The following is a 72,089-nucleotide window of genomic DNA, read 5'->3' as shown; positions in this document are numbered from 1 at the left end:
GCACCTGAAAGTTGGTTTTCCCTATGCTCAGTACTAAACAAATAGCCAACATTTATTGAGTACTTACTATGTGCCAGGCATTGTTCTCGCGCTTTCCATGTATTAACTCATTTAATTTGATGAGGTAGGTGCTAGCCCTACTTTTCAGGGGAGAAAATGCGTACAGACAGAAAGGTTAAGTGATTTGCTCAAGGTGGGAGAGCTGGGAAAGGCAGGCCGTCTGGCTCCAGGTTCCTTCCTCACCTCCCTGGAGTCAATAGATTGGTGTGTATTTGACTCAAGGACTCTTCTTAGCCCTAGAAGGCACTCAGAATACAAATACTTGGAGAATTAATGAATACAAAACCAGTTCACTAACTGGAGGCCCAGCATTTGTTTAATACACCAGAAACATCTTTCAGATGGATCAGATTAATGTAAAAGGAAAGTCAGTGCATAAATGTTTTAAGAAGACCGACGGCTATTTCAGTGATTTAGTAGCTTACTTATCACATAGTTGGAGTGTTTTTTTTTTTTTTTTTTTTTTTTTTGCGGTACGCGGGCCTCTCACTGTTGTGGCCTCTCCCGCTGCGGAGCACAAGCTCCGGACACGCAGGCTCAGCGGCCATGGCTCACGGGCCCAGCTGCTCCGCGGCATGTGGGATCTTCCCGGACCGGGGCACGAACCAGCGTTCCCTGCATTGGCAGGCGGACTCTCAACCACTGTGCCACCAGGGAAGCCCTCAGTCTACTTTTTTTTGGCAAAGCAAGATAGCTTTAAGCCACAAATTGTGCCTCAAATTTCATTGTTTTCTGTAACATTTCAAATTGTGGCTTGAGTTTAGAGTCATAGCACCAGGGCATGGGAAGGCCTCCAGAGGTCCTCTGGTACAGCCTTCCCAGAACATAGAAATGTCTCCTCTGTGACCTTTCCTCTCTTTTCTAGGCTCACAGGCAAGCCCACGAAATGAGAGGTTTACAGGATGGATTTGAAAAGTCATTTCCTGTACATCTGTAATATTTGGTACCTGGGGTCTAGAACTCGTCCTGTTCCTTTCCCTATGTTTACCATTTTCTGAAAAAAGGAGAAGAAACAAAGGATTTGGAGCATATCATTGAAGTAAAAGTGCAGCTCTATTCCTGGCATAATTACCTGCCTCCATTTCTAAATGGGACCAAAATTCTAGCAAGCTTCCCCAGCTGACTGTGGAGTTTAAATTTGGAATTCCTGAGAAAAACTGCAATGAAATAACAAAACAGTCACTTCCAGCTAAGGAAGTGACTTGTCTGCCAGCAAAGCTATAAGCAAGCCAACTCAGAAATAACGCCCACACCAGGGGGATTTTTTAAGACCCTGGTGCTAGTTTTTGCTAGTTTTCAATCTGGAGACGCGCGCACACACACACACGCACACACACAGAGTCATTGGAACCTTCTCTTTTTTACCAAGTTCTGCCTTCAGGCCTTCCCCTCCAGTCCTCTCCTTAACTACAAAAAGTGGTCTAAAAGACTTAGCATAGCAGTAAAATTTCTTCCTTAACATCTGGAATCCATATGTCAAATCCATAAGGCATAAACTCTTCATTGTTTTTCTTTTAATTTAGGCTTAATTACTTGAGCTCCAAATGCCCCTGCCCCACCTCCCTCCATACCAAACTAATTAGAGCAATTATCTGAGCCATCCTGGGCTACAGATCTGTTAAAGCCTGTTACTGAGGTTAACAAATGAGAGGGTTAATTTCTCTAGACTGCTCCATAGTTGTCAAAGAAAGATAATAAGCCCTTACATTTGTAGGGTGCTTTTGTGTTTTCAAGGTCTTTTTTCTGTACACCAAGCTGCCACCCAAGAGAAGGGTTTACTTTGGGGGTTCCAGACTGTCCGGAACCCTTGAGTGACTTAATTAAGTGACAATTCTGAACTGAAGCACTTGGAATTCACTGCTACGACATGAAAGTGGCTCCCCCAGCCTTGCTGCTTCGACTGTAAAAAAAAAAAGATTTTGATGCTTTTTTAAAGAAATAGGATTGCCAAGTAGTACCTCTGGCGCCAACTTAGAGATGTTGACTTCAAACCTTAGACAGTGAGTGGCTTTTTTTTAGATAATTTGACCAGGGCTCTGAGTATTTTAAACTTATTTAGAAGTTGCTGAATTCATCTGGTTGCTTTGGCTAATTATGAGCTGCTTAGGTTTTTCTATTCTTTTTCCACTCTTGTTTCCACTGTAACAGTAGCAAGGCTATCCTATATCAGTCTTGCTAGGTAGCTAAACTAAAGTTCCTAATTTAATCTTTTGCCCTGAAGGTTTTTTTTTAGATCACCCAGCCTAGTATTAATTTTTTTCTTTTTTAAGCCCAGGAGAATTAGTTGAAGGAGGATTAGATTTTCTTAGCATTTACCATGTCAACTAATATTTCCAACAAGGATTTGTGAAAATGTGATAAACAATGATGGAGAACAGATTTTATTTTTAGTGTTCTAAGAGAAATTACAACTTTATTGCACTAAATTTTGAGAATGTGTTGTCTGTACAAGAGTTTAAATTGGAGAATAGATTTTCAGTTGCCTCACGTAAGTGCCAAAAGTAAGGGAAAAAAAGTCCATATGTTTCATAAGCACAGAAAACAAAAACTTTTAAGCTTTTTTTTACTACAAATATATTTAGTCTTTTCAAGGACAGGAACAATGTTTACACCAAAAATACAATAACAATTCATTATATTTATCACATTGTTTTAATTCATTCTCATAACATATTAATGTTAGACATAAATAATTCTATATAATAGTAATGTTCATTTAAATTTTTTCTGATTATGAAAATGATACATGCTCATTGTAGAAGTTCTGGAAAAAACAAAAATAAAAGAGAAATCATTTTAGTAGTGAAATCCACTGTTAACATTTTTATATACAGTATTTTCTTAGAGTTTTTTCCTATGCATATGTGTACATATTCTACAAAATATAGATATTTCATATTTTACTTAACATTAAGCATTATCAATTCCATTAAGAACTCCTGGGCTTCCCTGGTGGCGCAGTGGTTGAGAGTCCGCCTGCCAATGCGGAGGACGCAGGTTCGTGCCCCGGTCCGGGGAGATCCCACATGCTGAGGAGCGGCTGGGCCCGTGAGCCATGGTCGCTGGGCCTGCGCGTCCGGAGCCTGTGCTCCACAACGGGAGAGGGCACAACAGTGAGAGGCCCAAGAGTATTTACAAAGTTTTGTAATGAATTAACAACTCGTGCAAAATAGAAATAAACATTTAAAAAAAAAAAAAGAATTCCTCAAAAACCTAATTTTTATTTTATTTATCTTTTTTATTGTTATTATAACAATATCATGTCCATATTTTTCAGCACTATAAATAATGCTAAGATGAACATCTTTGTAATTAAGTATTTGGTTGTAGTATTTGACTGTAGAACTACTTTTGTGAGTAAGAACTCAAGATGGAGTCATATGTAAAGTTATCCAGTTTGCTTGACTTAATGTTCCTAACTTCTTTTTTTTTCTGTTATCATTATTGCTTTATTTTTTCATTGTTGTTTTTTTTAAAATTTATTTTACTGAGGTATAGTTGATTTACAATGTTGTGTTAATTTCTGCTGTATAGCAAAGTGATTCAGTTATACATATATATACATTCTTTTTCATATTCTTTTCCATTATGATTTATCACAGGGTATTGAATATAATTCCCTATGCTATACAGTAGGACCTTGTTGTTTATCCATTTTATATACAGTAATTTGCATCTGCTAATCCCAAACTCCCAATCTATCCCTCCCCCACTGTGCTCCTAAACTCTTGAGACCACATTTAAACAACTGTTTTCAAAATTTTGTACATCTCCTTGAAAGTCCTAAATGTTAAGTCCCTTGCCAGAAGCCAGCTTTTTATAATAGCAATTTGGCATTTCTAATGCATCCTCTTTTTAGGTGATCTGAAAAACCACGTTTCCTTTTAGAATGCTCAAAAAAACTGTTCAGATTTTAAAAAGCTACTTACCAGTGCTCAAACTGAGAACCTGGTTATTTTGCCTTCAGCAAAAGGAATCGGTGGCCACACGAATTAAAACAAATTTGGGGGACCTCCCTGGTGGCACAGTGGTTAAGAATCCACCTGCCAATGCAGGGGACAAGGGTTCGAGCCCTGGTCCGGGAAGATCCCACATGCCGCGGAACAACTAAGCCCGTGTGCCACAACTACTGAGCCTGCACTCTAGAACCCGTGAGCCACAACTACTGAAGCCCGTGCGCCTAGATCCCATGCTCTGCCACAAGAGAAGCCACCGCAATGAGAAGCCTGCGCACCGCAATGAAGAGCAGCCCCCGCTCGCCGCAACTAGAGAAAGCCAGTGCACAGCAACAAAGACCCAATGCAGCCAAAAGTAAATAAATAAATAAATAATAAATTTCAAAAAAAAATCATCACTAAAAAAACAAAAACAAATTTGGGCGTGAGAAGAGGACTGAGGGGAAAAAATAAAGCGGACTCAGCTTTTCTCCCCCACTTCTGCATTATTGACAATATTAATGCAATTAACAGAGAAAAACCTTGGGTGGAGCCAGAAGTTACTGAAGAAATACCCTCTGGTTTCAGGCCGGCCAGGCTTCTCGGATTCCCCACAGCAGCTGGCCTGCCCCACTGCAGGAGGCACCCGGAGCCAACCAACTAAGGGAGAGTGCCAGGGAGCATCTCCAAAAAAAAAAGGGCAGAAAGAAAATGCCTCCTTATCGTGACTTGTGGAATTGGGGAAATTCCACAATGGGAGCTCCCAGTAAAGCTTTACCAGAGGGTTAAACAGCAGACTCCCAAGAGAGGAGCTCCCTGGGAGAAGTAACCTTATCCTGCCTCTCATCTTGTCACTTAATCACACTTACATTGTTACCTCACTGCTGGCATATCTTATCTTCTTAACTGGATTAGGGGCTGCTGCAAAGCCAGCAGGGCCTTACATTTCTTGTGGGGCAAATTCAAAGGTCCGGCACAAAGCAATAAATTTAGAAATTGTTCAATGAGTAATTGAATAAAAAGGAAACTCTTAGCATCTCAGAGCAAATGAGTTTTCAGGGCTTTTCCTGTCAGCCTATTGTCGATGGGGGACTGAGCAAAGCAGCCAAGGGAAAAGAGGACTAGTACAGAGCAGTTTACCAAGGTCCTTATTTCCCTGGGCTGGCCCTGAGGGAAGCTCACCAAGTCCACATTCTGATTCCTGTATCTCAGTTAATCCAAGTATTAACAACCTTCAATTAACTGAGATCCTCACCCCCACTTCAATTTTTAGAAAAAAAAAATAGTAAGAAAACAATAGAAATTTTTTATTTTATAAAACAACTAAAACCACTTTTCAGAGTTGGCCATTGACTAGGTATAAATACAACCCAACCTCCTAAACAAGAAGTGTGTTCCAAGAAAACTACTTGCATGTGCTCTGAAAAAAAAAAAGAGCTCCATTGACAAAGTCTATCATTCTTCCCTCCCAGAGATTCACACTGAACCTGACAGTTACAAAGCCTCTGAGGGGCCATTCAATGAAGAAGCCTCTTCACCTTATTGGCCCAAGTGTCTCAAACTTATCTGAGTGCAGAACTCATTTGAGGACAGCTGGTAAATTTTGCGGAATAAGCTTGAAAACATGCTGCTCTCCACCATGTGGAATGACAATACTCATTTGGGTTTACCCTGGTGAGGAGGTCCAGCAGGGGCGGGGACGGAGGTTGATCATTGATTACTCAAGGGGTCAGTAGCTTCAGTAGAGTCTATTTCTAAATTAATTTTCAACACAGTGGTTGAATCAAAAAGATATTTTTAAGATAAATGCAAATTAATACTACTAGGAGATATTCTCACCAACTGGATTGGAAAAATTCCACTTGACAACACACTCTGTTAATAAGGCCACAGAGACACAGCATGCTCATACAACACAGGTAATAGGGTACAATGATCCAAACTCTATGGAGAGCAATTTTGCAAAATCTATAGAAATTACAAATACATTTACTGATTGACCTTGAAATCTCACTTCTGGAAATGATCCTGTAGATATGCCTACACATGTGCAATATGATATCTATCTATACATCTATCTATATATATATCTCATATATAATATGTACATGATATCCATGACTATTTATTGAAACATTGTTTATAATAGCAAAATACTGGAAGTAAATTAGTGTCATGGGGACTGGTTAAATACCTATGATTTTATCCACTCAGTGGAATAGTATGCAGTGGGAAAAAATAAGGATAGTAAAGAAGCTCTTTGTATAGATATGGAAAGATATCCAGGATACACTGTAAAATTTGAGAAAGGAAGTTGCAGAAGGTATATATACTATCCTACTTTTTACTTTCTGTGTAAGAAAGAGAAGGTTAAGAATATATATTCACCAAACAATGGAATATTATTCAGTGCTAAAAAGAAATGAGCCATGAAAAGACATGGAACAAACTTAAGTGCTTATTACTAAATGAAAGAAGCCAATCTGAAAATAACTGTATGATTCCAACTATATTACATTCTGGAAAAAGCAAAACTATGGGAACAATAAAAAGATCAATGATACCCAGGAGTTGGTGTGAATGGAAAGGATAAATAGAGAACAGAGGATTTTTAGGGCAGTGAAAATACTTTGTATGATACTGTAATGATGGATACACATCATTTTACATTTGTCCAAATTCAAGTACCAAATACAAATCCAAATACCAAATACAAATAGCAAGAGTGAACTGTAATGTGAACTGTGGATTCTGGGTGATTATGATGTGTCAGTGTAGGTTCATCAGTTGTTACAAATGCACCCCTCTGGTAGGGGATGTTGATAATGGGGGAGGCTCTGCATGTGGCGGGGCACGGGGTCCAAGAGAAATCTATGTACCTTTTTCTCAATTTTACTGTGAACCTAAAACTTCTGTTTAAAAAAAAGTCTTGAAAAAAAGACTTCATATTTGCCTGTGTTAGTATAAGGTAATACTAATACCAATCCTGTAAAGTAGTCACCTATAAGAGGGCGAGGAAAGTTTGGGGTAGACAGTGACAATGTTGAACTTTACCTGAGCCCTGTGTTCCAGGAACCAAGAAAGGACTGCCCTGCTGTCTGAAATAAGGCCCATCTTCATCCTTCCTTGGAACACCCATGAGATTCCTGTGGATGACTCCTTGTTTACCCGCCACCTTCCTTTTCTTTGAGACATTCCTCATTAATGAACATTCTCTCTATCATAATAGCCAGAATGAAGTCTTTAATTGTCCACTGCATTTTCACAATAGGCATGGAGATAGAGGTGGGAGAGTTCTCTGGGTAAATCTTTTTCTATCATTTAGATTTTCAAACAATGTGACTGCATCACCTGCTTTTTAACTTTTTAATTTAATTAAAAATACAAAACAAGCAAAAGATATTTCTGATTAACTAATGGCTAAATTGAAAGTTCCATTAACCAGCCTCTCTCAGTCTCAGCATCCCAGTTAGTAATTTCAGGATAGAAGCATGTCCCACTTTTCAGTCTTCTTTTCTACTGACTGATGAAGTGCTGGCTCTCTAACACTTTCCCAGCTTTCCTCCCTCATAAGTACACTCAGTAATGACAGCAGTGGAGAGAAAGGGAAAAGGCAGGGAGCAGTTTTGTCCTCTGATGTATACTTTTTTAACACCTGGCTGATGAAATTCCCTACTTGGAACCCACCATCTCTCCTCCTACTGCAAAAACAAAGGAATGTCATTTTCTCTTCTCATCCTCCACACGTCCCTGCCCTTTGGGTCTTCTTTATCTTCCCCTGTCAGTTGTCATTAACATTTTGGAGGCCTGAGCCTCCCTGTACCTCTTGCACGCTTACTCCCCTGTCCCTGCTGGCCGGAGTGGGATGTGGTGCCCGGCTTTGCTGACGAGCCCTGGGAGCAGGCACAGGAGCGGAAAGAACCTGGGTGCCTGAGTGACAGTGAGGAACAAAGCTGCCCTGAGGACCTGCACATTCACACTGAGACTGTTACACGAGAGAAAAAGAAACTTCTTTTCTAAGCCACTATGCGGCTTAACTTTATCCTAATGAACACAGTTTCTTTTCAAGAAAATCGAAAGGGTTGTCCTAGATAATCTCTAAGAAGCTCCCCAGTGCTCACTGATGTGAATCAAAGCCTGATTTTACTACTTTAAGTGTTATAGAGGCTTTGAAGCAAAGCTGCGTTTAGAGAGCAAACCACTGGGCACAGCCGTGGTACATGAGCTACTCTGTGACCTAATGGATAAGACCTGGACTTTGGGTTCGGCCCCCATAACTTCAGTTCCTGGCTCTGCCCCTCACCACCTGTGACCTTGGGTGAATTGCTTAAACTGTCTGAGCCTCACTTCCTTACCTATAAAATTCAGATAATACTAGGAAATCTTTAGCAAAGTGAGATAATCCAGGAGAAGTTCTTGACTGATAATAAATCCTCAATAAATGGTAGTTTTTATCATTGTGGTTGTTATTGTTATTATGACCTTTGTCAAGAATATAAATCCCAACTCTAATACTATTTGTATGAACAAGTTTTATCCACATTCTGATTATATGCTTTATATCATCAGTTTAAAGAATTAACAGATAAAAACATCACAAAAGATTGAAATCCCTGTGCAGGGTGAGGGACTGGATGTGGGAGAAACTTCTACTCTTTGCCCTGTGTAGTTCTCCTGTCTTTCCTGGGAACCCTGGAGGGCTATACTTCCCAGCCCTCTTGCAATTAGGGCCTCATGACTAGTTCTCATTAAGGGGCAGTGAGTCAAAGTAATGTATATGACATCTGGTGCAATGTATTTCAGAGTGAATGTGAACTCTCCCTGGTCTCTCTTCCCCTGAAATCCCTGGTTGAGCTGGCAGCATCAAACAATGATGAATCCCCCATTGACCTAGATCTTTGAGGGATTATGTAGAATAAGTCCACTTCCCATCCTTGACCTCCCACTACTCACACTGGACATATGGGATGAGAAATAAATCTTGTTGTATTGACACTGAATACACTATTACTTTACCTGTCCTTTTCTAACATAACAGGTAATGACCAAGTCACCATAATATCCAAAATACTTAAGCCTTTGAACTGAATTGAAATGTCAACGTGCCCACCATCTGTCTACTGCTATAGGCCCTTGCTTGAAACCTCCATGACTAAAATTCCTAAAGGTGACTTAAAACATAGAAATTTTAATTATTTCTTTAACAAACATACAGAAGTAAAAAAGTTCCAGGACTGATTAATATGGAGGTTCTATGATTAGAGCCACTGGTAGTGTAGGGAAAAGCCATTATAGTTTGTGACTGATTGTATTGAGATGATTTTTTATGCATTTTATTACATAGGAAGTCTGACTTGAAAGTCAGACTTTCTAAGTTTGAATTCCGACTTCATTTCTTATTTTGGGCAAGTTCCTTAACTTCTCTGGGCCTCAGTTTCTTCATTTATAAAATGGTTAATACACCTCACTTAAAAGGTTGTTATAGGAATTAAACAAGTTTATATATAGTTCTTCGATTACACATGACACATAGTCCTATATGTGTTAACTATTATTATTCTGATGATTATTTCTAATAATCTAATGATTTCTGAAATTAGAAATCATGCCATATGATCCTGGCATAGGAACAGACCAATGAGTCATTGAAACACAATAGAGAACCCAGAAATAGATGCAAGACAGGACTGCTATCCACTTGGCTTGAATGGTGTCCTTGTAGCAGTGATTTACAGACAGGACCTGTTCTGACTGGCTTGTGTTCATGCTGTTTTGATTGTTTTTTGTTTTGTTTTGTTTTGTTTTAAGATGTTGGGGGTAGGATTAATTTTATTTATTTTTGCTGTGTTGGGCCTTCGCCTCCATGCGAGGGCTTCCCCCAGTTGCGGCAAGTGGGGACCACTCTTCATCGCAGTGCGCGGGCCTCTCACCATCGCGGCCTCTCTTGCTGCGGAGCACAGGCTCCAGATGCGCAGGCTCAGTAGTTGTGGCTCACGGGCCCAGTTGCTCCGCGGCATGTGGGATCCTCCCAGACCAGGGCTCAAACCCGTGTCCCCTGCATTGGCAGGCAGACTCTCAACCACTGCGCCACCAGGGAAGCCCTGTTTTGATTGTTTATATTTTGAATACCCCCTTGGTCCCAGGGCGTATGGAAATTTAGTACACGCAAAATGTTGTACTTCAATTCAGTGATTAAGGATGATTTATTTCACATATATTGTTCGTTTTTTTAAAAATATTTTTTGATGTGGATCATTTTTAAAATCTCTATTGAATTTGTTACAATATTGTCTCTGTTTCATGTTTTGGCTTTTTGGCCAAGAGGCATGTGGGATCCCAGCTCCCTGACCAGGAATGGAACCCGCACCCCCTGCACTGGAAGGTGGAGTCTCAACCACTGGACTGCCAGGGAAGTCCCAATTTCACATATATTGTTGACAAACACCTCGTTATATATAAGGTAGAATAAAAAGTACGACCATTACCTTATATTATATAAAAGTACATTTTAGACAGATTTGAGATTTAAGTGTAAAAATGTAACAATGAAAATTTGGCTCTAAACATTGGTTGGAGAGTCCTTTAGTAGGAAACCCAGAAGCTGTACAAGAAGAGACAGACAACTACTCAAATATTAAAAAAAAAAAAAAAAATATATATATATATATATATATCGTATGGAAAAAATACCACAAACAAATTCAGTAGACAAATGATAGATTAGGCAAAATATTTACAATGCATGTGACAAACGAAAGGTTAAGAATTTTACTATACAAAAGCTGAAAAAAAAAAAAAGGTAACCTAATGGAAAATGGACAAAATGTAAAAAGACCAATTCATGTAAGAGCAAAACCAAGATGGCCACTAAACACAGACAAAGATAGCAAGATGTCTGCCTCATAAGGAGTCAGGGGATTGCAAATTGAGGTAACCATGAAATATCCCTTTACAGACATCAGATTGGCAACAATAAGAAAGAGAGATAACAGCTACTGCTTTCAGGAATATGTAGAAAGGGGCACACTCACACATTACTAGTGGAAATGTGAAGTGATAGAGTATTTTGGAAAGCAAAGTTAAAATAAAAAATATACATACCTTTTTCCTAGCAATCCTACTCATATGAAGAATTTTTTCACTTAAATAGAAGCACCAGTATGAAAGGGTATATGTACAAGAATGTTTATTGCATCCTTGTTTGCCATTAGGAAAAAATGTAAAAATTAGGCATTACGTTCATCCATTCAACGGAAGAATAATGCAGTCATTAAAAAGAATGTGTTTAGGGCTATACCAGTTTTCTTGAAGGGATCTCCATGGTATAGTTTAGATAAGACAGATGAAATACAGAGAAATGCCTGTTATAAACACACACATACACACACACAAACATACAAGCACAACATAAATGTATTTGATCATATGAATGTGGGGAAAGAAAAGGACATATCCATACAGTATTTTTATATTGATTCCCTGTGATAAGAATACAACCAAAGAAGCAATTTTTTAAAAAAGAATTTTAAGTGCCATAACAAAAATAGCATGTATGGGATTCCATTTACATAAATTTATATATAGATAAGTGAGATGCATAAAAGGATGAGCACCAAAATATTAACTGTGGTTATCTCAGACAGGGTGATGAGACTTCAGGTCATTTTTACTTTCTTCCTTACATGTTTGTATATTGTTTTTTGATTTTTAAAATGTATTACTTACATAATCAGAAAAACATAAAACTATTTTCATTATTTGGGAAATAAATAAAGGAATGAAAATCCTCAGCAAACTTCTAGTTAAATTAGATATTAATTTAGGGAGAAACTTGAAATGTTATAGAAACACCTAAGTAATATTGAATAATCTCCTAATTTATTTAAATTTGATTTAAAACAATAAAATTATTTAAGTATCTTTTAAAGATTTTGTTCTAGTTTTCTCCCTTAGATAATAAAATGTAACAAAAACCTCAGGTCATTTGACCTGAGTTTTTGTTATTCAGAGAGAAATTTTTCACCATGATTCAAAAGAGCTTTTGTTAAAAGACTGTGTTAAAAGTTTTCTTATCATACTTTTAATGAAATCTTTTAATTTTCTTTTTTTAATGGGTCACTTCCTTGTATCCTGGTGTTTTCCTCATTTCTAGAGACCTGCTAATTTAATGGTTTTATTCCCCCACCCTGCTTCCTTAAATTTGACTGTATACTTTGTGGTAATCAAATTACTACAACAAGCTTGTTATAGCACACTTTGTCTCTTTATGGTCTCAACACAAAGGATTTATAGTGTTTTCAGTTCTTATCTTGTGAGTCCATTCATATGTATATGAAACAGTTGAAAAGCTGTTTATAAATGAAAAATTATAATCCTGAAAGGACCTCCACCCCTTATGTTAAAAAGTGGTATTATAGTAACATAATATAGTAACTACACTTCGGTAAAACTTAAATAAATAAATCATTTTTTTAAGAGGAAAAAAAAAGTGGTATTATAGGGAAAGAACAGTAGGCAGCAAAAGCACTATCAGAATAAGCCCGCGAGCGATTAGACCGGGTGAGATACGGGCACTGTTTCAAATAGCTTAACTAGACACATACACCACATTTTTCTCTTTTCTGGCTCCCTTGGGCTTCTACATTCCAGCCCTCTCACCATTGTCTACCCACTCAGTCTTTTTCTTTCTTCTTTGACTGAAACATCTTCATGGTTTTCTTGAGTATTATGTTCCAGTAAATTTTCTTTCACAATGAGAAGCTTATTGGTATCTAATTTTAATAAATGTGTTCTCTCTTTAGTGACCAGTGTATTGAAAAGCAAAAAGTATAAGCACAGCTGAATTTCTCAAACCTTCTCTGGTCCCTGGAGGGAAGTGTTAGTATGAAACCATGGATCAGGTCAGCTCTAGACAGCTTCACTCCTCGCTAGCAGGAAGCCTCACTTTATTATGAATTGTGGGTAGGGCACTCCTTTGCTCCTTGACTTAGGCCTGTTCTGCCTTTCTAGAGGCAAGAAAACTCATGCTGATGTCAAAAGTGGGATCTGCAATACTTATCCAATAGGGAAGTTGTAAAACTTAAGCCATGTTTTTGTAGTATTTTCCAACCCATTGCTGAAAGAATTGCGGAAATCCAATGTTAGTCTTGTTTCTACCACTACTGTGACTCATTTTGTTTCAGTGATGCAACAGGTAAAAATACAATCCTTGCTGATGATCCAGATAAGTGTGAGGTTTTCATATGACCTAAAGAAGCAAAGAATTGTCATCTATCTTTCCATAACAAAAATCTTATTCAAAGGGCTCTCTGTAATGACTGGATGTCAATGCTTTTTCAAATTGGAGAATCTGTTTTGATGCTTTGGAAAATTCCAGTCACCTTCTGCAGTTTCCTTATTGACAAGGGCTATCAGGCTTTCCGAGAGGGTCTTATCTGCAAGCTGCAGCAGTGGCTGATCGAGCTGCCAAACAGGTTCAGTGGGATTACACAGCTGCCTGGGAGCTGGAGGCCAGGCTGGGTGAGCTCCCAGCTTTCTCCTTTCAAGGTCTGCAGGCTTTGACCTGTAAATAGGTGCCTACACAGGGTCTAATCTGTCACACAAATATGCCTTAGCAAAAGTGGTAATGCCCCTTATTACCTGGCTTAGCAACAATCACAAGACACATATTTAGAAAGGTACCTGTATAAATTGCTATACTTGAAACTATGCCTGGTATTTCTATAAAACCCTCTTAAGAGATGATATAATGATTCAAAGTTATTTATAGTAGCCAATGAGAACAAGTCCCTTCCTATAACCCCAGCTCTCATGAGCAGCCCTAAAATAACAAACCAACACGTATGCTAGGTGGATGCCCTTTAGGCCGAGCTCAAGTGCTCTGTTCTTGGGGATTGCGTTTTACGCATTTGAGATGACTTTTACCAATTCTACCCACCATGATTTGTGATTTTAATGCTTCCATTAAAACATATTTTAATTTTTAATGTTTTCTTGATAGTTCAGAGAACAGTTTTCAATTTGTGAAAAAAAAAACGCCACTCTCTAAAATTGGAGTAATCTCTGATATTCACAGTTGGGAAGTAAATTCCTAGCTAAGATTTGTTTTTTTATTCCGAAAATGGAGACAAATTGGGTAACAAATGAAAAGTGCTGTGGAAATGTAAGCCATTATTATGAAGGCCATTGGCAGGTTATTTGTTGGAAAAAGTTATCAGAAGAGAGATTAGGACTTCCATTCAACGAATAATATAAATATTTAAAATATTTCCAGCAGTTAACACTTCCTAATAACAAAAGCCCTTGTCAGAATAGCATTCTTCTTTTGAAGTGGGGAGAGTAACAACTGGGTCATTCTGTTCTGTCATATCAAGTCTCAGCTCATTATCATGAATGATATAAACTATTAAAACATTATCTTCCCTAATGTGCATTTCACTGATTATTAATGTTAATATTTCTATAAAGTAAACAGAAGTCATATTAACAAGTTATTTTAAAAATATTTAGTGTGTAATACATATGGCAAGGCACCCTCTTCTTTAGAGATATACTTCAATAGAACTGGCTCCCTTGTGGTGGAAAATCGTTAATTATTCAATGTTAAACAATGACATATTTACCCATCCTTTTTTTTTTAAAGACAGTCATTTTGAAGAGATTATTTAGAGGTTTGTATTTAAGTTGGAAGGACTTAACAATTATTTGCTCTCATCATTAGCTCTGTGATGGAGGGAAGGAGGCTAGTAGTATTGTCAGGTTTTCAGATTTTTTTAAAGTGGCCACAATTTTTAATATTAAATGAACAACTTTGAAACAATTTATTTTGTAACAGAGTGAACCAACAGTTGCCCTGTTTATCCTACAATAAATAGCTACAAGGTTTATAAATGAAACCATATTATTGATACTATGGACTTCTTGGAGTGTTGTCTCAATTTCAGAAAAATCATTTTTTCTCACAGTCTCAGTCTAATTTATGTTTCTATGTTAAGACTACTGCCTTTTCCTCACTCCTTTTCCATTTTTCCATCCATTCATTCATTCATTCACCAATTATTGAGCATGTACCATGCTCTGGGGATAGAAAGAACAATATTTGAGCTGAAACTTGAAAAATAATTTGGGTTCTATCTGTGCTTGGTCCCTACCCCCATGGAGCTTATATCCTAGTCTGGGAGATGGACAGTAAACAAGTAAAATATATCAGTAAGAAAGATAATTACAATTTGTGATATCTGTTATGATCAGAGACTCTTTGTTGCAGTACTGTTTGAGCTGAGACCTGAAGGATGAGCATGAGCCAGCTATACATTCTCTGCAAAGAGGAATTCCTGTACAGAGTCCCTGAGCAGGAAATGCTGTGAGGGTCTGAGAAACAGAAAGGTGGTCAGCATGGTAGAAGAGTGGGGAGAGTGGGATGAGGTGAGGATGGAAAGGCAGACAGAAGCCACATCATACAGGCCCTCATAGGCTGAGGGAGGGAATTTGGAATATCTTATATGACCATTAAGACCATTAAGGGCTTAAGCAGGGGAGGGTCAGGTGAATGTGGAGGGGAGGGGTGTTCAGGATGAAGGGACAGTCACATGCAAAGATGTGGAGATATGAAAAAGTGGTAAAAGTTTTAAAATTCACATTTAGAATCTTGCGTGCAAGTGGATCTGATGACTAAGTGAAGCAGCTTTCTACACTAAAATTCTGTCACTAGTCAAAAAATTGACAACCCCATAAGTCCAAAGCTTTGGAACATGCACCATCTCAGTGAAACCAAACCCATAGTTTTGCAATCAATTTATCGTGCTCAGAGGACATATTAAATGAACCAAGTGAGTGACTTTGATCCATGGCTAGTCTCTTAGAGGACACAGAACAATATCATCCCCTTCCTTTTCTCTGGCCACAAGTAATCAGAAATCATTATTGATCCTTCTGTTATTTATTTCTTTTTTGCGGTACGCGGGCCTCTCACTGTTGTGGCCTCTCCCGTTGCGGAGCACAGGCTCCGGACGCGCAGGCCCAGCGGCCATGGCTCACGGGCCCAGCCGCTCTGCGGCACGCGGGATCCTCCCGGACCGGGGCACGAACCCATGTTCCCCGCATCGGCAGGCCGACTCTCAACCACTGTGCCACCAGGGAAGCCCTGATCCTTCTAATTTTTACTGGTTCAGAAATGTCTACCTCTTTAAAGGGTACAGGAGATAATTTGTGGCAAAAGCACCCATTTCTGAGTATCAAAATTGCATTACCAGGATAGGGTTTTTGTTTTTTTAATTTTTATTTATTTATTTTTGACTGTGTTGGGTCTTCGTTGCTGTGCGCGGGCTTTCTCTAGCTGCAGTGAACGGGGGCTACTCTTCATTGCAGTGCGCGGGCTTCTCATTGCAGTGGCTTCTCTTGTTGCGGAGCTCAGGCTCTAGGCGCGTGAGCCTCAGCAGTTGTAGCTCGCGGGCTCCGGAGGGCAGGCTCAGTAGTTGTGGTGCACGGGCTTAGTTGCTCCAGGGCATGTGGGATCTTCCCGGACCTGGGCTTGAACCCGTGTCCCCTGCATTGGCAGGCAGATTATTAACCACTGAGCCACCAGGGAAGCCCCCAGGAGAGGGTTTTATGTTTCTAGCATGCTTAGGTGTTTGGAGATAAATCTGCTGTGTTTTTCTAAGAACCTTTCATTAAATTATGAGTTCAAGTTCAGCCTTTGCACTTGCTGTTATTTATCTTGCTGACGTTGGTGAATACCTGCTCCATAGCATCCGAAAGGGGGATTTCCGGTGGGCTCTTCACTGATGGCCTTTTTAGTTATAACTCATCTTCCTAATTCCCCTTTACCTTTTTGTCTTAACCTGTAATTGACCTAATCCATGCATTTTCTTGTGTCCTTTAGCAAGCCAAGTTCCCTGTTTTTTTCCCAGGGTAGTTTCGGAATGTTTACATGGAGAATTTGAGTTGTTTATAGTTTGGCTCATTCTCTGTTAACATAATGCTATGGAATGAAATCTTTGCTCCCCTTCAGCCCTGACAGGACTTGGCAGTGACTACTACTTATTTCGTTGTGGTTTCCATTTAGAGAAAAAGCACTCACTTCTCTTTTCATACACAGCCCTGCCTCAGACATTCCTCCTGATAGGATGTCCTTTTGTCTCTCTTCCTTTTATCTATCAGCTAATCTCACATTCTTGCTGAAGCAGACCCCTTGCCATTCCCAAGCACACGCTGAACTTTCCTATTCCTTTGCCTCTGCTCATGCTGTTGCATGAGCAAAAAAAGAGTTCTAGCAAGGATGCCCTCCCCACTCATTTCTAGCAAGCCAACATTTCGTTCCTGCCTCCTTCACCAAGTCTTTTCAGAACACTTTAATCAGAAGTCTTTGTTTGACTTTTAATTGGGCATTTTTCCCAAGACCATGAAATGACCTGTTCAGGTTTCCTGAGAACAACAGTTAGAACCCAAGAAATCATTTGACAAACAAAGGGTTAAGCCTGTGGCTAGAATGGGGAGAAAAACCGCCAGGTATTTGGGAAAGAAACAGATGATAGAGGGAAAGCTTAGGCTTTGGAATCAGATGTAATTTTTTTAGTGTGGATTCTAACAGTCACTTACCAGTTCTGTGACCTTGAGCAAGTAACTTTCCCTCCCTGAGTTTCAGGTTTCTCGTCTGTGCAGTGCGGGTAGTGAGTCCTGTTTCTCAGAGTTATGAGGAGTAAATGAAAAATACATAATTAACTGTTGGCCAGAGTAAGATCTCCATAAATGCTAGTTCGCCTCCATTAAGTTCTACATGGAAGAGAAGCAAGGGATGGGTCTAGAATTCCTACCTGCATGTAGAAACTCAGGTGAGGTTCCAGTGTGTACAAAGTTGGGAACAAAGTAGATAGGCAAGTAGAAGAAGGGTGAGAAGACTTGCAAGTTGCAGATTATGGAGGGAAGTGGGTCAGCAGCTATCCCAGGGAATGGAATACCCGGTGGTATCAAGCGTGATAGCGGGGTTTGAGGAAAACTAAAATCAGGACAGCCCGTAGGAACTAGTTAGAAATTCAAAGCACAGGGATTAGAAAAATTGAATATGTGGACCCTTGGGCTAGGCCTAGTGACTTTCTTTGACCAATGGAACGTGAGCAGAAATAAAATGTCAGCTCCAAGCCTAGGCCATAAGAGACATGCCAGGGGTAGCTACTGCTCCTTCAGCCAGGCAGCAAAATGACGCACGTATAGCTAAACTGACCTGTAGTCTTATTGGAGCTGCCCCAATTAACTTGCAAACCCATGAGCAAAAAGTAAATAATATTTGTTGCATGCCCTTGAGATTTCATGGTTGTTTGTTGTGCAGTGTTATTGCAGCAATTGCTGACTGATACACGATCCTTCTTATCTGTTAGTTCAGTGGCACGAGGAGCCCCAAATTTGGTTGCTTCAAATTACAATTCAGTGGAAACATTTTTGTTTCCGTTGACACAAAATGGATGCATTCTTCTGAAGGGGACTATGATCTCCCCAACAGAGCTCAAAGTTTCAGATACAGAAAGCAAATATTGTGTGTGTGTGTTGGGGAAGCGGGGGCGGAGTGGGTTGTTAGACATAATAGTGAGAGAAAATCTCTCCCTGCTACTTCCACCTATTATGGATTGCATGTTTGTCTCCCCTCCAAATTCATATATGTTGAATCTTTAACCACCAGTGGGATGATATTTGGAGGTAGAGCCTTTGGGCGGTAATGAGGTCTAGATGAGGTCACAAGGGTGGTGCCTTCCTGATGGGACTGGCGTTCTCATTAGAAGAAGAAGAGACAAGAGTTTTCTCTCTCTCAAGGATCATGCACTGAGGAAAGGCCATGTGAGCACAACAGCAAGAAGGCACTGACTACCAGGCAGGAAGTGGGCCCTAACTAGACACCAAATCTGCCACACCTTGATCTTGGACTTTTAGCCTCCAGAACTGTGGGAAATAAAATTCTGTTGTTTAAGCCACCCAGTCTATGGTATTTTGTTATAGCAGCCTGAGCTGACTAAGACACTAGCCTTTGGTTCTAGGACTCGTATATTCTTGCTATTGTATAAGTAGTCCCAGCTGCTGATAAAAAGCATATACTGCATCTTATAACATCATCCTTTCACAGGGCATTGTCTTCCCCTTGGCACCGTAGCTGAGCCTTCAGTAGGCCATTCCACCATTCTAGAAAGTTACCTGCTCTGGGTGATGGGATAAGTGATAAAACCATGAACTCTGAGCACATATCCTGTTCCACACTGCTTTTGTATCATGAATTCCTCATGTGGAATCAAAGGTATGACGGAGAATAAGATGACCTTCTGTAAGTCCATGGATGGTGGTGCTGGCCGAAGTGTTCTAGGAGGCCAAAGGTTGTCAAGTCAAGGAGGACATGACGGAAGTTGTTCAACATAGTTGATCTGCCGCCAAAGCACTGGGTCGCTCCCCGTAGGAACGTTGCCACACTGAAGACAGTGTGAATGAGGCTGATGGCAGATTAAGCAGCAGTTGGTAACCAGGTCAGTCCTGTTGAGGGGAAAACATCCACTTCATTCTACCAGATCATTTCACTGAAGGAATGAAGGAGGAGCAACAGAAATTGTGTATATCTAGGTAAATGTAATAGTCAATTCTTTTCCTCTTAAATTCTTCAAAATATATTTGAAGGTTGAAGTCAAAATTATAAAATTTCTAATGGGGTTTCAATGTAGGTAGATGTAAGGGATAAGACATTTATAATACAAAGGGAGAGGGTAAGAGGGCCTATATGTTGGTTGATTCCACATTCCACTTGAAGTGGCAAAATATTAATTTTAAGTGGACTGTGAAAAGTTAAGTAGATATATTATATCCTTAGAAAGTCCAACTAAAAAATATTACAAAGAGATAGAGTCAAAATCACTATAGATAAGTTAAAATGGAATACTAGAAAGTGTTAGAAAACCTAAAAGAAGAGAAAAAATGGGAAACAGAGGAAACACACAAAAAATAAGGAATAAAATGGTAGACTAAATCCAAATACATAAATAATTTCATGAAATGTAAATGGAATGAATACTCTAATCAAGTTTCTTTCTGGTATTATTTCTCTTATGTCTGAAGAACTTGAAAAATTCCTTTAGAGCAAATCTACTGGCAATGTTTTTCTTCATCTAAGAATGTTTTATGTCACCATTTCCTTTAGGAATCTGAAGGATGGCTTAGGTCAGTACACAATTCTGAGTTGACAGTTTTTTCGACACTTGAAAAGTGTTGTGCTATTTTCTTCTAATCTCCATGGCTCTGATGAGAAATCTGTAGTTATTGGAACCACTGTCCAATAATAGGTAATGAGATAATGCATAATTTTTCCTCTGGCTGCTTTTAAGATTTTTTTCTTTGTAGTTTTCAGTAGGTTGATTATGATGTCTGGGCATGGATTTCTTTAGATTTATTTTTTGGAGGAGTTAGCTGAATTTCTTAAATCTCTATGTTTATGTCTTTCATCAAACTTGGGAAGTTTTCAGTCATTTCATCCTCAAATATTTTTTTCATCATCACATTCTCCTCTCCTTCTGGGGCTCTGATGATGTGAATGTTAGATCTTTTGTTATTAACCCATAGATCTCTGAGCCTCTGTTCATTCTTCTAAAAATATTTCTTCTATGTTGTTCAGTTTGGAAATTTTATATTGATATATGTTTAAGTTCATTGATTCTTTCTCCATCATCTCCATTCTTTTGAGCCTATCCAGTGAAGTTTTAAATTTTGATCGCTGTATTTTTCAATTATAAAATTTTCACTTGGTTCTTCTTTATATGTTCTATATTTTTTTTGCTGAAACCTTCTATTTTTTTTACTTCAGAATGTTTCCAATTGTTTGTTGAAATTTTTTTTTTTTTTTTTTTTTTGTGGTACGCGGGCCTCTCACTGTTGTGGTCTCTCCCGTTGCAGAGCACAGGCTCCGGATGCGCAGGCTCAGCAGCCATGGCTCACGGGCCCAGCCGCTCCGCGGCATATGGGATCCTCCCAGACCGGGGCACGAACCCGTATCCCCTGCATTGGCAGGCGGACTCTCAACCACTGCGCCACCATTGAAATTTCACCACTGTTGAAATATTTATGTAATAGCTGTTTTAAAGTCTTTGTCAGATAAAAGCAACATCTGTGTCATGCTGGTATTTATATCTATTGATCATCTTTTGCTATGCAAGTTAAGATTTTCTTGGTTATTTGTACGCTGAGTAATTTTGGCTTATAGTCTGCACATACTGAATTTCATGTTCTGAAACTCTGGGTCTTGTTAAAATCCTATAGAGAATGTAGATTTTTTTTAACAAACAATCAATCTGGCTAGGTTAAGGCTGAAAGTTTCAACCAACTTTCTGTGGGTTCTGCTTCCAATATAAGGTCAGTTTTTCAAAACTTTGCAGCACTGTTCAGATCTGTCCCACATGTAGGTCATCTGTTAGTTAGTTTGGGGCATGGGTGGTGATGTATCTGTTAGTTCAGTTCTCAAAGTCTTTGATATGCTGATTAGGATCAGATCCACACATGCATATCTCATGGTGAGCACAGGAGTTCATGAACAATCTGTTTCAGTCTGTTCAGGCTGCTATAACAAAAATACCAGACTAGGTGACTTAAGCAATAAACATTTATTTTCACAGTTTATTTATTACAATTCTGGAGTCTGGGAAGTCCAAGATTAAGGCACCAACAGATTTGGTGTCTGATGAGGGCTCACTTCCTGATTTGTAGGTGGCTGTCTTCTCACTGTGTATTCTCACATGGTGGAAGGGGTGAGGGAACTCTTTAGGGTCACTTTTTTTTTTTTTTTTTTTGTGGTACGCGGGCCTCTCACAGTTGTGGCCCCTCCCATTGTGGAGCACAGGCTCTGGACGCGCAGGCTTAGCAGCCATGGCTCACGGGCCCAGCTGCTCTGCGGCATGTGGGATCTTCCCGGACCGGGGCACGAACCCATGTCCCCTGCATCGGCAGGTGGACTCTCAACCACTGTGCCACCAGGGAAGCCCTAGGGTCACTTTTTTAAGGGCACTAATCCCATTCATGAAGGCTTCACCCTCATGACCTAAGCACCTCCCCAAGGGCCCATTCCTAATACCATCACATTGGGCATTAGGTTTGAACATATGAATTTGGGGGATTCACAGACAACCATTCTATGGCAAAATCTCTCAGGTCCTTTTCATTTCCTTCGTTCTCTGCTTTTTGGTCTGTGTGCCACCAAACTGAGACATTAGTTACATCTCTCTGCTGCTACTTCTATGACTGTGCTTGCATCCAGGGTAAGCAGCAGAAGGATGGAGAGAGAGAAAAAGGCAATGGGGGTTTGTCTCACCTTCTTGGGTGGGGGGAGTTACAGCTCCACCATTCAAAGTGAAAAGTTTCCCTCCCTTACAGTGTTGGCTTCTTTAGCTGCCATTGTGGCCTCTACCATCACTACCACAGGACTGCTTGGTTTATGGAGCACAAGAGAACAGAAAGAAGAAAAAAACCCCAGGGATTTCTGTACTTTCTCTGAGCATTTGGGGTTCCCTTCCACCTCCATGAGACAGACTACAGGGCTTCTCCTGGAGGTCTCCCTTTTTGGGTCCCAGTGCCCACTTCCAAGTGTGAGGTTACATTGCATTCAGGTCAAGGGGTACTGGAATTTAAAAAAAAGGTAAACTCACCACCAATTTGGTGTCCTTTGGACTCTGATCTTCTCCAATCCACCTGCTACTATTTACTCTTCAGAGTTTTCAAACAGGTGTTGTATGCATTCTGTTCATGTTTTACAATTAAGAGATAAGAGTGTACATTTTACCCAAGACCCTAGTTTGCCTTTTTGCTTCACAGATATTTTATTGTACTTGTCATGACTGTATTCTAGGGGGATCCATCTAGACCTGTGGGTGTACGTTCAGTTTTCATTAATAAATTATATCTGAGAAAGAATTCTATTGTTTCTCCCTGTGTGTAGTATGTGGAGCAAATATAACTGTGATTCATATTTTAAATATGAATTTATTTCATTCACTCCTGGGGTAAACAGAGACATAAAACTTCTCATACCTCCAGGCAGTCTTGACTTATGCATTGAACTTTGTTTCAGAGCTTTGTTCCCTTTTAATTTGAACAGTCTTTGGGTATGGAATTAAGAGGTTGCCGACTGGTGTACAGAGTAAAAAAAAAAAGTTTTCAGATTAGTGAACTTCTGCATTTAAAGAAAAACTTTTTTTTTCAATGTAATTTCACAGAGATCCTGGTAAAAATGACATTCCCTATTGGGTCATTTGAAATTCTTGTTGTAAAGTAAGTTTTTACTTTTTCTTTCCTCAGACATATTAGATCAAATACACTCGCTAGTACCATGTTGCTGTTATAATAAAATATCACATTCTAAGATAATTGTTCTGTATTACCAGAATAGTATTTCAATACTACTATTGATGTTGTTGAAATATTGAAAAACATGGTTTCCCAGCAGTAACTATCCTCCATGTGAAGTTAAATTCCACTTTAGCAGTTATGTGTGTGTGTGTGGGATGGTTACCTGAGATTTTTTTCACTTATCTTTGCTTTTCTATATTTTCCAAGTTATCTATGATTTTAAAGAAAGAATCATTTTCATCAGATTCAAATATGCTTTTAAAAATGAAGGTATCTGTGTTAGAAGCTTGGAAAACTGGGCTTGGATCCTCCTTGGTCCTGAATAACTATCATTAAATGTCTTCCCCCTGGGTCTCAGGGGTCTCATCTGAATGTGGTTATGACAGTCTCTGTTCTACCTACTCCCAAAGACTTTTGGTGAGAATCAGACTAGGAGGTGAAGTAAAACCACTTACTATCAATAAAATTCATGAAGCCTATGCTGATGCTGAGATTATAATGAGAGAAATAAGGCAGGAGAAGGAAATTTGATCATCAACATAGACACTGGCCCATTGGATACTGGGGTTGACAATAGGTTATTTTAAATTATGGCACTGAACTTTCCTTTTTTCTGGAAACAATTTTTGTGTATTCCTTGAAGGCAAGAGGTCAAAAACTGGAAACCAGTACATGTATTTGGATGATCCACTCACAGTTAGCCTGTATAGTATTTTTTTAAATTCACCTCCTTAGTCAGTTAAAAAAAGGAAGATGAGGGACTTCCCTGGTGGTTCAGAGGTTAAGACTGTGCTTCCACTGCTTGAGGTGCGGGTTGGATCCCTGGTGGGGGACCGCATGCCTGTGCAGCGTGGCAAAAAAAAAAAAAAAGGAAGATGAGACAAGGAAGAGGGGGTGGTTCTTTGTAGTTCTTCATTCCTTGAGCTGGGAAAGCAGTTGTTCCCTTTTAATAGGCAGGCATGTTCTCTGGTTCTATCCCTGGACTGTAAACTCATTGATAAGACCTGACAGATCCTGGTGGTCACTGAGCTTGGACTCTGTTGTAGATGTCTGAGATCAAGTTGTCTTTGCATGAAACTCCTCTTTAGCATTTTTCAGCGCAATTACCAAGTTTTCATAGGGTGCTGGCCCCTCTGTTGACCATTACACTGTCGATAACTTTGTAGGCTCTTATCTCTTCTTAATAAAGAAGCCATGGGACTTCCTAGGTGGCGCAGTGGTTAAGAATCCGCCTGCCAATTCAGGGGACACGGGTTCGAGCCTTGGTCTGGGAATATCTCACATGCCGCGGAGCAACTAAGTCTGTGCGCCAACACTACTGAGCCTGTGCTCTGGAGCCCGCGAGCCACAACTACTGAGTCCATGAGCTGCAACTACTGAAGGCTGCGTGCCTAGAGCCCGTGCTCTGCAACAAGAGAAACCACCGCAATGAGAAGCCTGCGCACCGTAACAAAGAGTAGCCCCTGCTCGCCACAACTAGAGAAAGCCCACGCGCAGCAATGAAGACCCAATGCAGCCAAAAATAAAGAAAGAAGCCACTTACATGTATTAGTTGAATATGTAGAATTGAGGGCTCTGTTGAAAAATAGGATACATGGGCTTCCCTGGTGGCGCAGTGGTTGAGAGTCCGCCTGCCGATGCAGGGGACACGGGTTCGTGCTCCGGTCTGGGAAGATCCCACATGCCGTGGAGCAGCTGGGCCCGTGAGCCATGGCCGCTGAGCCTGCGCGTCCGGAGCCTGTGCTCCGCAACGGGAGAGGCCACAACAGTGATAGGCCCGCGTACGGCAAAAAAAAAAGAAAAAAGAAAAATAGGATACAATGCATATATGCATAAAACTAAATCTTTTACCACTTCAATTTACCACTTCTATAACATGTTACTTTAAGAGCCCTCCTATTTAAAAGGACGCACTTGTCTTAGTCTGCTCAAGACGCTGTAACAAAAATACAATAGACTGGGTGGCTCAAACAATAGAAATTTATTTTCTAGGATACAATGTGTGAAAGCCTTTCTGAAAGTGATTGCCCAGTGAAACAAGCTTTCAAGCTAATTATTTGCATCTCTAGGTGCATCTAGGAAAACTGTTATCATGCTTCACTGTAAATGAGTCAGTAGAGATGATGACTTTGTTTACTATGGTGATAAAATAGATGGTCCTATTCTTCATCTTGAATTCATTATTCATGTGTGAAAGAACTTCATTAACTCTTGGATGAGTTGTTTAGTAAAAATGATAAGAAGTTGTGTTTTGTGAACAGGCATGTGACTTGAGACTAGTGTCCAGATTTCAAAGAAGAGGTTAGGATGTGCAATGTTGGGCCCTATGGGTTCAAAGAATAACACATGATCCCAGCCATCAATGAAAGTATAATGCAAGAAAGAATTTCTTTGGAAATTATTGTCTTGTTGTAATTAATAACTGGAGGCAGAATTTTTCAGAGCAAAGAAATTATCATAACTTTCTGGTGTGTTCATCAGTATTGTCACAAATATGCATAAAACTTTTACCACTTCAACTTACCACTTCTATAACGTTACTTTAAGAGCCTTCCTATTTAAAAGAACACACTGTCTTAGTCTGCTCAGGATGCTGTAACAAAAATACAATAGACTGGGTGGCTCAAACAATAGACATTTATTTTCTTACAATTCTGGAGGCTGGAAATCCAAGATCAGAGTGCTCACTTGGTTGGTTTCTGGTGAGGGTTCTCTCCTTGGCTTGCAGAGGAACTCACACTAAAGACTGAATGCTTGTGTGCCCCAAACTCATATGTTGAATCTTAATGCCCAGTGTATTTGGGTGGTATTTGGAAGTGGGGTCTTTGGAAGGTGATTATGTCATGTGTGTAGAGCCAACATGAATGGGTTTAGTGCCCTTATAAAAGAGATTCTAAAGAGCTTCCTTGCCCCTTTCACCATGTGAGAATACAGAGAAAAGATGGCCCTATGTGAACCAGGTAGTGGGTTCTCACCAGACACCAAGTCTGTTGCTCCTTAATCTTGGACTTCTCTACCCATGCACCAGTGAGAAATAAATGTTTGATGTTGATAAGCCACCCAGTCTTTGGTACTTTTGTTATAGCAGCCCAAATGGACTAAGAAAAGCTCATAAGGACTTTCCTTGGTCTGTATTTGGAGAAAGGAATCAAGCTGTCTGGTGTCTCTTCTTAGAAGGACAGTAATTCCATTAAACCGGGGCCCCACTCTCTTGACCTAATTACCTCCCAAAGGTGCCATCTCCAGATGTTATCACATCAGGGCTTCAACATATGAAATTTGGGAAGATGCAAATATTTAGTCCGTAACACCACTTGAAATGTGTTTCTTGGCATCTACCACTTCTACACTGAATGGACATTTCTGATCTTGCATATACTATGTTCCCCTCTCTTGTATGTGTCATAAATGATTCATGTACCACAATTTAAAATAGCACCTGAAATAAAATTGAGATTTTTCTAAAGTAAAACCATGGAGGTATTAATAGTTATATGTGCTCTCACAAAAATGAGATTGGGAGGAAAATAACCGGTTTTATACAGTAAAAGGAGTCTAGCATTCTTTCCGGATTACCTGAAATAGTTAATAAATAAGTGCTTACCCGAAGTTCCCTCTTGACATATAACTGAATAATCAGAAGATGATTTTAATCAGGAGAAAAGTTATCAGGCAGTTTGTGGTTTGGTTTTCCCCTCAACTGGTTCCCTGCTATTGCAAAAATAAGTAGCTCCTTACCCTGTGCTTTAGACAAAATCCTCCAGTAGAAGAATACAAAAGGCTAAAACTGTGTTTACTTACTTACCTCTCTCAGTGTAATTATGGTTTTTTTTTTTTTTTTGGTAGTTTCTTGGTTATAAGTGTAAGTAATGCTCTGCTTTTGTTTACGTGAAAGAACCATGAGTTTCCAAGTAAGAAATGAAAGGAGGTTATTTCTAAATGCCGAAAATGCTTTTGTCTTTGTTTTCTTGGTGGTAGTGAGAGGTTGAAGGGGTCAGAAAAGTCTTCTTGTTTATTTAATTTTGTAAGTCTAGATTTGGTAATTGATATTAATAATTACCAAATATTGATAATATTTCATATTGATAATTTGGTAATTGATACCAAGTCTATTACTTGGTAATTGATAGAGAAAAGTAAACTGTAAGTAAGAAGCCACTTGTATTTATTTGTTGAATATGTAGAAACTCTATTGAAAACCTAGGATTTGGTATGTGAAAGCATTTCTGACAGATTTTGCCCAGTGAAACAGCGGCCAAGCTGTTCTTATTTGCATCTCCAATCTTCTCTTAAAGGTTCCTTTAAAACATTTTCTTTCATTGAAATTTTCCATGAATATTAGCTGGGAGTATAAAGATAAAAGGGCAGGAAAGTAGAGCCTCTTTTTAAAAAATGAGATGTAATTTGCTTACCATAAAATTCACCATTTTAAAGTCTACAATTCAGTGATTTCTAGTATATTTACAAGGTTGTGCAACCATCACCACAATCTAATTCTAGAATAGTCTCATCATTTTAAAAAGAAATCCCATGCTCTTTAGCAATCAATCTTCATCTTCCCCCAGTCCCCGGCAACTACTAATCCATTTTCTGTCTCTATGGATTTGCTTATTCTGAATAGTTCACATAAATGAAATCATAAAATATGTCATCTTTTGTGTCTGACCTCTTTCACTTAGCATAACCCGCCTCCCCAACCCCGCAAAGTGCAGATTGCAGCATCTTAGTTCCTTCCCTGACCAGGGATTGAACCCCCCAGGGCTCACGGTAGTGAAAGCTCCGAGTCCTAAGCACTGGACCACCAGGGAACTGCCGAGCATGATGTTGGGTTTTGTTGTTGTTGTTGTTGTTGTTTTTGCAGTACGCGGGTCTTTCATTGCTGTGGCCTCTTTCGCTGCGGAGCGCAGGCTCACGGGCCCAGCCGCTCCGCGGCATGTGGGAACCTCCCGGACCGGGGCACGAACCCGCGTCCGCTGCATCGGCAGGCAGACTCTCAACCACTGCGCCACCAGGGAAGCCCGAGCATGACGTTTTTAAGGTTCATCTATACCCTGCTAAACAGTAGCAATCTGATTTTACCTGGGAGGAAATGGAAACATATTAACTTGCTCTTGGGTGTGAAAGTCACACATTCATTCAACAAATATGTGTATGGAGCACTAATCTACCAGGTGAGGTTACAGCATTTGGGGGTGTTGCTGGTGTCACATAAACAAATAAATGGACATCTCATGCAGTATTAAGTAGTAATAGGTACAATGGAGAGAAATAAAGCAAAATGAATAGATAGGGGTATTATTTTAGGTAAAGTGGTCAGGGAAGGGCTCTCTGAGGAGGTAACATTGGAGATGAGACCTGAATGGAAGCAGGGAGCAAGTCACACTGAAATCATTTCAGGCAGAGGGTACAACAAATGCAAAGGCTCTGAGGCAAGAGTGTGTTTGGGGTGTTGGAGGGCGAGGACAGGAGGGAGGAGAGGAGAGAGGTCAGAAAGTTGGCCTCAGGCAGGTGCAGGGCAGCCCATCTAATATAAGGGAGTGAGGGAGGTGGAATATCAGGTAATGCCAGCTGGTAGATTTGGTGGTGGAGGAACGAGGAAGTTCTCTCCTGAAGGTTTCCATCATCTCAGTGTAACAAAAAGAAAAGTGATAACTGAGAGTGAGGAGGGCGGTGGTGTCAAAATTAAGTTCAGAAAGGGAAGAGAATGAATGCACTGGGCTATTTAGTGGAGTTGTTTGGCAGCATCCAGGAACCACTTGAAGTCTGTGATGTTTTTCTCCAGTCACATGAAGCCATTCAAGTATCAATGCAAAGTATGTGGGAAAGTTCGTTTTAACCAGGGATGGGGTTTTGCCAAATGAGTAGGACAATGGGAAAGAGGGACAAAAGAGCTGAGGATGTAGGCAAGGGATTGATTATACGAAGACCATGCAATCTAAACTGGGAAAGCAAGAAGAGGAGTGACAGACTGGAGGGATAGTGGGATCAAAGTATTGTTGCAGGCAGTGCTATAAGGAGTGAGCTGGAAAATAGGAAGTGGTGTCTGAAGAGTGTGCAGTTATTGGTTATGACAAAGTCTAACATATGACTCTAGGACTGGTGGCTGAAGTGGGTGAAGGAAAAGATTATTAGAGAAGTTCAAGAAAACAATAGGCCAGGGTATTGGGTGGATCCTTTCTGTGAATAATGAAATCACCAAGAGTGATGACAAGAAAAATAGTGGAGAGAAAGAAATAGTGAGGTAGATGTTAGCAGGAATGAAGGGGAAGTTGGTAGATGACTACAAAAGCAGAGGCAGCAGGTGGTATTTCAAAAGAGCTGTGGAATTTTAGAAGGAAGGGGAAATACTGATCTGGAATTGGCAAAGATGAGCAAAAGTTCACCATGATCAGTGGTTTTGGGGTATATGATTGATCAGATTAGGATTTGAACTAGTTCTATCTGATTTCAGATCATTTCCATTATACCACTCAGTTTGGAATTATAGTTCTTGGACCTAGATTTCAACATTCTCTTGCCATCCCTGCAGTGTATATTATTTGGCTGCCCTCAAAGTTGTATTGCTTTAAAACAGTTGCCAGGATCTATTTGAAAAGCTGGATTCCAATTAAAATTTTGAAAGTTCATACAGTGCAATTGGTTAATATGTTGAAGAAACTGGATCCTCTGATCTGTAGCTTCCCATGGTCTGGATTTTGTGATCACATTCCCATGGCGCTATCTAACATGTTCCTCTGTTCTCTGTAATTCCTGGAAATTGGTAATCAGATCTTGAGGTTGATCAGACTCAGGTTTCATTTTTGGTAAGAATACATCATAGTTGGGAGTTGTGTACTGGATCAGAGGCCGTGTAGTGTCAGGTTGTCTCTTTCTCCCTTTGTGATGTTAGTAGTCATTGGTGACTTTTGCCTAGGTCCATTAGTAGAGCCATTATTTCTTTAAGGTAAAAAATGTTGATATTGTATCAAATCTTGTTATTAGAATGACAACTCTGCAAAAGAGCAAATTCCCTTCAACTATGGGTTATCCTGAGGCACAAGTCATTTAGGAAAGACAGGCTATACAAGTTCACTTTTCAAGGGGCTTATCTGAGGGCTCCTGTGGTTTTAAGGATGCATATATTTTGTCTTTAAAGTATTTAATTGTAGCTTGTCCTACTTTTCAAATTAGATGACATTTACAGGATGCAGTTTCACATTGTGGCTTAATATTTACAGTTAAATGGGAATACATTATAGGATTTAGTTCTAACACCCTTGAAGAGGACTGCACAGAGAAGTATTCTAACTGTTCAACAAGCAGCTTTCCAATGTTCAGCTGCATTTCACAAAAGCTCATAAAATATTAAAATCTTTTCTGAAAGGTGACCAACTAAATAATTTATGAAAACAAAGGTTCAAGTCAGTGCAAGTAGAAAATGTCTGTTCTCTTTTTCTATACAAGGAAATATCCCAGGGCTGTAGTGGTTTTGGAATCAGATAGATGGAGTCTGAATTCCCCTTCACTTATTATGTTGACCTTGAGCAAGTTACTCCGCATATCCCAAACATGTAATAAGAGAAGCTGAAATAGTGAATATTCTAAAACATTATAAATTTCTAAATATTAGAAAATACATATGTACTTAGCAAAAGCCTCCTTTTTATTACTTTGGTTGGGGGTGTGGGATGAGGTAAAGAATATTACCAATTGCCAGACACTGTTAGTTACGAGAAAACTAACAGAAAAAATTGCTCTATTGAGGACATGCCTTCTTTGATTCCCAGGGCAGTGGTGATGTGGTCAGCTTTAGGCTGAAGCACTTTTTATTCAATTATTTATAGAACTGCATGGCAGACCATGTAGGTCTACACCAGAGGATCCCCATAAGGCAGTTTAGAGAGAGAGAGAACTGGGCAAATGCCAAGTTAAACTTGCCTTTGGTTCCACTAAGAACCAAGAATGGAAGACTGAGTAGCAGTGAGAAGTGCACCCTACACTGCCTAGAAAATAACCATAAGATACCTAGATATTTCCCTTCTACTGCTGTTAGACTTAGTCCTCTGCCTCAACCTGCCCTGCCTTTCCCGCCTTTTCCTAGATTGAGTCAGTATGACCCCATCTCTAGTTTACCTCCCTGCTTACTAGAGCCCTGTTATCCCATAGTTATTTTATCTTTTGTGATAGTGCCGACACATAGTTGTTAATTCATGGGGCATCAGAATGATTTCAAAGTCAGTGAGAAGCAAGTACAAACACTGGAAAATATATCCCTACCTCCTAGTTTTCACAGGAATCTGTTGATTAGAAACATATGAAAATTGAGGTAACTGCGGGAATAGGGTAGAAATTGTTAAAACACAGAAAGGATTTTACACAATATAGCTTATGTTCATATCTTGTCACTGTCTTAATTATATGTATATGTAAGTTTTGAGGGCACTGTCTTCTTAGAATTACATTTTTATAAACTTTTTATTGAAGTGTTATGCACAAAGTGGGATTTGCATTTCTAAAGTCATTAAATAGTGTCACATAGCTATGACTGCCTTCATTGCTGTTGTGACCCAAAATACTTCTTAAAAATTGGGAATTTATGTGATAGAACATTCTCAACTTTAAAGAAACTTTAAGTTCAGTTGTGCCGTACAGCATCAGACTTAGTTCTGAGTAATTCTTAGAACACTGCATAATATTTTATACTGGCCAATATGTTTTATAGTTCCTGAACTCAACAAGATGACAAGTTGAATTAAGGATGAAGTTCAACCAAGACCTTCCACCTTACATTTTTCTATTCATTTTAACACAGATATGCAACTTATGGTATTCTTAACAACTGTGTTAACTACAAGGAATAAAAAGATTTTGCAACCAAGAGTTGGAATGGAAACAATTTCTGAGATAGAGATCAAATTGTGTTTATAGACACCATTGGCAGCTTTATCATCAGCCATTTCCTGTGGGAATATTTCACTGGGACATAATTTTATGCCTTGGCTATTCATTAAATAGCTTTGGTTCCATAGAATAAAAATAGTGTAGGACTATAAATAGTAATGTATGCAAATTGTAGTGTAACATTTCACTGTATTTTCCTAGATGAGAATTAAGATTATTTAACAAAGTATGTTCTTACACATCACTGAAAGAATTTTAAAACAACACTAATAGAGTATGGTCTAGTGGAGAGTCAAACAATAGACTGGAAATTAAAGTCATTTGCTTCCTTCAAATTAAAGTTGACATTAGTTTTAAAATATTTATTCATCATGTACAGTGTAAAGATGTTATACTCTATGAAGAATATAAAAGTCAAGTATAAGTAGTCTCTGCCCTCAAGGAGTTTATGAATTTTCTTGTACAGGAGATAGGGTGCACCTTGTAAAAAACAAAAAAATAATAAACATACTTCGAGTGGGTATGAATAAAGTACTACTGGAGTTTGGAGGAAGAGAGATCATGTCCATGTGGAAGATCAGAGACGACTTCATGAAGAAGGCAGCTGAATGGAATCTTAAAGGATGGGTAAGATTTCTGCAAATAGAGATGCAGGTAAAATTATTCCAGGACGCAGAGACTAGGTACTAATAAAGGAAGTATAAGTCAGAGCACATTTAGAGGCTGGAGCCTTTGACTGATAGGGGAAAAAAAAAAAAAAGGAACTTACATAGATATATATCGTTGAAAATAGGGTCAGTTAAATTCACTTATGCAAGCATTTGTTTACTCAACAAATATTTCTTGAGTACTTACTAGGTGCAAGTACTATGCTAGGAGTTAGTAGTACACTTATGAGGTACTCAGACAAAGGCCCCTTCTAATACGTAAGCGCTAAGAAGTTTAACTCTGAAATCAGATTGATTCTTATCAACCAAAAACAGGTCCACTGCTCTGTGGCAACACAAGGTATTTTACAAATGTTACACAGAACATGGAATTTAATGCTTTTGAGAGAGAGCTGGTATTTCCAAATAACATTGTTTCTCAATTTCAACCCAATTGTTTTTCAACCCAGTTTTAATTAAAACAAAGTGTTAGGTGATGGGGAAGGCTATATTTGCGCCTCCGTTTTACAAATTTTGGTTTATGCCACAATTAATTTTGTGTTAGCATGCAGTAACAGGAAGGAAGGAAGGGAGGGAGGGAGGGAGGGAGGAAGGAAGGAAGGAAGGAAGGAAGGAAGGAAGAAAAAAATATACTTTAAAAAGAGACACCAGTGGTGATTTTTTGGACAAAAGGATTCTTCCTAATTGAAAAGGAATCTCTGCAAATTTCCTTTACCTTTAAATAGGCAGCTCCCTGTACAAATTAAAATGATTCGGAACGTTTCTAGAACACACTGCACTAAGTGAGATACACCTGTACTCATACCTTATCCGTCAAAACAATCTTTGTTTTCTCTCAAGCTAGGACTTGCACTATAGGACACGCCTCGTGCAGTGGTGGCAATGCGGAGGGTGGTGAAGGTGACTGAGTGGCAGCCAGGAGGGCACTTTCCCTTTCTCCGTCTCCCCAACCAGAACTTTGCAGCCTCCAGCGCAGATTCACCTTCCCGCTCCTTCTTTTTCCCCCCTCGACTCTTACTGCAACCCCCCACCCCCCCTCGGTGCGCTCTCTCTGCATCCCTCGGTCTTCCTTAGCTCTCACTCACCTCCCTTCCCCGCCCTCCGCCTTGCCTCGCCCGGCGCCCGCAGAGCGGCAGCCGGCAGCCCGCGCGCCCCTTTGCGGCCCGGGGCTCCGGGGCATGCGCTCTGCGGCGCCGCCGCCCTCCCCCACCCGTCCCGCGGCAGAGTTATGCCAAGAATGTGAGGAGCCCGCGAGGGCCAGTGTCGGTCATGGGGAGCCGCCGCCGCCGCCGCCGCCGCCGCCGCGAGCGCGGCTTTCTCCCGAGCGGGGCTCCGAGCTCTTCTCGCACCACGGGCGAGCCTGGCTGCTGAGGCGGAGGGGGATGACGGACCCCTTGAGGAGGACGCTGTCCAGGCTCCGGGGGAGGCGGGGTCCTCGCGCCGGCGGGGGGCCTGGGCGTCGGGCGGCCGCAGCAGCCACCGTGGCGGCCTCTTCGGCTGCCGAGGGAGATGCCGGGGGTGCTCCGGGCGGGCCCGTACGGGAGCGCGCCGGCGGAGCCCGGCGGAGGCTGCAGAGACCGCCGCCGTCGCCTCAGGCGTGGTGTCCTGAGGCGCGGGTCCCGGGAGGGCGGCCGCAGAGGTCGGGGGCGCTCGGGCCTCGGCCGCGCGGCGGGAAGGAGGCCGCACCCTCGGGCCGCGGGCTCACTCGCGCCTGTCTGCACGCTCCGCCGGGCTCCGAGGGCAGCGGAGAGGACGAGGAGGACGACGCCGACTACTACGAGAACCTGCCCGGCGGCTCCCAGCCCGCGCCGGAGCCTGAGGGGGCGGAGGCGGAGCGGTGGCCCCCGCCTCCCCCGGCCGCTGGCTCCTCCCCAGGGGCGGAGGGCGGCCGTCTGGAGACAGGCAGGCTGCAGACCCAGTTGCGAGAGGCCTATTATCTGCTGATCCAGGCCATGCACGACCTGCCCCCTGACTCGGGCAGGCGGCAGGGCGACCGGGGCAGGGCGGATCGCGGCTGCCCTGCGGGAGCCCGGGCTCCAGGCCAGCCGCCTTCCCCCTGCGGCGCGGCGGCCCGCCGAACCTGCCCCCGAGACTGCGAGCGGGGAGGCGGCGGCTGCCCTTGGCAGCAGGTGTCCCCGCCCCGGTCGCCTCCGAGGGAGTCGGGGGGAGGCCGCCCGCGGACTCCTCGGATGCGGCTGTCCTGCAGCAGAAGCCTCGACAGCTTCCGCGTGGGTGCCAAGCCGCTTCCCTTACGGCGGTGGCGGAGCGACAGCTGGATCAGGTGCGGCGCGCGCGGGGAACCGGACGAGCCCCCGCCACGTGGAGGCGGGATGGACGGCTGGAGCGGAGGCAGCTCCCGGGCCGCGGCGCCCTCCGGCCTCCGGCCTCCCAGCTCCGAGGACCCCCACCGCTCCTCGGGAAGCCGCGGCAAAGAAGACGGCCAGGAGGGGCTCCCCTTCCTCAAACCGCCCACGGTGACAGTCAAGAAGCTGCAGAAGTGGATGTACAAAGGACGCCTGCTGTCCCTGGGAATGAAGGGTCGCGCTCGTAGGACACCCCCCGAAGTCACCCGAGCGCAGGCAACGTCTCCAAATCTGGGCGCTTTGAAAATGCGGGAAAGCCAAGTCGTCTCGGTGCCGCCAGACCAAAGAATTACGCTGACAGGTAGGATACCTTGCAATCAAAATGTGTTTACCGACCGGGCTTCTGTCTTAAGAGCGAAGAAGAAGGTATGGTTTTGCAGACAGGTACGTGCCGGTGCCAAAGTGAGGGTCACGTCAGTGGCAGCCTAATGCCATTTCCAGGTTACCTAGTATAATGCCTTATCTCGGGTTTGTTTGTTTATTTGTTTGTTTATTTTTTTAAGACAGTGGCATGAGGAGCTTGGGTTTTTTTGTTTTTTCTTCTCTAAGAACCAGTGTACCTAGTTCTAAGCGCAACAGTGAGTAAAGGTTAAGTTCACCACACTTTGCTTTTCAGTCGGTTTAAGAGTTGGGCGGCGCTGCCTTGACTTTTATTCTTTGTAGCTCTGGGCTAATCTGTAGACTTTTGTGGAGTTTGTGAATTTGAATTTGATCCAAGTTAGACTTTATGGGCTTCATAAACTGTCGTTTTACTCATTACACCTCCCGGTCAGAAGCATTTGTGTACACAGACAGATACACACAATCAAAACCCCAAACCAAACCAAACCGAAAAAACTATCATAGTAGTACTTCTTTTTAGTCAGGTGGGTTTTCACGTTTCTTCTCTTCACCTTTCCCTCCCCTCCCCCTCCCCCCTAAAAACATAGCAATGTAGGTAATCTTATTATTGTGGAAAATGAAGGGCACTTGGATTTTAATCAGAAGAAAAGTATGTCTTATGTACTTTTTAAGAAAGTGTAGGCATTTAAAGGAATTTGTAAAAAGTATATTTGTCCTAATAATAGGATTTTACTCCCTATTTTGTATGTGTGTGATTTTTAGTTTTCACTGAAGGTTTAAGTTATCCATTCTAGAAATCTCTTTTGTTGTAAATAGTAAAAGAATTCTCTTGTGAAAGAAGTACCTTTAAACTGAGCCAAAAACAACATGATCTTTCGGACTACACTTTTAAAGACTTTTAGTGAACATAATGACTTACATATCAGTAATACTTTAAAAAATATTAAATGCTGAAATGTAAAAGTATTCACAGTACTTGGCAGTTTGTCTGTTAAGAATTACAAATCCTACAGGACTAGGTTTGTACACATTAACTTTTTTAACCAATAAACACAAAACGGGGAGAAACAAAGTTCACAAAACTTTTTATTACACAATGAGGACAAATCAAATAATTCACTTCAAGTGTATACAAAACGAGAAGTTTTTTTGAATCTATAAATCTCTAACCCACACCTGTCAATTTCCCTCAAATTTATTCCATTCCACCTGAATAAAAAGATAGTAGAATGTAAATTTTTGTGAAGAGAGGTGTACTTTATGCTAAGTTCATATTAAAATATGCATTTCCAGTAGTAAAGTATTTGTAATCATTTATTACATTTTAGTGCTATTATATCTTTACCTCCACTGATTTTAGTTCAGTTAACTCTTTTTAAGACAGTTAATTTTTAGCCATAACAAAAATCTGTATAAAACTTAAGTAAAATATGTATTACCCTTTTGTTGCAAAGGTTAGACATTACTATCTGATGGCTTTTAACACCCTCAGTTGTTGTGTAAACATTGAAGTGTTTTAAAAGTAATAATAACTGTAGTAACTCTTAGGAATGAATTCATTGATTTTTTCATTGAGAAACTAATTAAATGACACCAATTTTAAAAGAAATTAAATGGCACATTAGAATTATTATGTGATGGTATTTTAGATATTTTTACAAGAAATCTAAACAAAAGCTTAGATAATCTCTGGTTTTAAAAACTTTCTCAGATGTTATTTCCTTTCAAATCATCAGTTCATCTTTTAGGAAAGATGAAAATAATTTGTTCAATGTTTATATATCTAGTATAGATTTGAAGAGTTAATTTTTTTAAAAACTGTTTTTTATGAAGGTTAGTTGAACTTATTAAAACCATTCTGAATACTTTATGGGGTTTTCATATAATCTTTATTACTTCCCTCCCCTCCCCCCTCCATGGAGGTATGACAGCTGTTATTGCACAACAACAGCAAAAGCAAAGAAGGGGTTAAGTAGTTTGCCCAAGGTCACTTAAACTAGTATTTGGTTTATGTATACTAGTATATAGATTCACACTATTATGTGGATTCAAACTCAGGTCTTTATGACTCCAAAACCCCTATTTATATAAGGTCAAAGGGACTCTAAATGTCTTTAGAGGTTTGATCCAATTAATTCTATTAAATTGCTTGGACTGAGGAGATGGATGGAATTTCAACAAGGTTTAGAGGGGTAAGTAACTTCCTCAAAGTTGCAAAGAAGATGGGGGAATCCTAGAATAGGTTTAAAGTCTTTCTTTTAGTCAATTGCTTTATCTATCTTAAACCTTTACCTTTAAATGTTTAGTTCAAATTGGTTACTTGGATTCTACTTTTAATCATGTTTTCTAAAAAGTTAACTGGGCAGTCCCAATGTAGCAGTACATTCTTGGTTGTATAAAGATGTTAAATAGCTCAGAAGGGGACTTCCCTGGTGGCGCAGTGGTTAAGAATCTGCCTGCCAGTGCTGGGGACACAGATTCCAGCCCTGGTCCAGGAAGACCTCACATGCTGTGGACCAACTAAGCCTGTGCGCCACAACTACTGAGCCTGCGCTCTAGAGCCCGCGAGCCACCACTACTGAGCCTGCCTACCACAATTACTGAAGCCCACACGCCTAGAGACCCGTGCTCCGCAGCAAGAGAAGCCACTGCAGTGAGAAGCCCGCGCACCGCAACGAAGAGTAGCCCCCCACTCGCCACAACTAGAGAAAGCCCGCGCCAACAATGAAGACCCAATGCAGCCAAAAATAAATATAAATAAATAAATAAATGTATTAAAAAATAGCTTAGAAGGTTTATATCACATCTTTCTGTACAATATTATTTGTGGCGATGTTTTCTTTCAAAATAAAGTTATAGTTAGAATTTATAACACAGAATAACTATATAAGGAGATAGAAATACCTAATCTACTTAGGTGTTTTGGAAATTTTTGAAGCTATATGACAAATGGAAGCCAAAATGATATTCTGTTTTGATTTCTGGCTCCTACTAAGAACCACTAAAACTTTTGATAGTATAATACTGCCAATGATTTGATGCAGTTGGGAATGTAGTGCTCACAGATTGACCAATTTGTTACTAATTGAGATGACTATTTAAGAAATCTAAAGTCATTACACATAGTAAATATTGTAAAGTTTCTTCAAGCCTTAACGTTACAAAGGAATTTTAATCTATTTGCTGACTATGCTTCATTATAAGTCTTTATAAATAAGTTTTAATTAGCATATAGTACTCAGAAATAAATCGGAAAGCACTGGGTTGAGCTATTTTGGCCTTTTACTGCTTTAAAAAATAATTAGCCTACTTTGACTCTACTCTTCTTGCTCTGTGATCTGTGAAAGAAAAAAAATTGGGGCATGTAATATTCTGTTCAAAATCTTTAGACAGTTCTTTAAAAGTAGTATTAAATAGCTGGTGTGATCTTGTGCATTATATCTTAAAGTGAAGTTGACACTGTTAATGCAGATTCCTATCTATTCCCTTCTCAAGTATTTGTAGCTTCAATTTCTTAACTTTATGAGCTACATTATTTTTATGAATTTTTCCAACAAATTCTTTTATGCATTAGCCCTTTCAAGACTAGTAACTATAGGCAAATACTTTTTGACTGTCTTCTAGCTCTAAATTCTTCTGTTAGAAATTCTGCCATCGTGGCCCCAGGAGCAAGTGAGTCCATTTTTTTGTTTTTGTTTTTTGTTTTGGGAAGAGTGCCATAAAACATTGGAGTTGCTGGTGGCAGGAAAACATTGAATTACAAATTCAGCAGAAACTAGTGTTGTGTTGATTTTTGAAAGTCCTACATTTCTAAGTGGTGTTTATGTTTTGAGAATCCTAAGGCTGTTTTCCAGACCTTTGCCACTCAACGTGTGGTTCGCAGTTATAGAGCAGAACTTTTCAAACTTAATGTGTATATGAATTCTCTGAAAGTCTTGTTAAAATGAAGATTTAATATGTATGGGGGTGGGACCTTGAGATTCTGCATTTTAATGAACTCGCAGTGTAGATGCTGCTGTTTGGTACACACTTTGAGTAGTAGACTCTAGAATTCTCAGTATCTCATTCACCTATCTTGATACATTTTAAAAAGTTTTGAAAAAGCATTCTACTTTATTCTGATACTTGATACTTAAACTAACCCCTATTAGAGCAAAGCACTTGAGCTCTTTCTGCTTCAGTTTTATGTGTATGAATTTATACTTACTACTTATATATGACAAGTTTAAGCAGATCCCTCCATGTTAGTCTCACCTTGCACCAACAAAAGTGAGATTTTAGAATCTGCAAGAGAGAATGCCATACAGTGTAATGGCTAATAGAATAGAGATTCTGGGTTTCTGATCAAATCTACCACTTACCAGCCTTATGACCTTGGACAAGTTACTCAGCTCTGCATAGCCTCAGTCCTCAGGTTGCTGTGATGATGAAAAAAGATAATCCATTTGGTACCATGCCTGGCGCTTAGCTGTTATCAAGAGAAAGGCAAGCAGGCTTTGTGAAAATATATTAGGATCCTGGATAGAGAGTGAAGTGATCTGAAGTTGAGAAGGACTGCTTTAGGGAGCATTGGGAATTGAACTAGAGGACACCACTTTAGGAGCACTTATTTATTCTACTCATCTTTTCTTCTGTGCTTCTTTTCTCTTGTTCCTCCTCATTACTTTCAGGGAACTGAAAAGAGTCTCAAAGTTTCCTTCTCTACTTTCCTGTCCCCAAAGCTAGCACACAGCTTTTTCTTAAGAGTTTTTATTGCTAGTCACAAGGGAGGAAAAATAAAAGATAGAAAAATACCTTTTTTCTTTTCATTGTACCCCTCTCCTCATTTAGATTTATCTGGGAAAGATAAAGACATACATATAAACACACTCATATGTAAACCTAAGGCTTAAGTTTATTCTAGTAATTTCATTTGGGCTGCCAAGCTTGACTCTATAAGCAGGGCTGCTTTTATTTATTTAAGCTCAAATACATTGTTCATAAGAATGCTTTTATTTAGGATTTTTAAAAGAGAAGTAAGCTAAAACAACAGTTTGTTTTTGCAGTAGAATGTTTTAAATGATGAAAAGATGTTGTAGATACTGTACATTTTCAATGAGGGCTGCAGTACATAATTTCCCAGAAAGTTTGCTGTTGATTTTGATCTGGGGCACTAGTTAAATGTTTAGTAATAGTAAATCATCTAGATTTATTATGAAATACGTAATAGTTGAGAACACAAAATTGGCTTGAGTAGTTCACCACTATGTAAATATTTTTCTGAGTGAAAAACTTTTAATTGCCACTTCCGCATTCTCTTACAGATTTTCAAGGAAAATGACTTTAATTAGAGTCTGATAGTTATACCATAACATGTATAGTTGCAAGAGAATAAAGACTTTTTTGCCTTGCAACTTTGCACACTTATTTTTATATCTTTTTTTACTTGTCTTTTTTCAACATATAAATCTATAAATGTCAATATATATATATATACACACACACACATATATATAAAATTTGAAGTTAAAGGTAACTTTTACATTTATGCCAGTAAGGTTTAACATTAATTTTAGCATAAATGGGGAGTGAAGGGAAGATGGTAAATAGCTTTCCATTTCTGTGTAACTTATATTCATATGCATCCATTTAATTAACTGAGATAAAAATGAAATGCTTTAAGTTATATATAAATAATTGCCCAGGTAAAATTTTCTGCCTTGAATAATGTGTCACTTATATTCAGTTTTAATAACGAATAAATTTGGCTTTTATCAGAACGTATAATAATGTACCTCTTTATCTCTAAATTTAACCTTCAGCATTATGTGTTTTTAAATATTCAGCAATAGCAAGCAGACTGTTTCATCTCAAGTTTATGTAGTTTGTAGTTTCATGAAAAATAGTTGTATTGTGTCTCACAATGTAATTATTCCTTTTAATATTACATATTCATTACATATCAATAGATGTATCAATTGGTTTAAATATGGGATACTGGTAGCTTTATTTTTCTCATTGTAGTTCCTTGGAATATAGTACAAGTAGAAGCATGTTTATTCCATTTACAATGTACATCAAAAAACTCTGAAAAGACTCAAAATAATGTGTCTATATAAAATTTTGGATGTTTTGAGAGACATCTGAGAAAAAATAGATATGGCTCATATCCATTGTGAGTTGTATAATTTTGTAGTTTTTTGCTTTAAATTTATAATTATGTCAAAACTACATGTAATATCCTGTGAAGGTCTGAAATGCTATTAAATAGTATAGGATTTGACCTTAAGTGTGAAATAGATCTTAGATTTTAGTGCACTCAGCAAAAGGTTGTGGTCACTAGAAACTCTGAAGTTCCAAGCGATTCCTGAGTATGTGTTGACTTTCAGTTCTTAATTTTTTTTTTAAGTTGAAGTATAGTTGATTTACAATGTTGTGTTAGTTTCAGGTGTACAGCAAAGTAATTCAGATATAAATATATATATATACACACACACTCTTTTTCAGATTCTTTTCCATTATAGGTTATTACAAGATGTTGAATATAGTTATACAGTAGGTACTTTTTTTAAAAGAAATGTCTATAATCAGTTTACTTTTTTTGTTGTTGTAGAAGTATAGTTGATTTACAATGTTATGTTTCAGGTATACAGCACAGAGATTCAGTTATATATATATATATATATATTCTTTTTTCAGATTCTTTTCCCTTATAGGTTATTACAAAATATTAAGTATAATTCCCTGTGTTATACCATAGGTCCTTGTTTGTCTATTTTATACATAGTCATGGATGTCTGTTAATTGAAAACTCCTAATTTATCCCCCCCCTTTCCCCTTTGGTAATCTTAAATTTGTTTTCTATGTCTGTAAGTCTGTTTCTGTTGTGGAAATAAGTTCATTTGTATCTTTTTTTAGATTCCACATAAAAGTGATATCGTATGATATTTGTCTTTGTCAGACTTACTTCACTTAGTATGATAATCTAGTCTATAGTCCATCTATGTTGCTGCAAATGGCATTATTTCCTTCTTTTTTATGGCTAAGTAATATTCCATTGTGTGTGTATATATACACACACACACACACACACACACACACACACATACACACACCACAGCTTCTTTATCCATTCATCTGTCAATGGACACTTAGGTTGCTTCCATATCTTGGCTGTTGTAAATAGTGCTGCTGTGAACATTGGGGTGCAGGTGTCTTTTTGAATTAGAGTTTTTGCCTTTTCTGGATACATGTCCAGGACAGTTCTTAATTTTAAGTGTAAAGAAGACAGAACCATAGAAAGACTCTTGAATCTTCAGGTTTCATTAGTTAAATTAAACCAAATCAATTCAAGATATTTATTGACTATCTGTTACATGTTTGCATGTTAAATCCTGGAGAGTGGAGGTGGGTATCCTTTAGCTAGTAACCCAGATGTACTCCTACAAACTTTGGAGTCAGAAGAGTTTGTTTTGAGTGCTGCCTCTTCCGTTTACCAACAGGTGATCTCAGGCAAGTTACTTGACTTTTCTGAGTAGTTTTCAAAGTATTTCAAACATTATCTTACTTAATCCCAGGAGCCACCCTATAAAGTTAACTTGGTGGATATTATCATAAGGCTCAAGAGGGACACCTACTTCCCTACTTTTAGTGGGTAGCATGGTGTAGGGGAGACAGGTGAGAACAAGGATTTTAAGGTTAGACAGGCTTAAATTTGAATTCTATGGCTAGCACCTTGGCCATATTCCACATATGTTTGAGGCTCATGGAAATAATCCTACCTGTCTCAGACTTGTTGTGGAGGTTAAAGGAGGTTAAGGGCTTTCTTACTGCTTTATCTCTTGTTCCTGCCACATAATAGGCACCCAATAAATATTTCTTGAGTAAATAAATATCTGGCACAGTAGACATTCATGAGAGATTCCTTCCCTTCTGATTCTTAGTCTATTCCTCTATTCCTGCCTCTGGAACTATTGAACTTGAAACCCAGTTTGTGTTTAAGGTTTTGTTTTGTTTTTAAATTAATCTGCTTGATTAGGTATTTAGGGTTATAAAAAGGACAAATTTACATTTTTAAATGATTTTTTTTCAGTAGAAGGGAGATTCCTGAAAACCTTTAGTATGCATGAGCCTAATTTTTTGGTTGTTATTAAGCTTCTCAGAGTTTAATGTGTTTTTATCACTCTCTGTTACTGGACTATTATATTTTACTTGCTGTAATACTAAAATAAATCAACCAAGTACACACTCAAAGTAGCATAGACCATAATTTACAAACCTGACATGATCTTAAAATTAGAAATGTGGTTTTGTTTTAATTATCTATGTGTATTGAGTTAGTTTATGATATATATTTATTTAGCTTATTGACTGTCATTGAAGCCAGCTTTATGTAACTCTTTGGAAGTGCAAAAAAATTTTCCCCTTTATATGGAATTAATGTTACATACACATTTTTAGAGTCTTATCACATTATATTAATACATACACATATCTAAGTATTTGACACCCTCCATTGGGCTATGAATTCCTTAAGAGCAGGGGCTATTTTGTTCATTCTTGTATTCTTGCTGCTTAAGTTTGTGCCTGTCAGTAACATAGCTGTGTTGTGCTTATTGTGAGACAGGATACCTGGTCCTAATCAAGGGCCTCCTTAGGGACTTTTATTTTTATTTTTGCCTTAGATATTTAGAACTTAAACTGCATAGGTTGCTACTGCACTATATGGTTAGGAAACAGATGTTATTTTGAAATTTTAATAATCAGTAAGACATTCAGTAATAAGTAAGACACAATTGTTTTGAAAGATTTATTCAAAGTTAATCTTTGTATGAAAATGTAGTAGTCTTACTTGTGTTTTCCAAAGTCCTTGTAGCAGTGAGTTTAAAATTACTCAAATATTAATTAAAGGCATACTGTGTATAAAGCATTCTGTACAAGCTTTTTATAAAGCATGTTTTGCTTAGGGTAAAGCTTTTTTAGCCCTATGATATTTATAAAGGCAGTCTCAGAGTTTGTTTATCCTTTTTCTTAGAATTTTTATGATACCTATACTAGTAGTCTGATATCTAAATAATAGAAATCATGTTTAGGTGGAAAATCCAAAATTTTTCTTGTTCAATTTTTGTCTCTAATGTGATTAATATTACTTTTCTTTCTTTTTATCTTTTTAAAAATAGTATATATATATATATTTTAAATAAATTTATTCATTTTTATTTTTGGCTGCTTTGGGTTTTCGTTGCTGCACGCAGGTTTCTCTAGTTGCGGTGAGGGGGACTACTCTTCGTTGCGGTGTGGGAGCTTCTCATTGTCATGGCTTCTCTTGTTACAGAGCACGGGCTCTAGGCGCGTGGACTTCAATAGATGTGGCACGCGGGCTCAGTAGTTGTGGCTTGCGGGCTCTAGAGTGCAGGCTCAGTAGTTGTGGTGCACGGGCTTAGTTGCTCCGTGGCATGTGAGATCTTCCCGGACCAGGGCTCGAACCTGCGTCCCCTGCATTGACAGGTGGATTCTTAACCACTGCACCACCAGGGAAGCCCTTAAAAATAGTATTTTAATAACTGGTCTTAAGTGACATGCCTTTCTTGGTATGCGAAGCATTATATTCTGCCTTCTTTTTTCTTTGAAACAGACTTATTTGAAAATGTCTATGAATCTTCAGTGAAGAGAAGAGAACTTGAAGATCTGAAGGATAATATTGGCTTCAGGGGTCATAAGCCACTTAATAGCATCACTGTGTCAAAGAAACGCAATTGGCTATATCAGAGTACTCTGAGATCTTTTAATTTGGAAGATGAAAATAAGAAATGCCAAGATATAAGTCATTTATCCATCTCACCCGTTTCTCTACCTAAACTGCAGCTGTCACGACCTTTCCTCAAATCATCTGAAGAATATTGTACGTATATGGTGTGTACTGCTACAAATTCTTCATTATCAAGAGACTGTTCATTAGACTTTAATGAGGAAAATGATGCAGATGATGAAGGAGAAATATGGTACAACCCCATTCCTGAGGATGATGACTTTGGTATATCAAATGCCTTGAGTTTTGGGGAGGCAGACTCTGCTGTTCTGAAGTTTCCTGATGTTGGTTTGAGAGTATTATCTGGTAGTGACCTAATGAAAGAAGAGCAGCACACTGAAGACTTGCTGTGCTCTTCTGAACACACAGGCAATGTTCAGACCACACAGTCAAATGAAATAAATCCTATAGATTCCATCTATTCCACAGAGTTTGTGCAGCAGTACAAGCAAAGGCATGGACACAAGGCACAAGAAGGTATAATAGTAGAGGAGAGTCCCATGTTGAAATCTCCTTTTGCAGGTAAATATGATCATATATCTGCCTTTTCTTCTTCCATTTTTCAATTCTTTGGCAGTATCTAAAACTAAATATAGATGTCTATTGTAGCTATGTACTTTTCCTTACAAAGTGAGTGTATTTTCATGAAAATAAAGAAAACTGAAAAAGGTTTATAAACATTTTTATATACATGGTGGTTTAATTATTCCTATTACAGACTTGGTTTTGTAAGGGGTGAAGGAGCTGGGGTAGTCTTACACCAACTTTTAGTGTGTATGGTGTGGTTTTAGTATGTCTATCCTTTGAGGCAGTAATTACTTTTCTATTAGTTGAAAGAATGGAGTCACAGGGACTGGAAGAGATATATTCTTCATGTATGTCTTGTTTTGCTTCATTCATTTATTTATTCATTCATTCATTCACTCCTGGTCTGGCCACAAATGAAAAATTGTATATTCAGTATACTAGCAGTCATTAGTTTTGACTTTTGTGCCTACATTTCCTCAGAAACAAAGGAAAGGAAGAAGAGAAAAAGAAAGGAGAGGTAGAAGTAAAGATCTTGCAAATAGGTGCTACAATAGATATGGAACCCAGAAAGGAAATAACTGAAGTTTGATATGTATTAGGTTGAACCATATGAAACTGCCAATATTTAACAGTTTTTGGTCTGAAAAAAAAAACAGAAACAAAAACCTGGCATTTCATATAGTTCAACCTAATAGTGTTATTTTTCCTTGATTGCCTTGATTTCTGATGTGCTTCTTTTTAAATTTAGTCCCAGACGCACTACCTAGGAAAACACTACCTAAGCACTTTTAGTTGCAATTATTAAATGTTGAATAGAAAGCAGTTCTATATAATATTGAGTCATTTTAATTTATAAAATTTCAAATGATACAGAGTAGTCGAAGATGTGGGGTATAGCAGATGCTGTTAGTACTTGTCCATATCCCTTGGGTTTTATTACTTACTTAAATGGAGACGACCTACTTCCAAAAATCAGTATCTGCATCTCTACTTGAGGACTCCTTCCGAAGTGTTAGGGAGTCTCCTGCAGGACATCCTGGGAGTGCCCCTCAACTAGTGACTGACAGGAGTTGGTATAGGCCTACCCCAGCTCCCTCCACACTTGGGTGGGATAATTCTATATTGTTTCCCAGAGTTTTCTCATGAAGTTAAGCTCCAGGTGCCCATAGTGGTAGCAGGCTTGATAATTCACCTTGAATTTTCTCCTGAATTTTCTCACTTTCTTGCTGATCTTTTTGTACTTTACAAGTAATCTACTTGCATTTGGATCCTTTTCTCAGGGGTATGAGGAGAAGGAGTAAATGTTACATTGATAAGAAAAAAAGTGAGTTAAAAAACAGTGTGAACTGTATGATGTCAATTTTGAAAGAAACAATGAAAAGCTGTCCTGGAACTGTTAATGCTTGACCCACCCTTACCCCCTGTGTTGGGATTAAAATTGTGTGTGTGCATTTCTAATTGTAGACTGATTTTCCAGAGCGAATGTGTGTTTCTTTTGTAATATGGCTGGGAAGAGGAATAAATAGTCTATAAAATAATAGTTTGGAGCAGAGGTTGTGATCAGGATGGAGTGGTGAGGAAGACTTGCAGGAGTAGGGCAGACAGATAGTGATGGGTCTGGAATGGTGCGGAAAAGGCAAGAGGGCATAAGTATAAGAGCAACATTAGAGAGCCAGTGTCTGTAAAGTGATATACACTTTAAGTACTGTCTTTAAACTTTATTATTTTATGTTTGTGGCAAATTGTGAATCTGTAAAGACTGACAGACATTACCAAAAAACCCAAAAACCACCCAAATTTGAAAGTACAGTAGGGCTGCCAATTATGTCTCCTTTCTTACTGTTATTCTTCTCAAGTATATTATTACAACAAGCACGTTCCTAAGTTGACCAAAGGAAGTATTTGGACAGTTCGTTTATATGTTATCTTTTTGCTTTAGTTTGATCAGAAAGGTCATTTGGTATGTTTTCTTTAGCAACATTGGCAGAAATCTGTTGAGAAATAGGCAAAGAGAATGGTTGAATTTCAAAATTATTTTTTGATTAAGAAATAGGAAAGTTTAAGTATTTTTAATATGAATGACAATTTTATGATCATCCTAACACAATTGTGACTTGTTTTTTGCCTGTTAACTTCTGGTTGTGTATGTATCTTTTACCTAGTTGCTGACATAGTGGACTATTTTTGGTTTTTGCTAATTTCACTTGTTATCTATATTTTGTATTGTTACATGTAGATTAATCTTATGATTGTTTCCCTACTTTTAAAGTATTTAATTGAGTTGATGTGCCCTAATCTGTTTGACTGGTTCCTTAATGTTGGGTGTTAATAGACTCTTTCCGCTACTGTTGCAGTGGTCTTTATCATGATCTATTTTGCTTCATTAGGATTGATTACTAGTATCTTTACTTGGTCTTTTTAGCTGGTAACTATTATAGGTAATTTCTATATTGTATTTCCTGAAAGGTTTACCAATTTATAGGCAATTAACAATTGGTTAATTCATTTATTCAATAAACACTGAGTTTCTGCTATGTGCCAGTTACTGTTCTAGATGCTGAAGGAGTGTGCCAGTTTCAAATGATTCTAGCCTGGTTCATAAATTTATATTTAAAGATTTTCATTTTATGTTTTCCCCTTACAAGCTATAGGTAATCTGAGATTTGGTTAGTATAATTTTGGTTTAATTTTAAGTGATTGTTCATATTTCAGCTCTTGGATTTTATAAAAACAAAGCATTTAAAAAAATAAATTCAGTCTTGTCTGCAGTAGAAATTGTTAACAAATACAGTATTTCATTTTAATAATTAGGTAAGGACTTCAGTAGGAAATATTTAATGCATAATATGTTAAAAAGTCAGTATGTTAGATTAACTCTTTATTGATTTAATAAAACCTAGAGCAATTTCATATACTGGGTAGTTTTTTAGGCCATGACAAAATAGATTGTAGACTACAGTAGGACTCTGACGACTATAGAATGTTTTAGATCAGGAAACCAGTAGAATTGTCCTACAATTTACAGTACAAGGGAACGCTTTGTCTAGTTTATCAAACACTCCATTTCTTATTAGTTGCTTACCAGAAAAGCCCACCAGGCATACTTAAAATAGTCCTTTCTCTACAAAGAAACTACTTTGTCAATAGGACACATTGAAGGATGGAGGGAGAATACTATATTAATACTTTAAAGAAAGGTCATTTAATCTACTGATTTTTGAAATGAATAAACACTTTTTTCTCATTTTAATTGTCAAATGTAGTGTTACATAGAGTAACCTCTGATATTAGGGTCATTAAGGATCTTTATACGGAATAATTAAAGTATGAACAGTTAATTTAAATTTTAAATAATTGGGATAATACCAACAGAGTTTTAGAAGTTATTTTCACTTTGTTCTATTAATTTGAAAACTTGCTAGGAACAGGTTCAGATTTTTAGGGAGGAATTGAAAGTTTAAGGTTAAATGGAATACTATAACTTCTTAATAATAGTTGAGAAAAGGTATCTGAAAATCAGTTTGATGTATATGTATGGACAGAAAATTGTTTAAAAGGATGGAGAGACTGAAAGCGTAGTATTTTAGAGCATAGATTCTGAAAGCCTGTGTTTAGGTTTGAGTCCTGATTCTTCCACTTACCAGCTTTGTGATCTTAGACAAATTAGCTCATGCATGAGGTTCCTTACCTGGAGAATGGGGTGGTAATGGTATCTTAACTCTTAAGGTTATTATGAGAGTTAAATGAGGGTCTGCTCATACTAATTATTAAATTAATTTTTCACACTTTGTCTAGCTCAGTAAATGTTTGCTGGTATTATTTTTAATAATAATTAAATATTAATAATTTAATAATAACAATAGAAACTACTTTTAATATTATTTTCACCACAATAATTACCATGGTTAATCTCCTGGTAGTGCGGTTTTACAGTGGTTAATCTCTTGGCAATGTGGGCTATTATTTACTTTATTTGTACTTTTTTGAATTTTTAAAAAACGTTTTATTGTAAACCTGAATAATTTTGACATTTAGGAAAAAATAAAACTATTTTTGTGTGGAGAAGAATTCGAAAGAATTTTAACACTTTACTTTTTATGAAAATTGAAAATTATAAGAAAACATATTTTATCTCTGTACTGTCATTTAATATATTAAAATTGCAAAGAAACGCCCTAATTTTGCTTTTGAAGTTCTATGGAATTATTGCATACGGATAATATAAGAAAGAAAATGTCTATACAGTTTTAAAAATTATTCAGTTAGGTTTATGATATTCATTATTCAGTTATTCTTGATTAACTAGAGTTCATTCTATATAATCTTTGGTGATATGTTCTAATAGAATTTTAGAGCCAACTAAGTTGGCTCTTAGTTGTCAAAATTTTACACTTGTTTGGTTTTTAACTTTTTTTTTTAACCAGGAATGCTATGTGATGAAATTTAGTTTTTAGAGAATTGTAAATATAGAGGAATCATTCTTATATTAGGTAGAATTTATAAATAAACATATTAAAATAGGAAACATGTTGAAATTAATGTTTTAATATGTTAAAATGAACATATTAAAATAGGAAGCTTTCCTAGTTTTCTCTGATATCCACTGTTTACAGTTATAAACACATGCTCACTGAAGTATACTGCAGTGGGAAAGAGTTAAAAGGAACCTATATTACCTTTCCTCCAAAGAGTCAAAATAGAAGGGCAGATGGAGAGGGAGATGTTTCTTTCCACCGTAAGCCATTTGTAGATCTTGATATTCTGCTTGAACATGGTAATGGAGATTCATCTAAACTTTTGACTAAATCTCACCCTTAAGATGAGACAGGGAAGAATTTCTGTCCATGTGAGAGCTTGTTAAGTTGGTGTTTTATAAAGTAAAAATAAAAGTAGGAATCAAAACATTTCACCTTATAATGTCTTTTATTTTCAAGGTCCTGGAATAGTAGCTGCTACAAATAAGCCTGATTTGGGAGTTACAGGACCATCTTCTCCAAGCCCTAGCCCTGTGAAAAGAGGCAGTTCAATTCATTGGTCTTTCCCAGATAAAATAAAATCTCCACGAACTGTGAGGAAACTTTCCATGAGAATGAAAAGGTTGCCAGAATTTAGCCGGAAACTGAGTGTTAAAGGAACCTTGAATTATGGAAACAGTCCGGATAATACTCCTTCCTTGTCTAAATGTAACTGTCAAGAAATTCATCATGCTGTTATTCTACCTTCTGGGAGCACAACCACAGCTGCTAAGAGGAATGTTATAAGCCGGTACCATCTTGATACTAGTGTGTCTTCTCAGCACAGCTACCAGAAGAAAACCTCTGTGAGTTCTAAGTATTCCTGCAAAAGTGGTTACCTCAGTGATGGAGATTCTCCTGAACTTATAGCTAAATCTAGCAAACATGGATGTGAAAACAAATTTGCAAAAGGAAAAGAAATAATTCCAAATAGTTGCAGCAAGAATGAAATAGACATTGATGCTTTTAGACATTATAGCTTTTCTGATCAACCTAAGTGTTCTCAGTACATATCTGGGCTCATGAGTGTGCATTTCTATGGTGCTGAGGATTTAAAACCACCTCGGATAGATTCAAAAGATGTCTTTTGTGCAATTCAGGTAGATTCAGTAAACAAAGCCAGAACAGCTTTGCTCACATGTCGGACAACGTTTTTAGACATGGATCACACTTTCAACATAGAAATTGAAAATGCACAGCATTTGAAATTAGTAGTATTCAGTTGGGAACCCACTCCAAGAAAAAATCGAGTGTGTTGTCATGGAACTGTTGTTCTTCCCACCTTATTCAGAGTGACAAAGACACATCAGTTGGCTGTCAAACTTGAACCTAGAGGTCTTATTTATGTGAAAGTGACTCTTTTGGAACAGTGGGAGAATTCACTTCATGGACTAGATATAAATCGAGAACCAGTAATATTTGGTGTTGATATTCGAAAAGTTGTAGAGAAAGAAAATATAGGCTTGATGGTACCACTCCTGATTCAGAAATGTATTATGGAAATTGAAAAGAGAGGCTGTCAGGTATTATTTTACTGTGTTTCTCTACTGCCCCCTTATCTATCTATTTGAGTAATAATTAAATTTATTTATAGTAAGTCTTGGGGGAAGAAGTTCAAGGTAAGTTAAAAAAATCCAATTTAGACTTTTTCTCATTCCGATTCTTTATTTTTATTCCATTACTGTTTAGGATGTAATTTATGCCTTAACCTATGTTGTCAGTGATTGAAAGCATGCTAGATGGTTCCATAATTTATGTTGTGATGCTGAGCTGCATGGTCTTATACCTAGAGATGAAGATTGCTTTACAATGGCATTCCTAGGAAAAGCCAGAGCTGATAACATAGGCTAAGCCTAATTCATTTAAGGAATGTTTCTGAATGTTTTGACATTCTTTTGGTAGAGATTTCGACAGTGAATATTATAACCCTGTTTCACTCCTAAAATTAACTCCCTGCCCTTATTCCCTGTTCTCCCTCAGTTCCACTCTTTGGAAAGCATAAGCTTATCCATGTCTTACCTTTGGGATAGCATGGAGGATAAGGAGAGGTCCTACTAATAAAAGCACATCTCATTCTCTTTTCCTTTTAAAGAAGGTAAAAGCAGTTCATTAGAACAAACAAAAAACCTGGTGTTATTTGTAACAAGATATGTAAATGTTAACTAGTTAGTAGACCTTATCTTTATTTTCATTTATACATGTAGACTATGACAATGAGAAACAGTGTATCACTGAGGATATTAATCTGAGGTATAAGTAATTATTTATACTAATTTTTTGCAATACAAAATAAGCCTAAGCATCATTATGTTCTGAAGTATTTTGCTTTAGTGCTATCAGAATTTATAACATTCATTAAAAAATATCGAGGATAAATACCACAAAATCTGAAATATGATTTCTTTATAAAATGTAGAAGCAAACTTAAAATAATCTACCTTGAATTTAACATGGAAATGATAGAAATTGCATAAGTTAGTGGAGTTTTGTATAAAGGTACAAGAGACTTGGATTCTGGTTTCTCATCCATTATTGGCTGTGTGATGTTGGGCAAGTCACTTAATCTCTGTGGGTCTTTTTTGCTTATATTAAATAAAAATAGATGCAGTAGCTTCCTGAAGCTGAGAGGTAGGACATTTGAATTTTTGAAACCTCTTTTCAGATATGTGATTCTATCAAGTCAAGTTTACGTTGTCTGGGTGGAAGTGAGGCCTTCAGTTTCCAATCCAACTTTTGGTCCAGTTACTTTTTTCTTAAGGTCCTCTGTTTTTCCTGTATTTTTTTTTTTTTCATGCAGCATGTAGGGAGGCCAGAGATTAGGCAGACTTTAAAGCTAATTATTTAAACAGAAACTTTTACAATTGTATATTAAAATAAGTAACTCAAATAGCGCTGTACTTTTACAGTCTATTTTCTGAAAATATTTTATAAAAAGCAAGTATATAAGACTGTAATAACTGATTTTAAATACCAAGAAAATATTTTTAGCAATGCTTTTTATTTCTATACTTAAAGTTTAGAAAGATTTATTTTAATAAAGAATTATTTCCTGTGAAATAAAAAGTAAAAAAATTTTACAGTTGTATGTTCGGAGCTGTACTTTTTCAACACCTTTTCTTGTTTTGTCTCTTTTGCTTCTCCCTGTTGCACCCCAACACATGCACAGAAAGAGGCTGATTGTGCCTGCAGTTTACAGAGCAGCATACTGCTTAAATTTTGTTTACCTCTCTAGTCAGTAATTATTCTTGTTTTTTTACAATGAATATCAGGTTTTGATAGTCAAACAAAAAATGGTTTGTGATATCTTCGAAATACTTTGAAGGCTACTACCACCTGTCTCCTGCTTCCAATAGGAAAAATTAGTAGAGAAATCATCCTCATGGTCCATCCGGTTCAGATTCTGTCCTCAATAGAGGCATCAAGCATGTACTTTTGTGTTTGATTCAAGAAGTCAGCCTCTGAAGGTAGGGATATATTCTAAAATATCCCTTCCTGACATATCTAGATTAGCTCTTCCTTCTTTTATTCGCCTTTAAAACTATATTTGTAATTGCAGCTTTGGAGATAACATGTTCCATTAATTTATTACTTGCTATTGAAGTATTGCTTTCTTTAATTTGTTCTAGGTTCATCTCTTTCTCAAGTTTAAGAGGATACATCCTTATGAAATTTTGTGACACTTAAGTGTGCTTACACCAGAAGGGCTGTACTCAAGTTAGTTTCTTCTCATGTGGTAGCATTTCCTTTGATCCTGTTTAATATTTTAGTTTCATTGTCTGGATCATCTACCGTTCTACTTTTCTTTCTTGTGATGATGTGAATGTACCATGAATGTGGATAAGAACAGGAAATTTGAATTTTCTTTCCAGTACCTTCCTCGATTTCCCATATCATGTTGATTCTTTTGAATGCAGCAGCACCTTGAATTACCTTCTCTTAGAAATAGTTGTAGGTTCCTTACTATCTTTCAATTAATACTTAATGCTTGTCATCGCAAGTATTTTGGATAACATTTCCAAGTATCCATTACTGACGCTTTCCTATATTAAGACCCACTTTCTGTAGTGTATTCTATCAGTTATTTAAAAACTCAGAAGAGGTTGTCATAAGTTAACTGAGAAATTTCATTTGCATTCTTCCTCTAGATCATTTTCAGCATTTTAAAGTGATTCCTAGTTCAAATCCTTGGGGATTGCACTGTGTGTTTTCACTTTATTTCTGTCTTGAAATAATTTCTTTATCTGTAACTTCTTTCAATTCAAGGTGATTAAACTTCCTAAATAGTCTTTGATGTGGAAGTATAGGTGACAACCGCTTTCCTCAATTTTCTTGAAGGTTTATCCTTTTAAAAAACTCCAATTGCTTAATCAGGCACGTTTTCTCTTTAAGATACCTTGTTGATTTCCTCTTAGTGAATTTATACTGAACTAACAGGTTTAAAAAACAAATCTTTTTAATGTAGGTTGAGGGGAGAGTGAGTGGTGTCTTTGCATCTTATATACATTTTGAACTAGAAGTTTTATTTTACCTTTAATATATTATTTTAATTGAATTTCCTTCATTGCTTTAAAATCAATTAATTTGATAAGTTAAAAAATCCTAGATTTATTTTTATTTCTTCCTCAGAGACTTATTTTTTTTTTAAGATAACTTTACACAAATAGTATACTGGAACCTTATTTCAAAAATATACTTTTTTTGAATAAATAAACCGAGTTTTAAAGAGATTAAGTAACTTGTTCAAATTCACCAAGCAAGGAGTGATAGTGTGGGACTTTATGAATCCAAAACCCTAGTTTAACTGCTGTGCTGTATTACTTCAGTCTAGAGCAAAAGATGTGAAAGGGCAACATCTTGGGGCATGGAGATATTGTTTGAGCATGTAAAACTAAAGGGTAGGGATTGTATCTTTGCTTAAGATATGATAGCCAGCATTACAGAAATCACAGTATATTGTTCAAATTTAAAGGAAAGAATATAATTTTTTATTAAACTATATAACTATAACTATAATCAGTATAGTCTATGGTGAGATTTCAAAAGCTATGTTTGAGATATTTTTAATTAAATGCCATCAGAACATATTAGATTGCCAAGTTCATGTGATTTATACATACTGCAGTATAATATTTTCTCTTTATCCAATTTACCATAATGTGGCCATAATTTTATTTCTAGGTAGTAGGCCTGTACCGATTATGTGGCTCGGCAGCAGTCAAGAAAGAACTTCGAGAGGCTTTTGAGAGGGATAGCAAAGCTGTTGGTCTGTGTGAAAGCCAATACCCAGATATAAATGTAATAACAGGTAATAAATAGATGTTATTTTTATGTACACATTCTGGAAATACTACATCAGCAGGAAAGAGAATTGAAATAGTATTTTGTAGCCTAAATTTAATTTGGTTTTATTCTGCAGTCTTATTTTCCTTCTTTTACAAACACCACTGTGTTGTTTTCTGTGGGGAGATACCAAGATATGGTCCCTGTCCTCAAACAGCCAACAAGTGTTGGGAGGAAGAGACCTACATTAAATTAACTGTAGTAGCTAACAGAAGGAAAAGGGTACCTTTTCTTCATAGAGGGATAAATAAAGTGTCATCAGAGTTCAGTTTGACTGGAGCTGACATAATATAAGGGGCATTGACTATCTGGTTAGAGAATTTAGATTTATTTACTAGGCAGAGGGGATCCATCAATGATTTTTGAGCAGGGGAGTGAAATCTTTAGAGATAGTCTTCAGGAATATTTACCTGGCAAGTCTGTGTGATGGACTGAAATTAGAAGATACAAAAGGAAGGAAAACCAGTTAGGAAGCCTTGGCAATAGTCTCAGCAAGGAGGTAATGAGATTGGATGGCATCTGGCAGCAGCAGCAACAGCAGGAAGAAATAGAATTGAAAGTATTTGAAGAAAGGGAGGGCCCAGACAATCCTGACTTTGACACCTGGTTGATTGGGTTCCATTAGCAGAAATAAGAAAGCTGAGAGGAAAGCTACTGCTTTTGGTGGAGAAATGTAGAAAAAGATTATGAATTGGGTTTCTTTTTCAAACTTATATATTGAATTTGATGTACTAGTAGGAGATCTCAGTGGATGTATCAAGGATATATCTCCTACAGCTAAGGAGAGGATGTAAGTTGAATGTGAGGGATCTGCTGTTTACCCAGGTGATGAATGCAATCCAGTGTATAGCATTGTAAATACACTTCTAATACCCCGACTGGTGGGGGTAGGAAATGGCAATTTGATGGTCATTGGCACTAGTTGTAATTAACGCCTTGCAGTTGTCTATAGAGTTTGAAAAGACAAGAACTTTGAGGATCTCCAAACTTTGGAGGCAGGCAAAGAAAGAAGAAACAGCTAAAGAGATTGAGAGGAAAGGAGTCAGAAAGTATGGGAAGCAAAAGACTACAGAGTGTTAAGGAAAGTTGTGATGCACTGTCATTCTGAGAGATCCTATAAAATGAGAACAGAAAAAAGGCCTTTGAATTTGGCCATTAGGAGATTTTTCATAACTAATCGATATTCAAGGTCTATTGGCTTATAATTCCATGTTTGTTTTTTGTTGTTGTTTTACTTTTTATTAGCAAAGTTTTCAAGCATATACACAAGTAGAATACTATGATAAACCTTCTTTATTCATCACCTGGCTTCCATAATCAACACATGACCAAACCTGTCTCATTTATACCCCTCATTTGATTCTCCCCAAACTTGGATTATTTTGAACCATATCTCAGCTATCACATCCTTTCACCTACAGATGCTTTGGTATGTATTTCTAGATGATCTAAGTATTTTGGTAGTCTTTCTCTTCTCTCTACTGTCAACTACTGTTTTTTTTTTTTCTTGCTGCAATAGTGTTTGTTTTTCTCTTCTAATTTGCTTTCTTATTTTACACACAATTTTCTAGGTGAGAATTTGAGGAAGGTTCAACTTGCACATATTCAAGAGATTTTTATTAGTTGAAATCCTTAAAGCTAACTGTTAGGATTGAGGCTTTCCAAATAATTGAGCTTCCCAATCTCTGAACTCTGAATGACTGTATTTCATAGAATATTTAATATTATATTCTTGGATAACTAAAACTTTGATCCCAAGCATTTTAATTCTAAGAGGGAGCAAACTAAAGCACTTTTTCTTTCTCTTAAGTTTTAGCAAACCAGAAATAATGGTTACTTTTATTTTATAAAGGAAGAAGGCATATTATTTCTACTAAAAAATGGGTCATTTCTACAAAAAAGTAGAATTTTTTCCCTTAATAATGTGTAATTAACAAAATCAGCAAAGGACTCATTTTATGAATTTATTAAAGAAAAATTTTATAAATAGCAATTCTCAGAAAATTACACTCTATAACTAAATAAAAGGAGATTTTGTCTTGGTTGAAGCCTTGTCTTGGAGATAAAAATTATGTCAAATGTGTAGAATTTAAAAAGATGAAGTGATGTGGTTTGAATTGATTATTTGTTATAAGAGAAGGTCCTTAGTTGGATTAGTTGGAAATTTGCAACATATGCAGAAGGTATGACAATAGGTCAATGAAACATTTATAGAAGCACTCTTTTCTAAAATTGAGAGTTTACATAATTTATGAATTGGGTATTTCTTAGCTTTATTCTTTGTATATTCCATTTCAGTAAACCTGTTTTTCAGAAGAACCTAGAGCTGTTTTCTTTCTTGATAAAAAGCCAATGGAATGACTTAAGGTTTGTCTGAGAAATATCATTGGAATTTCAATAAAATATACACAAGAGCTCATCGTGGCTCAAAGTAAAGGGTATCGTTGATTTGGGGAACTGGCCAGTAATAGTGTTGCCTCCTGTGTTTGTTCCATGTGAACTCACATTTGAAGTAAACTTTAATATATAATTAACAGTTCAGTAGGTCTAAAAGAAGAGATATTAATGGAGTGAATGATAGAGTTTACTCACAGTTTAATGCATTCTTAGTAGTTGGTTTGTCTGGAATACAGAATGAAGTGCTCCAGACAAACCAGATTTTTTTCAATCAGGTGCAAAATTTAAGGTATAAAATCTATTCATAGTACAAGAGAAGAAATTAGAAAAGTCAATATTATTTATTTAGTGTTATTAGAGTTTTAGACAGAGAGAACAGGGTAAATTTTGTGATTGAGAATTAATAAAATATAGGTACTTCAAACCAGCCTCTGAGAAGAAGTAGTTTTAGAGATTAGAATGACTTTTTTTTAGTGTGGTTATACGTATATCCCACCATGGGGATGAGTAGAATTTCTCTGTGTAGTTGGTCCTTTGCCTGAATGAGGGTGAGAAGCATATGGTTTCATAGTATCTAACTATTACAGGGCAGCTTAAGAGATGTAACTAGAACCAGCTCTTTATTTATCAATAATTGCCTGCTTCAAGTACATGATAAAAGATTTACTGTGTTGCATTAAATAAACTTCATCAGAAATTCTTCCCAAGTCTTTTTAAAGTAGCTCCTGTAACATTAAAGATTGTCACCACAAATTTATTATCTTACGGTTTTTATGTCCCAAAGTGTTTGAAAGATGTTAAGAAGGCAATATGGCTTTAAGATGCTCCTGCCTATCACTAAGTTTTTGGGATAAGGCCATATAGCTAATTTCTAGACTGATGAGTAGTCATATCATATATGTTACAATGCACTATGAATACCTTCTCTCTGTTTCATTTTATAAAATCTTTTGATTATTTTTCCTGTGACGTTTGTCTGCTTATAGAAAAGCAACTATAATTTTTACTTCATTAAACATAATGTTCGTTGAGCATACTTTAAGTGCTTAATATTTGTTATAATAATTCTGTCTTATTTGCCCTCAAATTATAGTGAAGTAAGTAATCTTGAACTTGGGTTAATTTAAAATTCCATTTATATTAATGGTTGTTTAGCATATTAATCATATAAAGGATAATGATATTTGAAATATATGTTTCACTAAGGTATAAAGTTATCTTTTCTGGAGATCTTTTAGGTTTTGATTTAATATAATTGCATTACAGGGCAAGTCTCAAGCTTCCAGGGCATATTGAATTTTATAAGAACTAACAAGTCTTGCTTTGTCAAGGAACAACTATGGAACCTTTAAAAAAAATTATGCCCTAAAGGGTTAGTAGTGTCTTTATTTGGCAGCTACAGAAAATTGCATTTTCACTTTCTAATTGTAACTCAATGCTCTTTACACTGAATGTTGCAATTCATTGTAGGAAACTAATGATAGTAGTAAAGATCACATGATATAAGTTAAGAAATGTGAATAAACAATTGTTGCATGCGTACTGTGTACAAAATGCTTTATCATTATCATCACTGTATGTCTAACATGTATTGATTATTATTATATGCCAAGCACTTTATATATGTTGTATCTCTTTGTATATATCGAAGAAAAAGTTTGGGGCTTCCCTGGTGGCACAGTGGTTGAGAATCCACCTGCCAATGCGGGGGACGCGGGTTCGAGCTCTGGTCCAGGAAGATCCCACATGCTGCAGAGCACCTGGGCCCATGCGCCACAACTACTGAGCCTGCGCTCTGGGGCCCACGAGCCACAGCTGTTAAGCCCATGCGCCTAGAGCCTGTGCTCTGCAACAAGAGAAGCCACTGCAGTGAGAAACCCGCGCACCGCAACAAGGAGTAGCCCCCGCTCGCTGCAACTAGAGAAAGCCTGCGCGCAGCAATGAAGACCCAACGCAGCCAAAAATAAATAAATACAATAAATAAATTTTAAAAAAAGAAAGAAAAAGTTTGGTCAATATTCTCTTGGCTCCTCAGTGCTATTTCCAGGTTATTACCTTTTTACTATTGAATAGGAACTTATGCTCAATGAAGGAATAAGGCTTTTTGGAGGCTCATGGCATAGTCTTGCACCACCTCTGCCTTTCGTATTTAACATCACCTACAGAACTCTTGGGCATTCCCATTTATTCAGTGAAGACTTTGATACCTCGCCTATGTTTAGATTTCCAACTGGAGTCCTGCCATCATCCTGAATGATTTTAACATACAAATGACCAATCCAGAACACTCTTGTTATCTAACCTAACTCTTATTGGGTATCAACTGATACCTTAAACTCTTTCTTGAAACATTATTTCCTTGACTTCCTTGCAGCATATTTGCCTGTCTCACCCCCACCCCCATCCTGCCTCTTCTTACCACTCATACTCCTTTAGCCATTCTTCCTACTGATGTTCTTCACGGCCTTCTCTTATCACTAGGCCTTCTCATATCATGCTGTATGCTGCCCTGATAATCTCAGTCATTCCCAAGTTTCCAGTTATCATCTTTAAGTTGATCATTCTCAGATCTGTGTCTCCAGCCATCTCTTTCCTGAGCCTCAGATTTTTATATCCAGTAGGCTTGAATGTCCCATGGATACCTTAAGCTTAATACGTTCAAAATGAAACTCCTTCCTGTACCCTAAAACATGGTTTTCCTCCTTTTTCCCCTATTTCAAGTAATAGCACAGTTATTCACCTAGATGCTGAAGCCTCAGACCTAGGAATATCCTTACACCTCCTTTTCCCTCAAAATGACAAATGTATTTTTGACCCAGTGGTCCTGTTTTGGGAATTCGTCCTGCCAGCATACCTGCATACATACAAAGTAATGATGTGCAGGTTATTCATTGTAGCATGTTTTGAAATAACAAAAGATTAGAAATAACCTAAGTAGCTGTCTATTGCAATTGACTAGATCAAATTATGGGACATCCATACATTGGAATACTGTGATGTGGCTGTAAAAATGTTTGAAGAAAATCTCTGTGTACTGAAAATATGGCAAGGATGTGATGTTAAATGAAAAAATAAGAAACGGAACAGGACATATATGCTATCTTTTATGTAATAAAGGGGAACAAATAGTAATATATTATTTATATTTGCATAAGCAAATACTGAAAGGATGCATAAGAAACTAATGAACCATGGTCTATCAAATTTAAAAGATTTATTAGATAGGAAACTTCCTTTATGATCACATTTAAATTCAAATTAAGCTCTCAAACTAAGTTCTCGGCTAAGCTGAGAGCATTTTCTAAATCAATATTGTCTCTATTAAGGTTTTTGGTGTCAGAAATGTCTTCTAGTTTTCCTTGTGATCACATTCTAGCCTTTAGCTAGTATCTCACCTACCTTCCTTATATGTAACAACCATTAATTACTCTTTCCTGTTTCCTCTACTATAGGTATATCATCTCTTAGTTCATAACTACTTGTGGTGTGTTTGAAATTGACTTAGCCTCATTCTTACTATAGTGACAAGTCTGATGTTTTCAATTCTTGGCTTTTGGTTTCATTTGTTTGGTTTTAGGAATGAGTTTTTCCTTCCATAGTATAGCATTAGAGATTATCCAGACTATCCAGTATGTATGTTTAAGCCATATCTTCTGTATTAAAGAGGAAATATATTTATATAGCTCACTTATTTGCAAGGGCTTATGAAAAGCCTAGAAATTAAAAATTCACATAATTGGAGTAATTTTACAATTAATATTAGTATGCCTTATTTTCTTTTACATGCACTTAGAGGAGTTTTTTATAAGGGATTTACTTTATGAATAAACCTAATATGTATGATAATTGGCTATTATGTGTGTACATTATTAGCATGGTTTCAAAACAAGTCAATTAGTGAAGCAATTTCTAAGGATACAAATTGCTATTGTTTTGTTATAATACTTCTTTTTACATTGTTGCTTTTATTGTTTTCAGAATGTTAAAAGTTCGCTGTAATAATTCTTTGAAAAAAAATTCACCACTTTTTTTAATTTCACTCTAAAGACTAATTGCCATCTGTCTCTGGTTTGTTTTCTGAAGGTGTTCTTAAGGATTATTTAAGAGAACTTCCTTCTCCTCTGATAACAAAGCAGCTTTATGAGGCTGTATTAGATGCAATGGCAAAAAATCCTTTGAAAATGTCATCAAATGGTTGTGAGAATGATCCAAGTGATTCTAAGTACACTGTTGACCTGCTGGATTGTCTGCCTGACTTTGAGAAGGTAAGCACAGTTGGTATGCATTGAAGGTAAGCACAATTGGTATGCATTCTTTCTGGAAGCCAGCTAATGAATTGTATACTTAGCTCCAGAGCTACAAATAATTTTTTAGATATTTGACATTTGTAGCACTCATGAGTTTTAGCTCTGCCTTTGCCAAAGGCTACTTAAACAGCATAAGTCTAGAAACTGCTTCTTAAACAGAATAAATCTAGAAAATAATTTTGTCTTTTCTGTATATGATTTTAGCCTAGGCATGAATACTCCCTATAAGTTTTTAAAGAGTATTGTTATTATTAAAATGATATATGTTTATTATAGAAAATTTAGGAAGATATAGGAAAGAAGAATGGAAACTATAATTATCAATATCTAAAGGCAACAATAATTAACATTTTGGTGTAGTTCCTTTTACTATTTTAAAAATATGGTACCTGATTGGTGTACATGGCTTAGCCTCAAGACTTAAAAAGCCCTCACCACCACCATTTCCTTCCTCCTTGTCTCTTTCCATTTGCCCCCTCCCCACAATCTGAATCTTGGGACCAGTATCTTCAGGTATGCCTGCAGGAGAGATAGGATGACTGGGTCTGCAGAACTAGTTTTAGCCTAACTTTAGCTCTTGTTCCTTAGAACAAACGGGAAAATAAGGGAAAGAAATGTGGCCAGGCTTATCCAGATGAGGCCGGCTTTGCCTATATTTCTTTCTTTTTTAAAAATATTTATTTGTTTATTTGACTGTGTGGGGTCTTCGTTGCGGCATGTGGGATCTAGTCCCTTGACCAGGGATCGAACCTGGGACCCCTGCATTGGGAGCACGGAGTCTCAGCCACTGGACCACCAGGGAAGTCCCTATATTTCTTGTCATATGAAAACAGAAAGTCCAAGAGTGAGTGGGTAGAAATGTTTTAAGCCCAATACCTTCATTCACTAGTTGATTGTAGTCATCTGAATGGCCTGTACTCTGTCTGGTTAGATTAGCAATTACTGCTCCTTTGGGCGGGGGAGGGGAGAAGCTACAAAGGTAGACAGAAGCAGAAGGGTGGGATGTGGGGTAGAAATATCCCTTCACCAATATAAGGTAAAGTTATACGTGTCATTTTACTTATAAGTGAATATTTGAGTGTCAGGGAATGTAAATCACTTGCCCAAGAGTATATAGCTTTTTTGAGTGTTGTAGTTTGTCATATGAATTTAGGTCTTTCTGGCCTTAAAGTTCATGCTGTTAATATTCTTTCTAAAAAGGCTGCATAATATTCCATTGAGTAGATTTGACAATTTATCACCATTCTGTTTTGTGTAATATTTAGGGTTTGAACCTTTTTTGTATATATTTGTCCACAGATTTCTTTTCAGTTAGAATTACTTATTTGGAATAGAATTTCAGAGTGGAATTGCTGATTTAAATAATGTGAACATTTTGAGGCTCTTAATACATTTTTCATATTACTTTTCAAAAGGGACACAACAGTTACATTTTTTGGCTGATCTTATTTCGTAGACAAAAAAAAGATTTCTTATTTTAGGTTGTGTTTCTTGGCTTGCTATTGAGATTGAACCTAATGTATTTAACAAGTTGTGTGTGTGTGTGTGTGTGTGTGTGTTAACTGTGTTAATCAATGTGTGACTGATTTTGATTTCAAAATATCAGTCTAGTCTACTCTAGATCCATTTTGATTTCAAAATATCAATCTAGTCTACCCTAGATCCAATTTTCCCCTCATTCCTTCCCTTCACAACCAAACATTGAGCAAATGTTTATTCTGGCGGTTATCACTTCTTCACCACTCATTTACTACTCAGAATACTGTCATCTGGCTTCCTGCTCCACTTCTGTGGACCTGTTCTTGCCAAGGTTACTAATTACCTTCTAATCATCAAATCCAGCTGTCAGTTTGACTCCAGAAATGTCATTTTGAGTTTTTCTTTCTTTAATAATTTTTAAAAATTACAAATTATAGTTGGCATTTATTTCTTCAACGCAATTATGAAGAAGAAATTACACACTTAATTTATTTGTTAAATAATTGATCATATGCTAGTATATCAAAAAACATCATTCCTTTCCATAACTGCTTAAACCTAAATAACCATTCTAACTTCTTGAACAAACTCCTCTTACTAGTTTTTTCAAGGATTTAAAAAAATATTTTTCAATCAATTTTTTTTCATTTCTAATTATACTATTCTTCCCTTTTCCATGTTTTGTCTACTTAAAATATTTATTAGCTAAGAAGCGCATTGGCCTTTTTCCTAACTGGATCACGATAGAACCTGGCCATGGTTGGCTCCCGAGATTTTAGGATGTTGGTCCCTACTTATGACTACAGGATTTATCTGAACTTAAAAATGAACATTCTCACCCTAATCCCCTTCCCACTGCAGCCTTTGCTGTTATCTTTTTAGAGGAGGGAAGAGAGGAAAAAGTTGATGGTATATTTTCCCAGGGACTCCAGCTGAAATTTGGAATGCATTCATGAGCACCTTATAGAATGTATATTTTAACCATTTAATGAATCAGACTATGTCATTGAAACCTAAGGGCCCTGTGTAACATTTCTATAAGAAAATATGTTTCAAGTTCCAAACATCCAACTTACAAGCAAATCTTTGAAACAACCTTTTAAAAAGTGACAGTATGCCCATCTATATTTTCTGCTATAAATTGTGTCCTTGAATTTGCCCCTGTGTGACTGTTAAGTGAAATTTAATTTAATTCAATTTAGGCAACCCTAATGATGTTGTTGGATCATTTGAAATTGGTGGCTTCTTATCGTGATGTGAATAAGATGACTTGCCAGAATTTGGCTGTGTGCTTTGGACCCGTATTATTAAGTCAGAGGCAAGAGACTTCCACCCATAACAACAGAGTCTTTACTGATTCAGAAGAACTTGCAAGTGCTTTGGATTTTAAAAAACATATTGAAGTTCTTCATTACTTACTTCAACTCTGGCCAGGTAAATGATTCTATGGAAATATTTTTCTCTTTCAACGATAGGGTGTTTGAATTAGCTAATCATTAAAAATGCCCATGTATGATTGAAGAAAATCTTTTCTAGATTTTGCTTTTTAAAATAGTTATGAATTGATACCTGCCCTTTAGATTTCTCAATTTAAATTTTCTGCTTTTGCTGATACTATTGTAGACATAGAGATCAATGTATACATTTTGGATTTGGTCAGCTCTGGATTTGAATCCTGGTTGTGTCACTTATAGCAGTCTGATCTTGGACAAGTTCTTTAACATCATAGAGCCTCAGTATCATCTTTTGTCATGTGGATTAGTAATATGTTTATAGAATTTATAGGAGGATTAAATAAAGAATTATGTGTGTAAGGTGCTCAGCACAGCTCTTAGCACATAATAGGTACTCAGTAAAATATTAATTTCTTTACCCTTCTTGTTTTTATTTCAACTGATATAAAGCAGAATTCATTTTTCTCCTTAAATCAGTTCTTCCTCCTGATGTCTATACTGTATTCATGGTCATTCTTCAAGTTATCCAGCTTTGAGCTGACAATTATCTGCAATCTTTCCATCTTTCTTATCCATCCCCATTCTACTCAATAACGAAAGGCTGACAGTTATTTTTCTAATACATCTCTTATGTAGTTTCAGAGCTAAAAGCAATATGTATTTAGTTAGATGTTTTATAAAGGATCCTGTATTTAGGTTCAAAAAATTTCTTACATGGTAGTAGCCCCTGCTTCCCTCCCCTACCGTGCATAGTACCAAGTGTGAAAGTACTTAGATGCTTAGTGTAGTGCACAGTGGTAGAAGTGCTTGGACCCTGGAGTCAGGCTTAGATTCAGATCTGACTGTGGCACTCACCAGCAGTGTGGACTCAGGCAAACACTTTAGTTTTCCTAGGCCTCAGTTTGCTTATCTATAAATAGTGCCTACCTCAGGGTTTTTGTGAAGATTGAGATAAAGCATCTAAGGAAATGAGGAGAGAGTTTAGCATAAAGTTAGCCCTCAGTAAATGTGCTTTGTTACTCTTTTATTAATGTATATGAGAAGAATAGACCAAAGTACAAAGGATTGCTTGATTTAGTCTTTTAAAAAATCTAATTAATTTTTAAAAATGAATTAAAAATTAAGCTAATAAAAATGTTCAACTTTTAAATTTGTAGAGTTAATATTTTTGCTTTCTTTTAAACACAGGCTTAAAACATCATTTCTAATTTATATTTTACCTGAGCTAGTATGTGGTATTTATTATTTAAAAGTCCTGAATGAAGATGCTCTGGTTAATTGGTCTGATTTCTGCACTTGGTGCCCAACAAAAGAAATCACTCAGGTTCAAGTTTTAAATGTGTGTTTCTTAGCTTTTCCTAGAACTGCTTTAATTTTAATGAACATAAGGAATTGGGAAAGGAGCCATCTTATTCTAATCACAAATGAAAATTTGTTTGCCTGGAGATACTAAGTTTACTATCAGTACCTGAGTTCTTTATCATTAATTCTGTATCAGTGGTTAATATCATTTCATTGTTTTGTAATAGTCATCTTAGTCTTGGGTTTAGGAGCAAAAACTTAACTTGTATGTTATAGAAAAAACGCAGGTTCACATTTGAGATTCACTGTACAGTATTTCAATGACAACCTTAAGCAGCTGTCTCCTAATGTACAGTTCCGTATTCCAAAGGTTTGTGTGATTGGATTTAAAAATAACTGCCCCATCATCTATAACCTGTTACTTTTCTTTAGTTATAATGCCTCAAACAAAGGACAGAACAGGGCAGAAAGATAAGAGGAAACAGCAGTTAGTTTTGCCCTCTAACATCACTTGCTTTTGGATTCAAGAGGCAGAAATCAAGTAGATATAGTGCACTTACTGAGCCTGAGAAAATTGATGGTGTTGTAGAGACTGGGCCACACCATATTAACTTGGTGAATGCTCATCTCTATGCATTCAGTGGAAGGTTTTAGCTCCCTTGCTATCTGTATCCTACTCATTTTTCTTTTTGGAACTTCCCCTACTCCAGAGATAAAAAGAATTGGTTCCACCCTTTCCTGCGCACCTGCCTTTTTACTTCCTTAACTTTTTATTTTGTTTTGTGTTATTTTTAAATTTTGGGCAAGAATATAATTTGCTTTGAGCTTTCTACTTGAAAAATCTGTCTTCATTCAAAGTGATCAGTTAGAACTCTGGCATATTGGTACTGGAAGGTAAAAGTCAGCCTGCCAGTTGCTTTTCAGATTGTCTTCTGCCAAAGCCCTAAGTTCTTTAGAAGCAGCCTTGAGGCCAGATTGGCAACAGGTGAGGGAGCAAAATGGAAACATATTTCCCTTTTGACCAAAAGAGTTTTCTTTTCATCTTTCTTATGTACTGGGTTTTTACAAAGTAGTTGCTTTTTAAAAATAGGGTTGCTGTTTTAAGAGTATTGGAAATTAATGATAGGCTACCCTTTCACTTTATAGATGGGGAAATAGCTTTAGAGAGTGTGTAACTCTTAGACCAGCTGTTTGGTGTATCACATATTTTATGATGAATAGATTTGGGATAGGGCTTTCTTTTCTTTTTTCTTTTGGAAAAGCTATCAATTTTCCCTAATTCTTTTTGTTTCATTTTTCTCACTAGACTAAGCTTCATGAGGTCAGGGACTATATTTTGCTTACCCTTATATTTCCAGGTCCTAACAGAATACTTGGCACTAACTAGACACCCAATATATTGTGTTAAACAAGGTAATTATACTATAGATAAAAAGCTAATAAATTGGTGACTAAAAATATAAATCTATTGGAAGAAAACAAGATAAGAAAATAAAGTTTCTTAGTAATTATCATTATGTTTGGAAAAATTTTCAGCAAATTTATAGACTGCATGTTCATTTTATCCTGTTGAAGGTGAGTAGTCAACAGTGCTAGGAAAACCAGAACTTTTCTTTTGGGGTTAAAATTAGCCATTTTATCTACATATTTAATAGGAAACCATTTCACCATCAGTAGTTTAAAAAGCTAGTAAAGTTGATTTTGTAGCAATTGAAGTTTTAGTCTAAAAGATATAAAATACTATAATTGGTTTCTTAAATATTTTCCAAGAAAATATACAAAAATAATGTTTGGACAGGAACTTGGTTAAACAACTTTAAGCACCTGACAGTAAAATGAATGTGGGTTTTGCAGGTGAATGTCGGAAAATGCAGACAAAATAAGACAAGCTTAACACAGAATCAAAAATGTTTTACTTTGGTTGGATCACAAACCAGATGACCTCAAGGTTAGCAGAATACTGTAATGGGTTGGCAAAAACAATAGGCATGACACTTAAGCACTAAGAAGAACAGGAAAAGCACAGAAAATGAAGGGAGGAAAGCAAGGAGATTTAGAGGAGATAAGCAGTTTCAACAGAAGAAGGAATATGAATAATTAAACAGTGGAAAAACTCAGATATCAATTCTGCAATTACATCAGTTAATGGCATAGAACATTCTATATTAATATTGTTATTAAATATCAAGGTAAAGTAATTATCAGACCTTTATTTTCTAGAAAATTTTAGATCAAGTGCTTTTAGCTGTTATAATGATCTGTAATAACCATCATAAAAATGCAGATAAACAAAAATGTTAAAGACATACCTATACAAAGTTATCAAGTATTTTAATAAAATAAGTTAAAAAAATTATGCAATCTCTGAAAATGTTATAAAATCACTGTATGTCTGGAAAACTAGAACCATATACATGTTTGTATTATTCTTCAATTATTTTATACAATAGGAAACAAGCATTTATTAGATGTTGGAGAGTGTAAAGTTAGTGCGTTATCACTGATTATATGTTCCCTTTATCTTAGTGAAGGGAGTATTAATGGAGAATAAACAAGCAGAAAGAGAAAGGTATTATGGACTGTTTTTAATAGCCGTGCCTCAACATTTAAATTAAGTCCATTCGACAAGTGTTTTGTTCAATACACACAAAAGAATAAGCTGTAAAGCCTTGGTTTGTTGTGAAATAATGTGTGTCTCCATGGTAATATATTTGGCCAGTGCAATGCATACTAATAGAAGAAATAGTCTTAATATGAAGAATGTTATTTGAGATTGTTAGATTCCTAACCAGAATGGGAAAATAAAATATCTGTACTATTTTCAGGCAATAAATGAAGACTCTTAGTAGCTAATGCTGTATAATCAAGCTCAGGTAACAAGTGGACAAGTCTAGATTTCGTTCATTTTATCAAAGTGAAATTTGGGCTGCTTAAAGTAAATTATGACACTGCTGCTAATAGAATTGCAAAAAAACACAAAGGTTAGAACTTTTAGAATGAGCACTTTAGATGCCTTGGCCTCATTTAGATGTTTGCAGATGAAGGAACTTTTGTTTCATTTGTACTCCAACATGCCTTGCCTGCTTTTTGCTGTAGCTTTTAATTTAGAAGAAGCTACCAGCTTAGCTACTGTTTGAATTACATCTAGATAATAATTAACTTGCACAGAAAGTTAATCAACATTGGAAATTTATTTTAGGATGTTGTGATATAGCATGAATTAGCACCACTGAACATTCTACTGGCTTCTGTCCCTAATCTTGATTATGTCTGATGATAGAAAAAATAATTATGGAATGCTTTGTTTTGGTAGTGTGCATGTTTGTTCTAATGCATGTTTGTAGTTGATTATTAAATGGCTTATATTTAGCTCTGTGTTTTTAAATTGGATTCAGTTGGATTACTGTCGCTAAAGCAAATTTATTGTTTGTTTCTAGTGCAACGTTTAACTATCAAAGAATCAGCAAACAATTTGTTCCCAGAGCAGAAGTCTTCTCTAAATTATTTGAGGCGGAAGAAAGAACGACCTTACCTGTTAAATTTGAGTGGTACTGATTCATCAAGACTACTTAGGCCAAGGCAAACCAGATTAGACAGTCCACTAAGTAATCGTTATGCAGGAGACTGGAGCAGCTGTGGAGAAAACTACTTTTTAAATATGAAAGAAAATTTAAATGATGTGGATTATGACGATGTGCCTTCAGAAGACAGAGAAAATGGAGAAAACTGTAGCAAAATGTATGAACCAGAGATCATGATTGAACAGCCAACCCCCACATCCAAAGAGTGCACATTTCAGACATATTTGACAATGCAGGCTATTGAGTCTAGGGACCGAAAAGTCAATCTCAAAGACCTACAAGAAAGCATCGATACTTTGATTGGAAATCTGGAGCGTGAACTCAACAAAAACAAGCTTAATATGAGTGTTTGAGGTTGAGAGTTTTTTTTTTATAATAATGTCTTAGGTTTCACATCAATCTTTGTCACTTTCTTATATTTCTCACAGTGATGTTTTAAATTTTTTACTCTTGAAAGCTTCAGTTACTTTCTAACAGGTTCATGTGATTCAATTAAAAACACCATTCATTAACATAATTTTTACTTATTTCATTAGAAAATTTTTCTTGAGGTAAAAAGATAACCTGGACTTCTTGTGAATATTTGTTTAAATCTTGCCAAGTCTATGTATATAACTTTAAAATGCACTTCTAAGATTCACATAAGTTATTAGCCCCTCAAGATTTTTGTACTTTATAGGAACTGCCTTTCTGAAACAGATGTTCCTTCCAGAAGAATGCTGTGGCTGCTTAGTCTGATTTGCAGTATGAGTCCATGCACACTGCAACATCATTCAATCACATTTCATTTGCAATGCAAATGCTGCTATAAGAAAACCTTTTTATAAATAAAAGTAAAATTATACAAATATTAATGTATTCTATATTAACATTCAGTAATTATTTAAACATAAAATTAAATATTTTTATAATCCCAAAAATATGTATATATTTATAAGTGCATATATATATAGGTATTAGAATGAGGGGAGGGATTGGCTGCAGAATCACATGTATCTTTAAAATATATGTCATGAGGCCAAAATCATTAGCTTAAAAATGTCCTTTTCAGGGAAATAACATTTAAGTTAAAGGAGGAGTTGCATAGAAACACTTGAACCAAAACACTAGAAACATCCAAATACAGAAAAAATAGACTTTCCTTTTTTGATTCACAGAAAGTCACAATATCTCCAGTGAGAAGTCATACTTTAAATTGAAATCTTCTAATTTTTTAAGGGATTAAGTTTCGAGATTTCTGCACTGGTGACTTAAATTTAAAATTCTTCACCTAATCTATGTGTTTTTATCTTCTGCTTTTTAAAACAAAGTAATTATACTTAGAACATATTTATTTGTAATAATACATATATAACTTTGACTTTATAATTACCTTCATTTGTTTCTAAAGAAATCTTGCCAGCATACTACGTTATTGATTTTTAAAAATTAACTTATTTTGGCTAATTATATCTTCAAGATAGTCATTATAGCAATCACAACAGTGTTTGGAAATGTAAATTTAGAAGTTTTTTTATTAAATCGGAATGTATTTTTTTAAACTTTTATACCTACAGAATGTGTAATTTAAAATTATTAATAAAATTTGAGTTATCAACTTAAAGATGTAGCAGCCATTAAAAAAACTGACTCCTTGATGTTTTTCTAAATATTAAAGTATTTAACTATTTCTATGCAATATACATTGACAAGTGGAACACCTTGTTATTTAATTTGAAAATTTACTTGTTAAAAAAACAGATAAATAACTATTTTTATATGAAATTTTCATTTTTAAAGCTTTGTATAACAATTCA

The 72,089-nt window shown here is 37.2% G+C and overlaps 1 protein-coding gene across 2 annotated transcripts; it reads left to right on the top strand.

The window, feature by feature from the left end:
• Positions 1–34,077: 34,077 nt before the first annotated feature.
• SYDE2 (synapse defective Rho GTPase homolog 2) lies at positions 34,078–70,646 on the top strand (the record flags this gene model as incomplete). Of its 2 annotated transcripts, XM_079726599.1 has the most annotated exons (8): positions 34,282–34,434; positions 34,651–35,563; positions 45,218–45,913; positions 50,854–51,956; positions 55,612–55,738; positions 62,254–62,435; positions 65,159–65,390; positions 70,150–70,646. In XM_079726599.1, the coding sequence occupies 8 exons, from the start codon at positions 34,282–34,284 to the stop codon at positions 70,644–70,646; spliced, it is 3,903 nt and encodes a 1,300-aa protein (XP_079582725.1). The 2 variants fall into 2 exon arrangements, with proteins under 2 accessions (XP_079582724.1, XP_079582725.1); XM_079726598.1 differs by having other exon boundaries at positions 34,078–35,563.
• Positions 70,647–72,089: the final 1,443 nt, after the last annotated feature.

The sequence above is a fragment of the Hyperoodon ampullatus genome (assembly GCF_949752795.1).
Source record: "Hyperoodon ampullatus genome assembly, chromosome: 2".
NCBI lineage: Eukaryota > Metazoa > Chordata > Mammalia > Artiodactyla > Ziphiidae > Hyperoodon > Hyperoodon ampullatus.
This window is presented reverse-complemented; position numbering and strand designations above follow the sequence as displayed.